Source organism: Caloenas nicobarica, chromosome 2 (assembly GCF_036013445.1).
Source record: "Caloenas nicobarica isolate bCalNic1 chromosome 2, bCalNic1.hap1, whole genome shotgun sequence".
Lineage (NCBI taxonomy): Eukaryota > Metazoa > Chordata > Aves > Columbiformes > Columbidae > Caloenas > Caloenas nicobarica.
Genome location: NC_088246.1, coordinates 123,295,124 through 123,367,212, shown reverse-complemented (window position 1 = coordinate 123,367,212; position 72,089 = coordinate 123,295,124). Strand labels below are relative to the sequence as shown.

Sequence of the window (72,089 nt, the reverse complement as noted above, 5' to 3'; positions counted from 1 at the left end):
GCTGAGGATCTCAGGGTGCTGCTAAAGCAACTCTACCCCATTTTGCTGATAAAGAAAATGGGTCACAGAGTGGCTGAGTGGTAGGTCAAGATCACACAGAAGCAGTCAGGTACTCAGAGCTCCCTGTCAACCTTAGATAAAACACAAGAGTTTGCTCAGTAGTTCTTAGCTGAATTAAACATCCTGTCATCCCTACTGCCAGATGGATGGGCACTGTATTCCTATGAGACTCTTAAAGAAAAGCTTTGAGACCTCTTCAAGTCTGAGCATTCCTCAGATGGGTCGATTAATTTCAGTCCTGATAAACTCAAAACAGTAAAAGGAGCTCTAGTAACCTTCCAGAAAGGGATGTTCTGTCTGGAGCACAAGTAATACTAGAGCATACAGCTAGAGGATCTTGCATTTGCCATCTTCTTTTTCACCCTCAAACTAACAAACTCAGCACAACTCCAGGGAAACCAGATACTTAACAAAATCCACTGATGTGACCTCTTTATTCCAAGTTCTGCATCTCAATCTGGTGGGTGACAAGCCAGAATAACACCAAAGCAAAAAAGAAACACTGGAAAGAAACATGATAGTTGAAGCATTTTCAGTTTCATGTCACTGTGAATAAAATTAGGGACCAGCAAACCATTCACAACCACACAACCATATTCTTTAAGGGATAATTATAGCAGTAATTATTTTTCTGGTTGTAATACCAGGTTAACAGTAAATCAGCGGTTTCGGAAACTGTATTCAGTCACAGGAGGTGGAAAATGCCTATTGAGTTATGAGACTGAATTTTCTTTCTTTCTTATTACTTGTCTTACACAACATGTGTGGATGCTTTCCAGTCTCTCTGACTGACAGATGACATCTTTCTATTCCTTCTCAGTCAGTATGAGTGTTTTATTATCTGCTTGGTTTTTTCCCATGACAGGTACTTTTCATTCAACACACCAGTTGTTCTTCTCATCTCTGGCCAAGATGACTCTGGCCTAGAAAAGGAAGATGAAGGCAGATAGTAATAATTGTGCATATATATGTGAGTTTTATGCCTAGTGAGGAACGAACAACTTAATGAATTAAATTATCTTTGTGGGGCTGAGTTCAACAATTGTACAAAGTAATCAAACCCAGTGGAGTTACACAAATTTAATGCAAAGGAGAAAAAAATTCTATTCATTCACACTATTAGTTTTTCATGATAACAGGTGGAGAATTGTCCATGAATTCTGGTCTGGTCTTGATTCTACTAATGACACCATAAGAGTGAAGCTAACAAATTGCTATACACTTTCAAAGACAAATCTTAGTTTTGTGTCCTGGAACAAAGAGATTAAAGAAGAATTCTGAAGACTCCATAACTGTTTAAATAATTTCCATTGCCTTTTACTCAAGTCGACATCTTTGTTGCATTTCAATTATCAATGCAAGCCCTTTCTCCAGCCCCATGGAAATGTCTTTCCCTGTTAGGTCATGTCAAGGATCATGTTGGCTGAAGTGTTATAGGGGTTAATCTAGACAGACACTCTGACCAAACTCAATCATATTACTGAAAAAAAATGCTCATGTACTAGGATTTTTTCAAGACATGTTTAAACCATCAATGGAACCAAAACAAAACCAGAGAAAATGGTTGATTTTATTTTAGTAAGTACTGAGTACAGTGGAGTGATGTTGCAGTAATTTTGAGAGAATAAATTTGTGCATAAATGTTTCACAACCAGGCTTCTCCCCTTGTATAATCCGTTGGTCCCTCACTGCCTTGTTCCATATCCACTTGTAGGATTTACATCAACTGTGATGGACTTCACACAGTAAAACAGGTAAATTAGGACTAATGTCACCCTTAAGCTAGAGATGCATTAAAAGCTCTTGCTGAAATTGAAAACTGAGAGGTTTACCAAAAATTTCACTCTGTGAATCCAGCCTGAAGTTAAAGTTTCTATTGGCACAAATCCCATTTTTCCCTTGGGCAGTACTGCAGACCCCTTCCTTTACAAGGTGGACTGAACGTTTTTTCTTTAGGTACCAGCTACTTGTGCTGGTTTTGTGCCTCACAGTCAGTGCAACTGGTGGTTAAATGGATGTAAATCCTCTCCTGCTCTTGGATTTTACGTATCTCTATTGACTACAATGGATAACTTCTGAGAAGACCTGCCACAGGTCCCTTTAGAAAGAAGAGTGGCAAGAGAAGTGAGTCAGAGGGAATGGGAGGGTTGTGAACCTTATTTTCCCAGCATCTCCTTCCTGAAGCAAAGATATCTTAGTTGACCATCCTCTTGATTGGACTGAGACAGTTCAAAATGAAGTGGATCATTGATATTGCGTTTTGAAGGAAATACACATATTCTCTTCTAGGCAACTACTTTTTCTCCCAACATCCCACAACTCTCTTCAGTCAACAAGCTCTGAGTACTAGGTGGAGCTGAGTATTGCTTACTCTCTGTCTGTCCCAGCTGGGACTCCACAGGGCCATATGACTACTATTGGCCATATAGAAGGCTTTATCTCCTCTGCATAAATATGCCAAAGCTTTTTCCATAATTAATAATCAAAAGAAAATCTACACTTGAAACTTCATGAAGATCAGATTTAAGCTGAGGACTTAGTGTTAATATCACTGTTGTGAGCTCTGCAGAGACTGATAAATACAGAGAACGTGGCCTGCCTCTCTTGGTGCTGTACCAGTTTTTCTACAACCTCTTTTCATCAGCAGCATTTCAGGGAATTCTGCCTTCTTTCCATGCTTTCAGACAGCAGTGTGAAACCAAAGATTACAACAATTCGTAGTTACCCAAACCTGTCCACATAATGTGCTACTGGCCTGTGGTATACTAAACTATGCAGAACAGACTTACTTCTCCTCCCTGCCCTTGACCAGGCCACTCTGTTCAATACAAAGATGAAAGACAGATAAATCCTAAAATGTGCTTTGCCCTTGCAAAGAGGATGTAATGTTAATGGTATTTCTGGAAGAACATCTGTGACTCCCTCTTCACTTAGTCTTCAGGGAAAAATAGATTGGGACAAGGCTCCCTCCCCTTGGGCTTTTGTGTTCTGCTGGCTGGTGGGTTTGTCCCAGTTTTAATTGTTTATGTTCCATAACCTCCTCAACTGAAGCACCCACTTGTGTTTCTAATATATAATATAATGACTAACCTGCTCAAACTATTTCCACTGCCATCCATGGCACTTTTGATAGTCTTGGGGGAGCCCCCAGGAGACAGGCTCGAGGTCGAAAAATAAAATTTGCGATTATTTTCAAAGACAAAAAAAAAAAAAGAAATCCTTGTGTAGATGACTTCATTAGCTCTCATCATTTCTAGCTGGCATTGTTATACCAATCTCTGATTTGTGTTTTACTTTGGTTCATTCAGTCGTAAGTCCACCTCCTCGTCAGCAGCCTTCCTATCCAATTAAGGATTCTTACTTGTCTTAAGTTCCACTGCAGCGTTGTCCCCATCCTTATTCTCTGCTGCTGTTGGTAATATTCCTGGCTTTGTATTTGGCCTCTGTCTGGCTGTAGTATCTTCTTTTTTCCTTGCATCTTGTGCTCAGACTGCATCCAACTCTTGCTGTCTCTTCCCTTGTAAAGTGTTCAGAATTCCTCTTAATATTTCTGTCCCAACATCTTCAAATCCTCTCAGTGGCTTTGTTCTCTCCTTTACAACAATGGACGAGGCAAGATAATGAATGCTTCTACGGTTTAGATTAAGGAGTCAATACAGAGTATGGAGTGGAAGCAGGACCAAGGTACATTAAAGCAAGAGGCAGGGATTTGACAAACCACAGGGCTGCCTCAGGTAGAAAAGTAAGCTGCTAGAGCAGTGTTAGAGAAAGCACAAGAATGGAAGGGAATGAATTTAGCCTTTGGAGAGAAGTGTTTAGCAGTTATCTTCTGGGGGTTGGAGTTAAGTTTAAGTATCATTCTGTATTTAGGTCTTGCGCTCCCTTTCTATTGTGGTATGATGAAAGTCTGCAATTTCATGTTATTAATGGGGATGCAGGTTGCATAAGCAGAATTTAAACCTCAAAGTGAACAGTCCATCCTGTCTGTGGTACTCATGAATTTGTAGACTGCTGGCATAATGTCTCACAATTTTCTCTTTTCCAGATTAAAGTGTTCTTCTTTGGTCCTCAGAGTAGGACCCATTCCTTACCTTTGACCAGTCTGGTTGTCTACCTCTAGCTATTTTTTAAGTTTTACTTTGTCCTTTCTGAGACGAAAGATTCAGAATACACACATGGTCTGAGAAAACTGAAGATTTTTAGGTGGCAGACTGGTAATTTGTGCTCTATAGCATTCTTCTCTATTCCCTCTCTCCTAATTCCTTACAACAGATTTGAGTTTTCTCTGACTACTTCTGTTCTCTGAACTGCAGTTTCATTAAGCTATTATTCACAGTTCCAACATCTTACTTCCGAGTGCTTACCGTAAACTCAGAATTTAATTTTAAAAGCTAGAATTCTTTTTCCCCACATGAACCATCATCCATTTATTTACATTGAACTTTCTCATTTTTTCATCCAGTCATGCAGCCCCTCTGCAGTTCTTCACAGCCCTTATCTTTGCCATCTTAGATAACTTGGTATCAATTCAGCCAGATTTCCAACTCACTTATAACAGGAATAATGATATTGTTTCTCTTTCCAAGAAGAAATGTGAATATCGTGATAATGGGGGCAGAAACGATGTTAAAGTTTCCTATACAACACATATGCCAGTTAACCAACAATGACTATGTTCTACATATTCACAGCAGCTGCTATTTGAAGGCTGCCCTGGGGCTCTGACCTCACTCAGAAATATTTCACTGTAAGTGGGCATCTCGTCTGGTGTCAACTTCACAGTCTTTAAGGTGGTGATGTGGGACTTCAGAGACTTCGGATCAGTTTCTGTTGCTTCAATAGGCATAAGTAAACAAGCCATTTCATCTTTTTGTACCTCAGTATCTCTTTTGTAAAACAGAGATAGCAACACTTCCACCTTTTTTTGTCTGTCTTGTCTATTTATATAGAGGATCACCTTGGGCAAGATTTTGTTACCTATGAAAGTGTCTAGTACAGAAGAGCTCCTACCTCACATGTGGAGTTCTTAATGCTACTAGAAAAGACAATCCTTACTGGAAAACACAGTTCTCTTGTATATGAATGCATTCACTGAATTAGAGAAAGTGGGAACATTCGAAACTTCCAACAAAAATGAACCAGGCATATTTTGCTTTCTATAACATCTTTGTCTTCCAGATGAGCTTGTGAGTGCAAATGCTGAAATAGCATAAGCAGGTGTTTTGGTGATATTTCTGATCTGAATTAAAAACCCACACTATCAGCTGATGCATTACTGAGCCATGTAGAGAAAATTACCACCTAAGTGTTTGTAATAATGCAGTAGAAGCTTGACAGGTAAGGAACACCCATTCATCCCTACTGTGATCTATCTTAAAACCCCAAGATGTTCCCATCCCAAGACACTGTAACCGAAATTAGTAAGTAGTTGTACTCACATATTTACTGGTCCATGTTAATCAGTGTACTGTAGCTGAGATCTGGAGCTCCTAGTCCTTTGTGTAGAGGAGACTTTTGCCACTAGGAAAAATGTGCCAGATATGAATTCAATCAGTTATACTAGAAATGAAGTAGAAATTCAAGTTGGTACTTGCAGTAGTACAGGGAGACACCCCTTTTGTCTTTCTGTAAGGCTCTGACATGGATCTGCAGCTATCACTAGTTCCTCTAGGATGTTAGAACCTTAGCTCAAGGCTGGATAGAGGGTACTTCTTTCTTATGATGTTCATATTCATGATGCTTATGCTGTAGGTAGGAAAACCTTCATGTAATCCAAATGGTAATGGGGAAGAAAAGAGGGAGGAACAAAAAGAGGAAATGAATTAATGGCTTGGGAAGTTTTTAGGGAAGAGGAGGAGTGGGCTCAGCTTCTGTTCCTGTGAATTTTCAGCTATACTGATTGGATCAGCTGGAACATTTCAAAACTTTTTATAGCCTGGAGTTAGGATGTTCTTTTCAGAACTCTGGTCAGAACAGTTCTCAGGTACAAAAAGGAGTTAGCCTTGATTTTCTCCATTCCAGGTAAACTTGTAACCACTGTGCTAATGAGTAAAAACGTGCTGCAGCTGTTGCTTCACCTTTGGGAAATATGTGTGTGTGAATACTGTTCTGAGAGTTGCCTCAGCAAGAGAAGTCTTCATCTGTTAATCTTGCTGGAGCTTTGATAGAGTGCTGATTCCTGGCTGACCATCAAAAATTTAGAAGACTCTATGGAAACAGAAGTGCCTTCAGACTACAGATGGAACCATGAGCAAGTGACAGATATGTATGATATTTTGAGGATCTGCCATTTGGACTTATGTATTTAAAGCAGGAGTTAAATGTCTTAGTCCTTTAATGGATCTATGGTGATTAGTCAATTTAAAGACTCCTAAAGACTCAAGAAATGGCTGGGAAGAGTCTGTTTTCCTTTAAGACAATGGAAAGTAAATAACTGAAATTGGCTGTGGGAGTGTCAAGGTTTAATTGCAAGGCGACAATAAACCGTGGCAGATGCTCTCTGTTAATCGCCCCCACCCTCTGCCCTCTCCACATAGGAAAAAGTCCTCTCTAAGGGAAGGTGATAGGAAGGAAAAAGGGAGAGAGACTTCAGGTTGGAAAGGTTTTTAAATGCTTTACTAATGGTACTAATAAATAGAGAAAATAATACAAAATATAAAAAACCCAATCTTGAATATCCCAGGTAGTAGCGTTTAACCCCTCCTGTGGTGGGCAGAGCTGGCGTGGCTCCAGCAGCTGCAGGGCAGGCACCCGGAAGTCCTGGGTGGGACTTCACAGCAAACCAGAACTGGATTCAGGGATGCAGGGTCTGAGGCCTTGGATTGCAGGGCCGACAGGCAGGGTCCTCTTCAGATGCCGGCCATGGTTGAAGTGAGAGACATCCTCGTGATGTCCCTATAAGTGTATGACGCATATGGGATGGAATACTCAGTTGGTCAGTTTTAGTCACCTGTCCTGTCCACCCCTCCTTGCAAATACGTCCCTCTCACTTATGGAACGTGTGAAATCTTTCAGTCCTTGGTTGTTATAGCAATAAATCTAAACATGGGGCTTCTTCTGCATTCCCTTGGTCACTCTCATCAGTCCTGAGAACAGTGTCCGAGAAAACTAAATTCAGAAAAGTGCAGTTACTTGGAAGGTACTTAGAAGAACTTAGCTGAAAGGGAAATTCACTAAAAGAGAGCTGGTCTTGTTTTTAACAAAACCAGGACAGGGAGTAGTTAAAGCAAAGAGAGTAGTTAACTTCTTTACCAAAGCTATGAGATAGTTTGATATGGACTGAAATATGATGGAGAAGGCACAGCTGTCAGAGACAAGATTTGAGCTGAAGTCATCTTCTGTCTTAGCAAGCTGTGCAGGTGCTGGAAGAGAAAACTTTGAGTGTGTTGCTTATTTCACCATATTCAGACCTTCAAGGAGCTGACTGAGGAGTGAACATGAATGTTTGCATGTTCTGAATCACTCAAGAAAATGCATCCACACTGCTGAGAGTGACAAAGGAGTCATGCAGAGTAAGTAGCATCTGGATCAGAAAAAAAATAACAGCAACTTGGTGAAGATTTGCTTTTCTATTGCTTTCACACTGATGGCACAGCAATCCTAGCTGATTTCTGTTTTGCTCACAGGAAGTGAAATGAAAAATTTTGAACCTATCTCATACACCAACTGAGGAGATTCTTTGCATCACCAGTGACACAAAACCATTTATTGAGACAATTTGCCATTCTCATCCCCTAAAGCTTATTGTCCATCAACTCTGCTCTTGAGTGTACCTTTCTAAAGAGTGTGGTGACTGCCTGCCGAGTTACTCTTGGTAGCTGGCCCCAAAAAAGAAAAGGAAAAGCAGAAAGGGAAGGCTGCAGAGAAGAGATATCTACAAACTATGTAATACATGGTAGTGAAGGAAGTACACCTGTCTACTTGCCTCCTGAGAAGGGGTGAATAGCTTACTGGGAAGGCCTTGGTCCAGCTCCAGCCTGGTTAACGGCCCATGATACCAGGACATGGAATTGGTTTCAATGTAGGCATCAAAAGAGGTTTCATTAAACCAAGGACTACCTGATACCAGAACATGTGAAAGTATGGTAATGTTCTGGTTAAAAGTACAATAATAATAATAACAATAACTCCAGGATTTACAGAAGGATCTGCCTGAATAGCTACCCATCTCTTGACACTGACTTTTTTCCCCAGTTTTTACTCCTGCAAGAAACTGAGTGATCACTGCCATCTATTGGCAATAATTAAGGTAACATTACTGTCCCACTCAGGCAAAGCATCAGAAATTACATAGTTTACCTGAAATTGAGCATGATACACTGTTAAAGAGCATGATATATCTTCCGAGCCTACTGAGCCACATTATGATTTTTTTTAAGTTAGAGTATTACACCACATGAAATGTGCAGCCTTTATGCTAGCTTTTGCTTATATTACTTAGAAGTTTTTGTCTATTACAACACAGCTCTCCATTTATATGATTCATATGAGATTGCACTCATGTTTCCAACAGAAAACACCTGGCTGGGAGAGCTCCAGAGAGCTTCCAAATTGGAATTTCCAACTATGAGATAACTTGGTTGCCTGAGGGATGAATTCCTCGCTCACGGCAAAATTCCTGTGAGAAGAAGTACCGTGACGTCTTCTCAATGAAAGGCACTGATTGCCACATTTTTGTTTATCACTATCACATTGGCCTTGATAGAAAAAAACCAGGGAAACGCTGTGTGAGAGTTCCACTCATTTGAACATGTAAAGGAGAATTGTCCCTATAGGCACCTCTGAAATTAAGGCAAAGCAAAATAGATTACCAACCTCTTCTTAGTATCTAAAACATCTTTCTCCAAAGTCTAAACAGCTTTTAATGAAGGCACTAAGTATACAAAACTAACAAATGTAATAGTAAACTTTTTCAACACATATATTTTGATTGTCCAGTGTTCAGAAGGTCTGCATGCTTACAAATAAATAATTCAAAACTAATTTTAAACACATCTTCAAAGGCTCAATATCACTAACTTTATTAGAAGTTTTAGCTATTTATACTAGAAAGATAAAAGCATAAATTTACCATGAGTGATGCCATAATTGCAGATATGTTGCAATTAACACTTTTTTTTTCCTGCGCTTAGCTTTATACTTCTGTTACATTATTTATACTCTAGATTGGAGAATTAGGCATAACAAATTTGAAAGAAATAAATATTTTTTTTCTATTTTTTAGTAAATGGCTTAGAAACATTCCTAAAAATGCCGAGAAAAGTTAAGTCCTCTTACAAATTAACTGATGTATTTTTTCAGAAGCCTCAAATTTCATCCCTGATATTTGCGTTGCCAGTTACAGATTGAGATTTGAATTACTTCAACTGGCATATTTTTTCTCTAAATAATGAGTCTATAAGATTCACCAATTAAGATGAAAACTGATATTCTATGTAAAAGCAGAATATTGATTCAAAATTACTTTTTCATTCATAAAAATGAGTATTTCCCAGGTTCTTGGAACAGTAAACAAAACTTTGGATACTTGACACTCCCCTCCAAAAAAAAAAAAAAAAGTTAATCCCAGTCATGGTAAAATATGTGTTGATTTACAGTTCAAAAAACTAAATGAATGAAAAAAGTTGTTTCTGGCAGTATTAAGCAGCTATATGTCATGGGAACATATAGGAAATTATAAGGGAATATTTAATTCTTCTTTACGTAGACAAGTCTCTTACAAAAACAACCCTAAAAGGTTACTTCCACATACTTGGGGCATGTTTGACTCTTTTTTGCAACCAGGTAGAAGTATTCTGAGCTCCTACCCTCACCCTGGGAACCATGGTCAGCGTGGGGATGGGACCCGGTCTGTACACGAGAGCTACAGGTTGAGCAGGTCTTGCGCATCCACAGTGGCAAAGTGAGCACAGGAAGTGGTGTCATGCTCACAGATTAGCAGAGCAAGAGATTTTGGCATCACCTCGCAAATGACCTCACTGTCACCAGGAACTGCTACTCACATCAGGAAAGTGCTCGGCACAAGCCAAGGATTTCAGAGACATGCACTATGGAAGTACAAGGCAAGCAAAGCTGCCTGACAAGCTTTATGAATGTTTGAATTTTGTAAGAGAATATTTTCATAAAGTTGTAATCCTTTTATCTCAAAATGATTGCTGCATAAGTTGCTGTTAACAAAATCAAGAGTGGGAGGCAACAGAGGCCTGCCAGTATTAAGAAGATCAAAGCATGCTGGCATCGATAGCTATATTTATGTTGTGGGTTTACTGTTCTAAATTATTTAGATGCCTTAGAAGAGAAGAAACATTTCACTATTGATACAAGAAATATTATATTGCTAACTTTAGTTTAAAGGTTTTTTTTTCAGGACCGTGTCTTTAATTTGCTATTGTCTAATAAATAAAATTTGAAAAAATATTTCTTTGAAAGAAAAAAAAGTAATGTTTTTCTGTACATGTTTGAAGTTTTGGGGAAGGAGTGGTTTCCACATCCAAGACAACCAAATCTTGAAATGAAGAGACTTCCTGCTTCTTTTATATTTCACCTCTTTCTTGTTATCATTTCCCCTGTCATACATACAAGGGAAGGAAACTAGTTTTCGAAAAGCGTTAACTGTGGCTTTGCATAGTTTGTCCTGCTGGTCAGTCACCTGTGTGTCTCTGCCTCAGTCTTCCCTCTTTCCTCTGTTCCATACATTGGCCAACCAAATCTGAGAAGGTTGGTCTAGCCAGCCAGGACTGCAGCCTTCCACATGCTACTTGAGCTTTTAACCAGCTGAAAGCAACATCCTCAGCATATTCACATGGCTCTGCTGGCCGCCTCCTCCAGTAGCTGCTGAGACAGAGAACTTGTTCCTCTCTCTGAAGCAGTTATGTTCGTACTAGAGACAGACCACAGCATTGCCTGCCTGTGCTATTCTTTTCTTTAATCTTTCCTTTGATCTACTCTTTGGCTTAAAGAACCAGGAACAGAAATTCCTCAGAAAGAGCTCAAGATCCTCTCAGCTCATGTTTTATCTTTTTTTTTCCTGAAGACTGCCAAACTAAGGAATTCTTTTCTTACAAAGAATAGGAGCAGGAGAAATGTAAGAAGAAATATTACTGACACACAAGTCCTATTTCACGACATATGTATTTGCCAATATAAATATATTATTTATGTTTCTTTATTTTGCCTTCCTATTTTCTTCGTACTTAATAAAGATTTAAAAAGCATTTAGTGATGATTGTTTAAAGCAGGACAAAAAATGCTACACTCTCTCAGTTTAACCCCATCAACTGGATCATATTTAATTGTAAAATGTACAGTGACAATATCATGACATTTCCTTTAATCAGCTGGGCTCTCTGAAATTAGCTACCCTAATTTTGGACTGTGAACTGATTGAAGGAAAGAAGCCAGAGAGTCGTGGTCAATGGGGCAGTCTGGTTGGAGGCCTGTATCTAGTGGAGCCCCTCAAGGGTCAGTACTGGGGCCAGTATTATTCAATATATTCATCAATGACTTGGATGAGGGAATTGAGTGTACTGTCAGCAAGTTTGCTGATGACACCAAGCTGGGAGGAGTGGCTGACACGCCAGAAGGCTGTGCTGCCATCCAGCGAGATCTGGACAGGCTGGAGAGTTGGGCAGGGAAAAATTTAATGAAATATAACAAGGGCGAGTGTAGAGTCTTGCATCTGGGCAGGAACAACCCCAGGTTCCAGTACAGGTTGGGGAATGACCTATCAGAGAGCAGTGTAGGGGAAAGGGACCTGGGGGTCCTGGTGGACAGCAGGATGACCATGAGCCAGCACTGTGCCTTTGTGGCCAAGAAGGCCAATGGCATCCTGGGGTGTATTAGAAGGGGGGTAGTTAGTAGGTGTGGAGAGAGGTTCTCCTCCCCCTCTGCTTTGCCCTGGTGAGACCACATCTGGAATATTGTGTCCAGTTCTGGGTCCCTCAGTTCAAGAAGGACAGGGAACTGCTGGAGAGAGTCCAGCGCAGAACCACAAAGATGATTAAGGGAGTGGAGCATCTCCCTTATGAGGAAAGGCTGAGGGAGCTGGGTCTCTTTAGCTTGGAGAAGAGGAGAGTGAGGGGTGACCTCATTCATGTTGATAAATATATAAAGGGTGAGTGTCACGAGGATGGAGCCAGAGTCTCCTTGGTGACAATCAATGGTAAGACAAGGGGTAATGGATCCAAACTGGAACACAAGCGGTTCCACTTAGGTTTGAGAAGGAAACGTCTTCTCAGTGAGGGTAACAGAACACTGGAACAGGCTGCCCAGGGAGGCTGTGGAGTTTCCTTCTCTGGAGACATTCAAAACCCACCTGGATGCCTTCCTGTGTAACCTCATCTAGGTGTTCTGGCTCTGGCAAGGGGATTGGACTAGATGATCTTTTGAGGTCCCTTTCAATCCCTAACATGATTCTGTGATTCTGTGATTCTGTGATTCTGTGAATTTTGGCCTCTAGTTGCCTACTTATAAACTTCATGGCGTAGGACAGGAACAACTCATTACAGCCAGCTGGATTAAAGATTTATTTTCTCACAAGAAACAGCATTTAAAAATAGGTGTACATATACACAGGTGGGCATATAAACTTTTTTTACATATGTATAGATACACATACACATACACACACACACACACACGCGTGTATACACTTCCTTCTGGATCAGAATGAAAAGTCAGAAAGTTGACACTTTTCATGGGAATGAGATCCCTCTAATGTCTCTCTTGGTTTGCCAGCTGCCAAACTCCTTTGCTTCCCACCTCTCTGATTGGTTTCCTGGATGCTCAGCTGCCCAGCTGCCACACTGGCTTGTTGGCTGCCCAAGGAACCAGCTGTTCCCACAGGGAAGTGGAGGAATCCGGGGAGTCGGCAACCTGCCCACCCCGCTGCCAGCCAACTGGCTAGTGCCTTGTCAAGGCAGACTGCCTGGAAACCTCCATTATTTCTGCTGAATTCTTTGACAGACTCCTGCAGGATCTGTATGTCCTGTTTAATCATTATTCTTGGACAGAACAGTATTCCTTCAGAGATAAAAAACTAATGAGCTTTACTGTTTCTGTGGTGTGTAGATGTGCTGTTCCCAAGTGTATCCTTTAGCTATGACTGCACTAATGCACGCTCAACACACTTTCAAGATGTGCAGATGTGTCAGAAGAGTACTCAAATAGGGCTCAAGGAAAATGAAACGAGAACCACAGAGGTACTGGAAGCTAATAACAGTGAAAGGCACTCAGGTATTACAAAAAAGGAGCAAGAAGGGCATTTCAGAAGGATAAGAGTGATCTAAAAGAATAGGGGAAATTTTTAGGGAATTCCTGATGAGCCAATATCTTTAGCTTTTAAACATTAGAAAGCTATGAATGTGTCATGCTTCAGAAATGCTCAGAGTCAATTTATAAAAGCTCAAGATTGTTGCATGAGTAGATAATAGCTAAAGAGCATCATCTGTGGCTACGCAACAGTGAAACCAAGTTCATCGGCTTTCACGCACCTCAGAAGCAAGCCAAATGCCAATATATTACCTTATGCCAGAGAAAATGTTTTGCTTTGTGATTTTTTCAGCTAGTAAATAACATAAAAGCCAATTAACATACCAAACAATATCTATTTAAGACAATTCATATTTGAGTGTATGAAATGTATCTGACTTATCTGTATATGTTGTAGGTATGAATTTGGTGACATTTTGGTGATGGTCTCTGTCCATAAATTATTACTATTTAAAGTAGTATTTATCTTGCAAATACCCCTCCCCACTTTAAAAAGTTTGGGATTTTCTTTTGACTCCCCTTTTCTGTTGCTCAATTCCAACTTAACTTTCCCTGTGGAGAGACTCCTTCCCTTCCAAAGAAAACAAGGTAAATATAATATTTCGACCAATATCTACATCACTCAGCTTCTTCCCTTCCACATATCAAACAAATATTTTTTAATTTTTCTGATTTCTTCTTCTACCCCAGCTCACTATCCTTGTTTTTCTTCTCTACCCAGTCTATTCTAATTTCATCATTTCTTCTTGTTTGCTTCAGTTTCTTCATGTTATAGAAATGATATGGAATACAACTTCCTTCCTTCAGGATTTTCTCTGTCTTTCCATTTCTTTTTTCTTACTGTTCTGATTTCACTGTAACAAAATTCTTCCTTCCTTTTAACATTCGACTTTTTGATTTCTTCTTAATCACATCCTCCCACTCTGCATTGACTCAGACTTTCTTTCCCTCCTCTCTTAACCCTTCCGTGCCTTGCATCTTTCTTCCTCACTGCATCACTGCTTCTGCATTCAGTCAACAGTCCTTTCAACATTTTTTTTCTACCTCCTCCAATCAGCTTGTTATCTTTCCTACTTAAATTTTCTCCTTGACTCATTCAGTGATATTATTGTTAATAATAATAGTACAAAAGAAGCTTTCCACAGAGAGCAAGAGAGAAGGTCTCTGACAATGAACTCAACAATATAAAAAGAGATTATGGAGACAAAAATGAAGTGAACAGGACTGAAAAAGGCAAAGGCATCTAATGAAGCAATGAAGCCCTTGTTCTTTAGTTCTCCATCATTTTGTTGTTTAAGTAATCTTCTATTAGAGGAAAATTGAGCTGGGGATTAAAGTACCTGCAAAGCTCATTTTAGGTAGCTGCTTCGGATAGCTGAGTGGGAGTTCTTCAGCTGTGTCATTGGAGCCATTTGTCAATGATATCTATATTCTTCTTTCTTTTCCAGCATTGTCTGCAGTATTTATTCTTCTGCCTTACAGAGCTGACATGGAAGATATGGCTGATACAGAAGAAAAAGGGGGGTTTGGCTTTTTTTTTTTTTTAAACCGAATTTATCTCCAAATATTTAGTAGAGCTTACATCCAAATAAGTTAAACCTGCTTGAATCAAATTTAGTGAAGGTCCATATGTTGCAGGCAGACAATGGGAAAGGCTATCCCTATTCTTAGTCTTCCTTCTCAAGGAAGCTAATGGTCTTTGTCCAGGCCAAGAAAATTTGTTTATCTTAGATCCACTAGCTCTAGTAACACGTTTTTTCACAGTGTTTTATAAACCCTCTAAAGCATCATGTTTGTTTTGTAAACCCTCTAAAGCATCGTAGCTGAAATCTATTTTAATAGTTTTCTATTTAGAAAGAGAGGAAAGAAAGGGCTTGGGAAATACAGCCTCTTCCTAGCTTTCAGTCAGGTTTTGCATGTCTTGGTGCTGCCTAGCAGGTGAGTTTCACAGCTGCTGCAGGGGTCTTGTGCAGTTTGTTCAGCAACATATTCAAATTTTTGCAACGATAATGAAATCAGAATTGTGGAGGAGGAAAAACAGAAGATGAGGCAGGAAAGATGGAGCAGTAGCAAACACAGCACTGGGCTCACCTCCTGCTGAGTTGATTCTCTCTGAAACTCCTGGGAAGGAGAGCAGAAGAGCAGCACATCCCTTGTAAAGATTTTTAGTTCCTTTCACTGTCCAGCAGCTTTTCTTGGATAAGAAATTAGAAAACAAAGAAAAAGCGGGGCAGCCAAGAGGTCTTGCAACATTTAGAAATATTTCTGTGGGTTCATATCAAACACTGCCTCAGAGTTTGGAGACCTGGACTTTGTGGTGTGAGTGGGGCTGAACTTGGATCCTCACAGACTGCTGCTGTCATGGCTAATGCCCTCCTCTAGCATCGCTCACATGTAGGATCTCTATATCTTTGCACATCTTGGCATGTCTCCTCCAGCGAAAGACTGCTCAGAAACAACTAGAGTGAAGGAAAGCTTTGCAGGTACCTCTCCTCAGCTCTAAATATTAAGAGTTTTGGAGAGTCAAATTGCCTTGGACAACCTACATGAGAATCTCAGTGACTCTGATTTGGTCTTAGCTGTTGCCTGCATAAGGGCACTGTAGGTCCACCACTGCCCACTGATCTCCTTCAAAAAGCCAATAGTTCAGAGAGCAGAGGAGCCAACAGAGACAGGTTTCCAATGAATATAATGGTGTAGTTAGAATCTTTGATACCTCTGAAGCTTCAAGCTCCAAGTGAATGAGTGTAAGATTGCTAAGTCTGGTAGAAAAAAGTAATCTTATGCAGATGTCTGCCTCTTAGCAGGAGCACTAATGAATTGCTCCCTCTGCCTTGGCTTTTATGTTCAGAGAAATATGAGGATATGTTTATCTGTTATTACATATTTCTCAACGTGGTTGAAATGGCAAATGCACTCCAGTGCTGTTAGGATGGGCGGATGGTATCACAGTCTCATCTGCAGATGCATATTTGTGAACACTGTAAGCCAAAGTTGATTCTGGAAGATTCAGTCCTGCCTCACCCTTGCTACCAGCTCCTCACTGACATCTCCATGCTATCCACTTCTTCGAATCTGCAAGAGGAGTTGTGTATGCTACACAGCAGGCTGCATGGGAAAAATAGCCATTAGGAACTAATTTCAGCTTGAATCAGTATCTTGACCCAGTTCAGCAAGCAACCACCTAGACTCCTGCACCAGCCTAAGAGAGTTAGCAGCTCAAGGGCAGAAATCTGGTGGCCAGAGGCTTGCAGTGTATAGCATTGATCTTTTTAGAAGCCATTCCAGACTACATTGGTTTAAATTGTGCTTGAAGCTACATTAAAATAATGTAACTGGGCGAGAATTCACTGCCTCAGGAAAACAGGCCCAACAAAGAAAGATTTTAATAAATGTTCATGTTACTTTCCAGTTATGAAGAGCGGAGTAGTGTTGAGAAGCAAAACTGAGTACTGGGTAAACCACTGCAGGTGGACTTTGTAGGCTGTCCTCTCTTGTCCTGCAGGTCAGGCACATAACTGCCATGGCCAGTCTGGTAAAATGCCTCTCCAAAAAGGGAATTATCATCCAAAAAGCAGTCAACAACCAAAACAAATAAGTACCCTTCCTCAGTGCCTTGGGATGTTCCCTTAGACAGGGCAAGCCTCCCCTATATCTGTGCCTTTGATTCATCATCTGGGAATCAGATGCCTTAGCTGCTTGTCAGCACCTGCATTTTGCTGTCTGTCAGAGCAGGATCAGCAGCTTCCCCGAGTCTTGGAAGGGGTCGTATGCACCGTGACAGGCAACACTACTTCTAAGCAGCAAAATGAGCATCTTCAGGGCTGCCTTAATCTCTAGTGCAACAGCATGGTGTGCCTTATAATAATACTGACAGCGATTGGGAAGGGTTGACAAGTCTTTTTTTTTTTCTTTTTTTCTTTTTTTTTTTCCTGCTCCATTTGGTCCTTTCTACTCCAGCAGAGTTCCCTTTTTGTTACAGGATCCCTAGTTTTAGCAGAGAGATGACATTGAGGTAAAGTCAGTTATCTGAACTGAGGAGCCTCTTCAGTGGTGCACAGAAAGATAACAGGCACAGCTCTGTTCCCATAGGGTCACACTGCAAGAATTTGTGGCCAAAGATGCAATAAGTCAGAACAAAGAATGTACAACCTCAGCACAACTTCCAGTTTTAATATTGGTTTCAACTAAACTGAAAATAATCTCCAACAACAATACAGCATTGAACTAACACAGCTTGATTTTCTGTCAGTCAATCTTTATTCCCTTAAAAATGTCGAAGTCAATTTGAAAAAAGAATGCTGCAAAAAAAAAAGCCACCACCAACAATTGAAAACCCAACCATCATTAAAATTGGAACATAAAATATAAAAAAAGTTTTACTTACCTTGTTTCCTTGTTTATTAAATCATCATAGTTCATGTTCCAAGAAACAAATGCTTAACAGAAATTTTCTGTGTGTTTAGTATAATTTCTTCTTCTTTTCCTTTGTAACAAATAACTTAGTATACAGATTTCTGTTTGTTAAAAATACAAAGAATGAGTAAAACACTGCATGAGTGAATGTTTGATATTTCAGCTGTAGTGTCATGTGTCATTTTAAAAGAAAAGAGAAAGAACAGTGTGGGGGATAGATGGCTGAAAACAGGAAGGCAAGATCAACCAATGTACACCAAGGAGAAACTGAGGCAGTTGAAGGAATAGGTAAGGTGAATATTTCAGATTTAGGAGTATCACAGCAGAAAGGGAATTAGAAAAGAGGACAAAAAGAAGCACAAGTGCAAAGAGTTAGGAAAATTTAGAGAATTTTTTGTATGATTTTGGAGCTGGGTTCTCAAATGATCCAATCTTACAATGCAGTTGAAGGGAAAACAAAATGAAATGCTTATTCTTCTCACATCTCTCAGAGAAAAACACTTTTACACAATGTGTAATTACTAGTGCCACTCATGATCATCAAAAACTTTAGTTGGGACCAAGGATATAGCAGAGACTTTAAAGGAATTTCAAACCTGATGCTAATAAATTAGAGAGTTTATTTTTTTTGTTCATAAGGCCCAAAGACATTGATATAATTTGTTATAAGGTGATTTTTTTCTGTCATTGGCTGTAGACCTTTAGAAATTAACTTTTATTAAAGGACGGACATCTTAAAAAACAGAAAAAAATCTACTATCAAATATTCCTTCAAGCTGTTATTTAGTTTTGGAGAATTAATAAGAAAGCTGAGGGGACAAAGAAAAAGATAAAGCCATTGGTACCACTGCCTCTATGAACAACCATGCTGTACCTAGAAGTAGTGCGTTAAAAATAACCAGCAGCTGTATCCAAGTGAATCTGGAAGTTATAGGATCACTGCTTCCTATTCCAGTGCCATTGCTTTAACCCCATGTTTTCACTAGTCATCTGATGAAAATAGGGACACTCCTTAGGCAGCCTATTGACACCTTGTTTGTTGCAGGAAGGGGAGAGAATGAAAAGATTGGTATTTTTCCCTTCTTTTGAGTTACTGGAGTCTTTCACAGCTGGAGACAGTATGTCAAAAAGATCCATTAGTAATTCATTAAATTCTCAGCTGCTTAACTAGTGTATCATAATCACAGGCTTAGATATAAGTCAGTCACCAGGGCTGGAGTCATCATGAAATTTTTCCTCTAGATCAGGTAGGCAGAAGCATTCTGCCATTCATAGCAAGGGGATGACCTGCTTCGTCAAGTCAGTTTATTTCAAAAGTTCCCTACTCCTGCAAGGCCTTAAGGCTTTGGCATTGTTCTTGATTTTCTTCCCTGATGTTGCTTCAGACATTATAGATTTGGTTTTTGGTCTGTTACAGGCATTTTAAATTTGGTCTAGACTATTTTAAAATATCATGTCATCCAAAGTCTGGAAGGGCATGTGGAGTGCATTTTTATACTCTGAAGTAGGTCTCTATTGCACTCTTGCTAATAATTTCAGGTTTATAGACTGAATAACTATGATGGTCTATTCCAAACTCATGTTCCTAAATTAAAGAGTTCCCTAACATCAAATTTCTGCTTTGTGAATAGATATTTTTAGGACAAGCTCAAGGTTGTCTCTGATAAGCTTGAGTATTTTATTTTAAATGTATTTTTCCCAAATTTAAAAGCGTATTCCTTATTTGTGTGCAGTTTTCATTATTCTTCCCAAGGTGTGAATTGGTAATTCAAGTGCAAGATTTGAGCAACAGTCTCATCAGTGAGAAATTGTATTAGTTGAGATCCTTCTTTCCGAACACAAGAGCATTGCTTTGGCCAATTTTTTTTTTTTTTTTTTTTTTTTTTTGAGAGCAACTGTTTTTCAGATAGCAATCCACACACAGAGAGCTTCACTCTCTGCATTTGGCTGTATCCTGACTGTGTCCTCTTGGTCCCATTACCCATACTGGCCTGCAACAGAGACCAGTTTTCTTTTATCACTTGCCAGTCTAAAAATCAATTCCTGCTGAAAATCTCTTCCCAAATCAACACTGATGTGTGTTCTATTCAACTAAATGAGGATACCCCACTAACATTTTTATTATGAAGCTTCTCAGTGAACCAGTTGTTAATCCACTGCATTCAGGCCATGTGAACTTTTAAGTTCTTGACTAAACTGTCATGTAGTGCAAAGCCAAAAGCTTCTTAGAAGTCTCTTGCATTGATGCCATTAGTGTGAAGCAGATAAGAAATCTGACAAAAAAATCAGAAGTCATCCATAAGAGAACACTGCGGAAATCTATCCTTGATGTAATACATCAACAGGAAATGTCTTTGCTGTAGGAAATTACACTGAGTGTCTGAACTTCTGCTCGGGAGGCGGCATGAACCTGAGCTGGCTGGCTTTCTCATTTGAGGTGATTCCCTATAGTTCATTTTTTCTAAAATTTGTCAAGCCTCCTCTTTCATCACTGACAGGACATTCCCACTGAATTTTTCTTTCTTTTAAAGATTATTACCTCATCAGAGGTGGTCAGTGAGCTCTAGACTCAGGCCACTCTGATGCAGCACATCTGCGGTGACTTTCCATATGCAGTGAAGAACCTTTGCCTCCTAAAATCCCTAGGTCCAGGTTCCCCTGATTGAAGGGTCTCATTGTGAGAGGAAATTAAACATTTTTTCTGAATCAGAGACTCCAGGATTTGAATGTATGGTCTTCTACTTGATATTGCCCTAGCTGCCAAGCCCTGAAAATGCCACTCAGTTTTTGGTTTTGTTGAAAGGAAATGGATCTGTCTGTTTAGATGACGGTCCCCATGCTGGCCAAACACAGCTCTTCAAGGAGCCCATGTCATGTGCACAGTTATTCTAGTCACCAGTCAGTTTTTTAGTGTTGTCAGTAAGTTCCTGTCTGCTGTCATGAATCTGCTGTCACAAAAAGCACATGGTGAAGATGTCTTCTGCGTCAAGCAAGAGATTTATTTTTGACCCACTTCACCTGTAAATTTATTCTTTTAGCAGCTTTAATGACAGGTGTAATAAGCTGTCATTACCTTAGAAACAGGACTTTGTCTTCTGCAGTACATCCGACACAGCTGAGAATACAGGATTGTGTTCAAAAGAGGAAGACTCAAACCAGCAGGACTATTTAGTACCTATTTTTGATCTTATGATGGGGCAAGATAAGAGCAGATGCCTGCTTCAGGACTCTTGGTGGGTGTCCGCTAATTCCTTCTTAAATGCAAGTCTGGTCAAAATCAGAACCTGACAATAAACCAAGTAACTATTGGAGATTTTCTAAGATAAACTGTCAGTCTTCAGAGTCACGGTAATCCAAACAATTGCTTTCCATCATCCATGTCACAATGTTTGCGAAGGGTCCTTGGGTCACACTGGTTATTGCTCAGCCCTTGATCCCCATTCTCCTCAGTACACCACCGTTCCTGGGTCCTGTGAGATCTGTCAGGGTTTTAAAATCTCTTCATTTTTTCTTCTTTGGAAAGTTTGCAGAAGATCTTGTCCAGGGAACAATTTAAAGGAAAGCAATGTTCATTTCTTGCTCCTAAGTTCCCAGTATCAATTGGCCTAAGAGAGAAACTATATAGATTAGGTTCTTGTGAAAAAACATCCATAGACCCAGGCTCTACTTTTGAACACGGTGGTTTCTCCCATACACAGCCTTCAGCTGAAGAGTCTCAGCTGCAGACAGTCAGATGATGAAGGAACAAAACCTCCACTACTGTAACTGTTTCAGAAAAAATAAAAGGAGGAAGGACTTATTTCACACTTCTGCTGAACTCTGCTCTTCCTTGCTTTCTCCCCTATCCTCTCTTTACTTCCTGCTGAACAACTTGTGGGTTAGTTTTTAGATGTTTGCCTGATATATCCCAGTCAGAAGCTGTTTCATGTTGCCAGCTGAGCCGTCCAACATACAAGGGAGCCAAAAGTCCTCAAAAAATTAAAGTTATATCTTACCTGTACATGCAAAATGTCCCCCAAACCCAAATGATAGTGACTTCAGGGTAAAATTTCTTAAAGATAATGCCAGTAAAGATCATTATAGCTCTGTAATAGAAAATATTTAGATATATTTGTAATAATAAAACTAATCTGCTATTTTTTACCTGGAAAGATTATGATCTTTATTTTATGGAATAAACATTTGAAGCTACTACATAGCTCTGTAGTAGAAAATATTTAGATATATTTGTAATAATAAAACTAATCTGCTGTTTTTTAACTGGAAAGATTATGATCTTTATTTTATGGAATAAACATTTGAAGCTACTACCTAAAATTCAATTAAGAACACGCTACAATTCTCTGCTGAGCTATTTCTACAAAAAAGTGCTGAAAAAATAGCAGCAAGTTGCAAGATGCACTAGGTTTTAAATTAATATATATATGGCATATTGATTCTCACATCTCTTTTAGTAGTACTCCTTTACTTTAACTGTACATCCTTCCACTATCAGCCAGTTCATTAGCATATCCTGTGCCATAAGAGCTGCTTGCAAAAAATCTATAGAGTCATAGAAAAAAAGGACTACAAAAGATATTCAAGAGGTCATCTGACCAAGTTCTCTGCACTGAGGCAGGATCAGCCTCAACGGACATACATATATATATATATATATGTGGCAGTTTAAAAACTCTGATTTTAAGGAAACACTGTGATCTGAAAACCAGCTGGAATCCTCTGTTACATATCAGAAATTACAGCAGCTATCTATAAATTATTGCCTTGGCTAATACATTCATACTTTTGAGGTAATTTTTTACTTCCTCACCTTTCCTTTACTAATAACCCTGCATTAAATCCCAGCCCAACAAAGTCAACAGGAAAATTCCCATGGACTTCAACAGAATCAGGCGCTCTCTGTTTTTCTTCTTGATTTAGCTGAGTGGCCGTGGAAATCTTTGGCCGACAGATTTATTTAGAAACAGCGAGACCTCTAAATTTTAAATCTTTTCTTTAGCCTGTCTTTTATTTGAGTGTGTGCCTTGGGAATACATTTAGATAATTTTTATACTTCAGTGTAAATCCTGAGATAAAATGTCACCACTAAACCAGCATTTACCAATTGTTCATTTAACGGATTTGAGTTGAAATGTTGAGCTTGACAGGAAAAATTAAAAGTTAAGTTTCTTACTGAGCCCTCATGACATAGGTACAGTTGGCTCTGCCTTGGGCAATGGAAAGCACTAGATCATCTCTCCAACTCCCTGTCAGCTCTATGATACTTTGATTTAACTAGTTTGCTTTTAACTTCAGTCAGACATAGACTTGTGGCTAAGATCAGAAAATAAAAAGAACCTGCCACAGGAAAAAAAAAAGAAAAAGTGATGTAATTCTTTAAATCTGTTGGCTACAAGAAGCAAATAACCCGACTTACTTAGGCTCACTATGGACAGGTTTTCAGTTCCTAAACAAGATACTGAGTGCAGTCTTAAGATGCTCTCTTTGATGTAAATCTCATGCTGAGGTTCTTTCTCCATATAATCATGAGGAGGCCCATTAGAGCTACTAACAAAAAGGCCAATGTAACTGTGACCTCAGAATGGGTTTTCAACCTGACAGAATTGCCTGAGATTAGTAAAACAATCATATTCCTCTGGTTGCTCTCTAGTTGCCATTCTCTCAAATGCTCTCTGAAGAATGCAAATACCAAAACAATTTAAAAAGAGACAAGGCTTTGCAGAATCATAGAAAACGTTTTTTTTTAAAAATCAGTCTTTAAGGCTCTTGGGCGTGGAAGGGCATAGAAAGAATCTGAAAAAGCTACTTAAAACTTGTGATTTAGATGTGCTGTGGTTCTAATTGGTTCTTTTCATTTTAAGGCTTGCTCCAACTCCCACAGCAGTGAATGAGAATCATTGCAGTAACTTCAGCGCCTGAAAGATCTGCCTCTCAAGTTACTCTGCAGGGACACCCACCCTCTTGTTTCCTTGACTTCTTATTCATTCTTTCACAAATAGACAAGAACATTAAAAAAAAAAAGGGGGGTAAAAATAGTCCTGATAACAAATGAAGCAAACAACCTGTCAGTTTGGTTTAATTTAAAACAGTAATTAAGAAACAGTTTATTGCCCTCTGGATGGGTATAATGTCAATTCAAGGAAAGAAGGATGCAACTCTTCTGAAGGAGGGAAGCAAGTGACAGTGCAGATAAAGAAGGCTAGAACTGGGTGGCTCACAATGGTAAAGGGCCTAGTTCGGTTCCAATATGGTGCTTTAAAATTCTAGATCCTCATCATGTGAGATAAAGAACAAAGTGTAGTGTCCTTAGTATTTGTATCTTAGAATGATTGTGAATGTGGGTGACACATGTGACGATCTTTGCTCAAGGAATCACAAACTTTCCCAAACTAGCAGCTCCAGGATGTTGTAAATCAAGATTGGATAGTCTGTTACAGCATTCTGCAGACCTCTTAGATCTTTTTTGGGGATGTAAGGGACAGAGGTGGACCTATTTGCTTTTCCAATATTGCTCTCAATTCTTGTGAGAATTCTACTACCTGCCTCGAACACATACCCAATAAACACTCTGATTTTTCATGAGCAGAAAAAATATTCTGTCAACGGTGCCACATAGATTCCCTTCCTGTGTGACCTGCACCCAGGGCTTGAAGAAGATGCAAACCAAATCTAGGACTAGTTACGAGAGTGGGCAGAGGCGCTCGAGTCAAGGTAATATTTTGGTTATTTCTAGAGGAGAATTCAGTCCTATTCTGTGGTGGCAATATGTGTTTCTGAGGACAAAATAAAAGCAAAGAAACAAAAAGGAAATAGAGAGAAGCTTCTGATTCGTTTTGGAGTGGGTAAATTAATATGCTGCTTTATTTTTCAGCTTATTGCTGCTCTCTCTTTTCCTCTTCACTCAACCTAACCATCAGCTTGACCAGATAAAACTCCTTATATGCCCCCAACAAAGAGGTAAAAGCAGGAAGTCATGTAGTGAGAAAGAGATTGACAGTGTAAGGTCCTGCATGTGGGATGGGCAATGCCAAGCACAAACACAGGCTGGGTGGAAAATGGATTGAGTGCAGCCCTGAGGAGAAGGACTTGGGGATGTTGGTTGATGAAAAGCTTAACATGAGCTGACAATGAAGCCCAGAAAGCCAACCATATCCTGGGCTGCATCAAAAGAACCATGGCCAGCAGGTTGAGGGAGGTGATTCTTCTCTTTAATCTGGTGAGATCCCACCTGGAGTACTGAATCCAGCTCTAGAGCTGTCCAAGTCCAGAGGAGAGCCATGAAGATCATCAGAAGGCTGGAGTACCTCTCCTATGAAGACAGGCTGAGAGAGTTGGGGCTATTCAGCCTGGAGAAGAGAAGACTCCAAGGAGACCTGATAACAGCCTTCTAGTACCAAAGGGGACCTACAAGAAAGCTAGAGAGGGGCTTTTTACAAGGGCATGTTGTGATAGCACAAGGGGAAATGGCTTTAAACCGAAAGAGGGTAGATTCAGATTAGATATAAGGAAGAAATTCTTCACCATGAGGGTGTTGAGGCACTGGAACAGGCTTCCGAGAGAAGTTGTGGATGCCCCATCCCTAGGAGTGTTCAAGGCCAGGTTGGATGGGGCTTTGAGCAACCTGATCTCATGGAAAGTGTCCTTGCCCATGGCAGGTGGGTTAGAACTAGACGATCTTTAAGGTCCCTTCCAAACCATTCTATGATTCCCCTCTGTTACTCTGGGAATCCAGAGGTCAGACCCGTTTATCTAGTGCTGTACACTGACCTCTAAAAAAACCTGTGTGATAAAACCCTTTGTAACACTTCATTAAGTAAATTTCATCTTATACTTGATCTCTGTGGTATCACCCACCAAAAAAATGAGTGAGGATGGCACGAGAGTAGGAGGATGTGGGGAAGAAGCAATGACATAGCCCCTGTGAGACACAGCCCTGCGTGTGTGCTGCCTGAGATAAGCAGAGAAGGGGATGAATTGCAGAATTTTGGAAAAGAAACAGAGTTTGTAGGGAAATGTCATATGTCAGACATGCAGAATAGTTTAATTCCCTTTCAAATCCAAACTCCCCATTTTCACATATTCGGGGATATCTCAAATCCTTTTCCTTTTTCTTCCACTCTTATTAAGTAAATAACTCAGTAAGGCTTTCTGACAAAGAGTTATACTTGCAAATTCTGTTAAAATGTGAAATATAGTCTGGTATAATTTTCAAATTTGTATTGCTTTTCAATCTACACCCAGATCACTGGTATGCACTACTCTCTGAAAGTCAAGATCTCATTTACTAAATATTTGCTTACACATTTGTGGCTTTTGGAGGCAAGTTTTTGACCTGTGGGTTTAATAGTTTCATTAGGTCAGTGCCGTTTTTTAGTAACTTTTCCTTAAGTCTCATAATCAAAAACTTTTTTTGTTAAAAAGCAGTTTTGGAGAAACAGACTTTTACAAGGTCACTAGTTTGTGAATTCACCCGCCAAAGACAGTCTACAACTTTCCTTGCCAACAAAACGGAATCAAATTTATACACACTTTAGGCTTCCCTCACAGCTTTTTTGTTCAATAAGAAAAGGGGGGGAAATAGTTCTCTTGCTGTATTCCCAAGGGAATCTCACTAAGTTAAAGCACATCTTAATCTCTTGAGCCGGCAGCTTTATTAGTAAGCGTTTCCCAGTCCTCAGGGAAATCTAATTTCACAAATAGATCAGAGCCACTTCAAACGCAGCTTTCAGTTGCCATCCACCGGGGGACAAACGGGGAGGAGGAAGTTTGTCAGAAAAGACCTTCTCTGAGCCCAAGAGTGATTACCAGAGGTGTCTCCATCGACTGCCACCCACCTAAAGTCGATAGTACTCAAATGAGTACACGGGTGCGGACTATATAAGAGAAGCGCATGGCCCTGGAGAGCGCATCTCCCCTCTCCGGGCACAGCACCGACTGCCCCGCTCCGCGCCCGGCGGAGCCTCCGCGGGGACACGGGCTCTCCGGCGAAGGCAGAGGACTTCTCTCCCCAGCCCGCAGGCACTCAGCGAGACCTGCCTCCGCTTGAAGGTGAGCAGCCGCCCGCTGACCCTCCCGAGGGGAACTTTGGCGTGGAGCGAGGGGGTGTCGCTGCCCCAGTTCAGCGAAGCTCGAGTCGCTCCCCGCTGTCTCCCCGGGTTTGCCCTGCGCCTCGGCGGCGGCGGAGGGAGGCAGAGCCCGGAGCCGTCGGGGAGAGCCGGTTCCCTTGCGGCTCCTATTAACTCTTTCGCCCGAGAGGATTTGCAAGGGAGGCCAAGTATAAAGCAGTTTGCAAATAACAGAATTTTCCTCCCTCCCTCTTAATCCTAACCGTTTGCTATAATTAGAATAGCTTACTTAGGGGCATTAAGCACCGCTCTCGAAGCCTCAGCCTGTTGTAATTGTTTTTGCCCAGATTTGCAGCAGTTCCCGGTGTAACCCGCAACGGAACTCCGTACAGTTGTCCGTCCGTAGACTCTCGCCCGAAAACCGCCCTGTGGCACTGCCCACGCTTTGGCGGCCGGGTAGGCTGCCCCACGGGGTCTTCCCCGCCGACCCGCTCCGCCGGCGGAGGAAGGAGGTGACGGCAGGCGCGGGAACGCCGGGGGCAAAGGGACCCGAGCAAATCCCTTACAAAGCCCTGGACCGCAAATATGTACGGCGGGTTTAATACCCTTCCCCTAATCCGAGTCTGTAAATGCGCCCTCCGGGGAGCCGGGCGAGCGCGGCAGGGCAGATCGGGGACTGGCGAGGAGGCGCGGCGGGGCCAGCCGGAGGCGGCCCGTCGGGTCGCCGCCTCCGCTGCCACTCCGCGGGGCTGCGCCCGACCAGGGCGTGCGGGAGCAGTGGGCGAGATCCCATCGCCTCCGCACCCGCGGGGGTGCCACCGGGCTCGGCATGGGGGGAGGGCGGGCGGGATGCGGGCCGGGCCCGGCGCTGACCGCCTTCGCTCTCTGCCTCCTCCCAGCGCCGCAGAGATGCGAGGGGCGAAGAAACGCCAGGCGCTGCCTGCCATCGTGCTCCTGCTGCTGGCCTCGGCCCCGTCGCCGCTGGGCGCCGAGGGCCGGGACGTGCCCGCCGCCAGAGCAGAGCGGGGGGCGCTCCTCGATCTCCTCCTCCAAGCCCTGGGCGACGACGGCCACCCGCTGCCGCCCCGCCCGCCGCGGCGGGACCGGGTGATCTCCCGGCGGTACAGCGGCGGAGGCTCCCCGCCGCCCGACTCCCGCGCCATCGCCGTCGCCGCCGCCGCCCCCCGGCCGCCCCCGGCCGTCGCCGCTGCCCCGCCGCCCCCACGACTCTTCGTAGCCGCTCGCCACGGAGGTAAGAGCCACCGTGCTGCCCCGCGCAGGGAGCCCAGGGATGCAGCCCCCTCCGGGTCCTGTCCCGGCCGCCTCCTCTGAGGGCCAAGTCCGCCGGCTCCTCCACCGCGCCAGCCCGCTGTAGGCAGGAAGGGGCGAGAGGAGGTGCGCTCCCCACGTCCGAGGCGGCAGCCCCCGGGGAAGTTTCTGCCTTTGCTGGGGTCGAGCCCCACTGAGGGCAGCCCAGCCCAGCTGCACTCCCCGGCAGTTCAGCTATAGGGGTATGCGAGACACAGAGGAGGAGAGAGTTACTCGGTCTTCAGCACCTGCTGGGAGGTCAGTTGTGGCTACGGTTGATCTACAGTCCCTCTCAGGCAAACATCCCGAGTTCCCTATGCTGCAACGCAGCCAGCACTGAGGGAGCCCCGTTTCTCCCCAAACTTAGGACCGCTCCTCTGATTTGAATAAAGAGGAAAAATGACTAATCTGAGAGAGAGATGCCTGGACTTATTCCTTTTAACTTCCTCTTCAACTTGACTGATTCCCATCTGATGCATTTTTCTAGTTTTGCTGGGACAGGTGCGGAAGACCTGGACTGTGCATGGGGGCTTGTTTCACCTTCCAGAGGATGCTCAGGATAGGGTAGGGAGCCATATCCAGCACTGGCACAGGTCAGGCCTGGCTGTGACAAGCAGGGGCAGTTCAGGGCCAAGCACAGCTGCCTGGTGGTATTCACAGACTGTGCTTGGCCAGGAGACCAGGCTGCGGGTCACCTCTGCTGCAGCTAGTTTTGATGCAGAGCCATGCAGAACATTTCCTACTAGAGTAGAGCTGCCCGAGGGCCTTGTGTGGGTTAGGATGGGCCAGTTCAGCTAAGAGATTATGGTGACTGTCTTTTGGCTGTAGCCCACTAACATTTTTCTCTTGTTGCCTGCCAGAGACCCTACTGGGGAGAAACCAAGATGAGTGAAACTAGGGAAGTTTGGTTTCTTAGGGATTTGTGTCCCTGGAGGGCTGTGTCCCTTGTGGCTGATGGCTGGTAACAGGTGAAGTTGAGATGCAGCCCTCCCAGGTCACACTGGTAGACTTGCTTTTCTCTGTCCAGTGGTCTAATTTAAAGGAAATTAAACCTCATTTTGGAAAAACTTGAAGCCAACTGACAAGTTCAGAAGTTAGTAGGTAAGTAACTGATTGGTATGGCAGGCACTTGTACAGTGAGATTGCTGCACAGTCTAAGGAAACTGGACTGAAAAAAAGACAAATCAAGCAAAAAGGTAGTTAATGTTCTGGCTTTGGAAGCTTCTGCTGAGTGTGATCTCTCCCAAGTACTGAGTAAAGGGTTGTGGTGTCCCAATGAACTTCCAGATATTCCTGCTTTTTCAAAGCATTAAGTCTCTGGTAGTAAAGGGAAAGCCAGCCCAAACCAGATTGCTACAGATTTGTCTTCTGACTGGAAAAGATGCTTCTGTTTATCAACATGACTGGTCATGAGTGGTTACTTATTATGGCTTGAATTCTTTGTGTGCTGTGAGCAAAACCTCAGTGTATACTTTTCCAGGAAAAAAATGTAAAACAGTCTTTTCAAGGCAGAATACATGAAGCCTTTTCAAGAGAATAAAAGTATAAACCTGAGAGCAATAGTTACCAGTATCAGGTGTCTTGAGGAAAAAGTCTATTGTGGGCAACAGTATCTCCCATTTGAGATGTTTACTCCTAGCTAAATGATAGTATTGAGCTCTGAAATAGGAAGTGTAAATATTTCATAATATTTATATAACTTTGAAATGAAATTTTCTTGAATTCATCAGTGTTATACATAATAAGGCTTTGTTTTCTATTAATTGTTAGTTTTAGTAACTATATTGTATACAAAAGGAGTAAAACTGCTGGACACACTTAAAGAAGTTCTCCAGTTGTCCCTGGCGTAGGTGCAGTGTCCTACAGGCAGCCACAAAGGTAGCTTTCTCTCCAGCCTGGAAAGGGCACATCTACAGTTTAAATAATAGCCAGGTTTTCATATTAATTCCATTTTTTATAAGATAGAGGAAGGATACGAATTAGTACCAGTTGTGATGGTGTGAGTTTGTTTTTGAGGCAGAAAGCTGTAACAAAGCTTTTCTCACAAGCCAGCAGCTCTTTTCATATAATGCCAGTCACCAACACATTAACAGCAACTTTTTACCCTGGCTGGTAGTGCCTACCCGAGTGTCAGCTGAAGAGAATGGCTCATCTTCCCGTCAGTCAGGAAAGGCATTGCATTAAGCTGAGTACTCAGCCAAGCATTTAAAACTGGAGTTATGTATTTGAGTTGTCTATTGCCGAAAATCAAACCCAAGTGTCTGATTTAAAAGAAAACTGAGCAGCTCAATTGCTTCTGTTCGAAACAAAAATCACCTAGAACAGTGCTGTATACAGAACAGCATGTAAGAAGCATCATTTCTGTGTGTTTTCTCTTTTTTTCTGAGAATGCTACTCTGTATTATCAATGAGCTGAATACAAGAGGGCTGAAATGTGCGTCTCCTCCTGTTCTTTCTCTCAAGACCAGTTCCAGCTTTAGATTAACCACATGATGAGCTAATTCAACTCACTGAGCCACACCTCCCCATACACATTTATTTTGTTTTATTTCATTGTGGGGCCTTAGTTAGCTGTTTGCATAGTGAGGAGAGCTGGCCTAGGGTGCCACCGGCTGAATTTTAGGAGCAGCACAAGGCAAGTGGCTGCAACACATGATCAGGGGAGAGGTTTCAAAGGGGATGGAACCTCTCTCCTTACTTCAATGGGGACCTGCTCATTTAGCCCAGGCCATAACGGCATCATAAGGTGTCTTCAATGAGGCTGGAAAAGGAAAGGTGAGAGACATTGTTAGACATCCTACATGTACCACTCAGTTATAGATACATAAATAAGATGTAAAAGCAAGAGTGGCTGGTCTGTGATGCCCCTTGTGAATGTGGCATGCAGGCAATTCAAGGGCAGGTTCTAGGCTAGAGCTGTGTCATGGGAATAACAGCTGTGCTCTACTTCATGAGGGTTTACTGAGGGGCAAAGGGGCACGAGAGCACTGAAAGAGGATGGACACTCAAACCTGCCCTGTTGTGTTTGGGCAGTGAGCTTCTGTGACCTGCCTGGAAATGACTCTCTAAGGTTTGTTTTTCCCCTTAATAATCAGAGATATATTCTGTGTCACGTGCTTCTTGGCCATATGAAGGTTTGTGTCATGTATCTTGTAGGACCCAGACGGACATCCACATATGCAATAAAGATGCTAGTTTCACCATCACTTTATCAGTCTTAACTTCTTATCCCTTTTATCCCTCCATGTTCAAAAGTCTTATCTCACACAGATCTGTCCCTGTTTTTCTTGGTGACCTGATTAATGAGAGCAAGCATTTACTCTGAAGGGTGTATTCAGAAGAAATAATGTGTTCTAACTAACCAAAAGCAATCTTCATCTTTTGCTAGGATTTCTGGTAGGATGTCACTAAAAATATAAGTTGTTCCTTTGAATTATTATTTCTAGTGTATCTAGTGGGATTAAATTTTCTGTCACAACATCCTTTACTTGCCTGATTTCCATGAAGTTTCTGTGCTTGAGTGTGGTGGTGGTTTTTTGTTTTGTTTTGTTTTGTTTGTTTGTTTGGTTTTTTTGTTTTTTTTTTTTTTGTTTTGCACTGAGAAGAGTGTCATAAAGTTTTTAAGCTTAGTTATGAAGGCTCCTCAATGGGCAATCTTTTTTATAACTATCTTCTATTTCTGATGCATAAGTGTGGCAATTTTTTTTATGAAGAACGCAAATATGGATTTTTCACAAAGAAAGGATTCAATATCAGGTTATTTTTGAACATTACATTGGGGCAACTAGAATAGTTCGTCATTCTTCTCAGATTTTCTTTGTTACCTTTATCCAGCCACTTTATGAAGAATGAAAATAGCTTCCATGTAATTAGATTTAAAGAAGTCTGAGGAAATAAAAAAGTCTGCATTAACTGTTCTTTCCTTACATATTCCCCACAACAGTGGAGAAATGGGCTATCTAAACTTACAGAGTGTAGGGGGCTGAAATTTGTCTTTGTGCTGGGAGACCAGCAAGACATTTAAAAATATTTTGAAATGAAATAATGAAGATAAATATTGCTCTCAATTTACCAGTATGTTCAAATGAGCCTCCTGAGCATACCTACTTCAGATTTAGAATGACATATCGGAGAAGATAATTTGGCCCACAAACTATTTGAACTTTGAGGTGAAAGTTAAGAGATCAGTTTTATGCCAAAATTTCTTACACATCAGCAGAAGAAAACCATAAGTTGTCCCATGACATGGTGGTAATTTAACCATTATTCATAATTAGATTTGAAAGATGTTTGAGGTTTATTTTAGTTTACAGTTGAATCAAAAACTTGTAACCTTATGTAAGGCATAAGAAAAGTTTTGTTCCTTTTACTCAATTAGAAAATCTCCTGTGAGTGTAGTGATAGTTACACCTGCAAGTCCCTAATTCTGCAAGACATGCTGTGCCTGATATTAAACTACTTCAGTGAATGTAATTACAGATCTGGAATAAAAAAGGAGACCATTGAGGAATGTAAACCTGGTCTCTAGGAAATTGAAATATATAGTACAGTGCAACACAGGGTTCTCTGTAATACTTATGTTTTGTCAAATTATTATTCCTACTAATAAAACGGGGGGGGGGGGGGTTAAAATTTATTTTTTTAGTATGTTGTGTGAAGAGGAATTGCTGGGCATTCAGGAAGCTTAAAAGAAGATGAGAGTTAATAAAGGTTATATTCTCCAAAATCACATGTTAATCAAAATACACATTACCTTAGAAATTAGCAAAATAGTGGATGAAATTGATTTAAAAGAAGAATAACTGTTACATTAAAAAATGAAAATAAATTTTGTCGGCTTATAGTAATTATTCCTGATTCCACATCTGAAAGTTTTCGAATAAATTATTTTTACAATGAAGTTACTGGGTAGGCTTTTCTGGAACAGAACCAGGCAAATATATTTTGCTTTCAGAGGCTTAATATAATCTATATTCCAAATGGCTAAGGGTTTTATTTTTCTTTATTTTTATTGAGATAGACATAATAGGCAAAAAAATTATAACTCTGCATATTCAAGATCTAGTAGTTAAAAGAAAACATATTCTCATAAATTAACAAACTTAATGAATCATCAGATATTGCTCCTCTCAGCAGAACATCTATATGGCAGTCTCCATGGGAGAGTGCAACTAGCTTGGGTACTGGAATCAGTATAGATGCCATAGGACAACATGCTGCCCGAGCCAATGGTTACTGAGGCAGGATCAGAGGGGCTGTGAGGCTCTCAGCCATGATGCAGAAATATGAACAGTCCCAATGAGTTCTGTGGAAATAACGATGATCTCTACTGGTACCAAGATTAGGTGTCAGTTCTACCCCTAAATTACAAGTAGGCAGGATAGGTTTTTGTTATATAGTACTTCATTTGGGTGAGGAAGAAAAAATGCTTTTTATTAAATATATCAACAGTAATTTGATCTCAAAGCCATCCTCAAATTTTCTGTGGTAATTTCTCCTAAACGAGCTGATATTGGCTACTTTTTATGACCCGTTACCTACAGTTTCCTGTAATAAATACATAGTTCCAGACATCAATATGCTTAATTCTTACAAGTGCAGACAATGAGCCTTGACTTCACTGCCTTTCATTCAGGCCAGCTGTTACTTATCACTAGCATTTCCTTCCAGAAAGTGTTACCTTTGTGTTCCCCAAACTAGAAGATGTCCGGGATCTCAGTGCTTCTAGTTTGCATACTGAATTCCTTAGTTCCTAATGTAATAGTTTCCCAAATGCTGCAGAGTGTATGTTCCTTCAGCCTTCAGTTCCATGCAAGTTGTGTCCAACTCCTTCATGCTTATGATGCCTTCATGACCTGTAACCCTGCTGCTATGTTTCTTTCCTTGAATGCTCGGGTTTTTAGGTATATCATGCAATGTGTCTTGTAATAGCAATATTGTGTGTTTGGCAAACACAACTATCAGGCAGTAGAGCTATGCCACTGAACAGAAGGCATCTGAAATCTAGGATGAGCCGGAAATCTTCCACAGGGGAGAACATAAAGCCCATGCACCAAACCTGACAGCTAATGAGTGAGTGTGCAAAGACAACCTACATGCTACCTACATGTTACCTATAATACATGTTACCTACATGGAGGGTTAAAATATAATGAAGTCCATCAAAGTAGTCCTTCAAATGAAATGGGGCTCTTCTCTCATTTCCATTAATCACAATGCAAACCGAGGGTGCTCGATACTTTACAGTATCGACGTGACACTTTGCGCTCTCCTGGCACATGAAGGGAGGAGTGGAGGGTGCTGGGCAGCAAACATTTTGGATGGCAGTATGCCATGCTGAGAGCAAGATAGGATGTCAGAATATGGAAAAGTTGGTTTTTTTTTTTTTTTTTTTTGTTGAGCTATTGCATACAAAAAGTCAATGACGTTTTCTTTATCCAGCATGAGGAGATCTTCTGGGTTTTGTTTTAGTTGTATTTCATATTTTTATAAAAAGTGTCTTTAGCGTTACAAGAGACACAATTACTAATACGCACAGTTCTAGTACCAGAAAAGTGAACGTCAGAATTTTCACTGAATTACACCACAATTGGACCTGAAGTACACCAGGACTCTTCCAATATGCAGGGGAGTAAACCAAAAGTTTCACGTCAAAGTAGATCCATGTGCATAGCAGTCTGTAACTCAGGAACTATAGCTTGCATTTTGAATTAATCTAGCTGTGAGCAAACTGGAGAGTTGATATGTTTCATATTTTTTTCTTTACTGTAGACACAATTTGATTGTTCAAGCAAGAAAGAATGGTAGGTCTCTGTGTTTTACTGGTTTGTTATTTCAAGTGTAAGTATGCTATGGAAGGCCTCTGAGAGGTGGGAGAATGGTAGTGCACAGGCGTAAGGCTTTGCAGTACATTTATTTTTGGGGAGATAGGCTTTAATCTTGAAAATACACTGTTTCATGTCTGGAGATGATTTTGATTTTTAAATATGTACCTATACAGGGAGAAAGATTTAAAAAGATGAGAAGTGTAATTATATATATATAGGTACACACACTCATCTTCTAGTTGGTTGGTTTTGGGGGCAATTTGCGGGAGAACTATGTGGTGTTTTGGACATACACATGATTCGAAAGTCCAAAAAGTGTTTTGTAAATGTAGACTGTATTTTTCAAAGTGCTTAAAGCAGCATAAAAAATATTGCACAGTAGTAGTCACTGTGCAAAGCTATAAAGAAATCCTCATAAACAGTGAGGGATGTGGGGAAGAGGCAGCATCTAGTAAAGTCACCACTGGAAGGTTGCGAAGGAGAGCCTGGTTCCACATTTAAAGTATGTGTAGTGCCACTGTCTGATTTGGAATAATTTTATTCTTACAGAAAATCTCTCCAAGTGACTGGAAAGTAGTTTGTAGGAGGGGGAAAATATCCCCCTTATTAACACTTACCAGTTTTCTAGAGGACTAAAATTTTCAGTGATGTTCACCTAGTACTTTTCACTGAAGTAAAAAAAAAATTACTGAAAGGTGAGCAAATTTTATGTTAGCGTTTTGTAAGACTTGTTTTAAAACATACCAAGTAAGTGAACTTTAATAGCCATTGTAAATACATTCTTTTTCAGAAAAAGCATTCAGCTGATGTTTTACTGACAAATATATATATTTTGATGATTTGTTGCATACATTTGATTTTGATGATGGGGGAGAATATTAAAGCAGACTGTTAGAAAATAATGTAGTGGTTTGTGAATGTGTGCACGCATGAGCAGTACTACACAGGGCAAGATACAATTTTTTTTAGTTGGAAAAATATATATTCTCTGGGACATTTTGTTTGTTTTGACACTTAAGCAATTGCATATACTCTATGACTTTGAGACCACAACTGAAACTTAGCTCTGGTGAAGAAAACATGTCAAAACGAAACTTGCAAAATAACTAGAAATCAGGTGAAGACCTGATGGAAAGATTTTGCTGGAAAAAGTGCAGCTGATCTCCTGTGTTAGCCTCAGCTGATGGTTAGGCTTTTCTATTCAATTTAAGGATGCATGCTATATTTTGTCGCTTGTGGATTAGACGTTACCACTTCAGTGGAAGTCCTACAGGCTATTCATTCGTGTTTGGGGCATTTTTAATGTCAGTTAATTGGAAAACAGTTGCTCCAGTGAGAGAATTGATTGACTATTGATTAGTTACTGAGGGTGCAATTCTTTATCTCTAGGGTATAAACAAGATTTAACACACGAAGGATCCAAGGGTTTGATTGGTTAGTGATCATTTTTATATTCTCCTATGTTTTATTATGTCTGCTGGGCAAAAAATCGTTGATGTGCAATGCTCTACTGATTTTATTAAAACAGCGCATAAAAATGTGTTTCGTTAATACAGGCTTTAACATCAATGGAAAATACTGTTTGGAGTTACAAATTGTGGCTACATTTTAATCCTAATATTTTATTTTTAAAAATACAATTAAAATGGTTACACAATCAGAAAGCACATATAATAAGGCACAACTTTACATACTAAGAAAATTTAAAGTTTTTTTTATAACCTTTCTTTGTCAATTCAAGTAAATTTGTTAGATTACATTTTAGTACACTTTCTTTTATTACATAATTCAGAATCTGCCTCTTTGGCTTGAAGAAAAATATATTTAAAGTTGCATGAGGAAAGCATTTATTGTCATGTTCCTTGCAGATTTTATAAAACTTCAGGAGTAACATGACGCAAATCTAATGAAGGTTTTTCTACTTATGTCTTCCTTTTCATTTGAGACTGTAAAATAAAAGTGAGAAGCAAAATAAACCCTACTGGAAAGCAGTTAGGCACCATTTTTTCCTTAACCCTTACTGTATGGGATATCAAGATATATGTGATGTGTTTCTGTAGAAGGAACCTTTGAAATGAAGTATTAGGAAATGCATCCTTATCAGTATATGTGGCAGTACTGGATATATGCACTAGATTAGTAAAACCCTTAAACCTCATTGGATTAAAATAGCTGAGGGGATAGCTGTGATGTTATTACTGTAATCATGACAGAGTAATTACTTCTTCTTTGTTAATGACATAGCATACCTAATGTGAGACACTTGTCACTGACATTTTAATAATTTACTATGCAGTTTTTTATTATATACAAGACTGTTTACATCTACATACACTTCTGTGAACATCATAATAATCTTCTAACTGTGCAAGAAAATAAACTTTATTCTTTTATGCTATGCTTGGGAATGATTTCAGAAAAATACTTTTAAGAATAATTTTTAATTTTGTCTCCATCCAGCACTAGTACAACTGGTGGTTCTCCTATCTCTCGATAAAGGCACAATAGCAACACTCTTGTAGCTATGTGATGGAGCCAGTCCCTTGATTACTATAGAGATGATGACCCACAGCACCTCATGCAGACTGCTGTAGGCACCAGTTTATGCTGACTTTCAGTTTAGTCTTTGTATCATCTCTGACTGTTTCTCAGCTGCCATGTACAGATTATTTGCTGTCTTGGAACTGTAATGATCTACATGAGCTTCTGGATGCTTCTGCCAGAATTCCCAGAATCAAGCAGGGTAAATCATTAAAAATAGAGTGTATCTATCTCAACAATATTGACCCTATCAAGATGCAGAGAGGTGTCAGCCACTCTAGAGCCCTAGCAAATTGTGTCTGGAGTAGAAAGAAGATGTCTTGTGACATATTTAATCATAGAACTCATCTCGTCTTTATTATTATCTAATTCAGTGTCCTTAGGGTACTGACATCTAGAATGTGTCTGTCTCAGACAGCTATCTTGATTTCTGTGTGGGTTACTGTCCTGCAAGAGACAAGGTTCAGTTTATGGAGATAAAAGAAGAGAAAAAAGAAGAGAAAAAAGAAGAGAAAAAGGAGAGAAAAAAGTGTAATCCCTTTCTTCACACTTGGGATCAAAGTAGGAATATTTTTTAATATTATGAGAAAGTCTTCTTTCCAAATTTAGCATTAAGATCTTTTAGAGATGAAACAAAAAAAGAGTTTTCAGATTCACATCCTTATCCTTCTCAGTCAGATCCACAGGAAAATTTGGCTATTCAACAAAGGAAACTTAGGAATAATATTTTTAGAACTTTTACATGGTGGAAAAAGACTCATGGCCAAAACATATCAATATGAGGATTTGTTGTGGTGTCTCGAGAAATCTTCTGGATTGGAAGAAAATCTAGAGCAGGCTAATCACTTCCATTTTATGCTGTGGGTCTAAAGTCTGAATGGACCTGTTGGTCGGTACTAATTTAGCAAGATGCCCCATAGAACTTATGCTTTCCATTATTAGATCATAAACCCCCAAGTTTGCATGTAAAGTTAATATAGATAGATTTCCTCCTTTTATTCAGCAGAAAGACACTTTTCCAGATGTCAATCAATTTTCAGACTTTCAGAAAAGAGATTACTACAAAATAAATAATTTGTGTTGGATAAGACCTTCACAGGCACAGCAAATTTAACACCAGATGTATTGCTCATGAACAGGGTAACTGCATTACTTGCATGGTGGTGTCATTCCATGTGTACATATATGATTCAGCTGCATGGGAGTATAGGGGATCTCTTATCTAAGGTGCAGTCAGGGCTTTCAAAATCCTTAAAACAGATCCATATTGCACATTTGTACTGAAGTCCACTGATCCAGAACTGAGCAGAACCTTCAGAGAAGTTTTGCTGCTGCTGCTTTACTTCTGTCTGGGATAACTATTCCTTTCTTGTCAGAGCAAGGAGTGAAACAAGGAGTAAATATGGAGATTAAATAATACTAACAAGATAAATGTTATCTTAGAATAGATAGAAAACCTCTTGAATATTGAGGGTAACAGTTCATTTTCTCTGCAGTTACACTCTCTGACTACCATAATAATATAACAGGGAGAGTAGCAGTGAAAAACAGAAAAACATTAAACTTGCTCTCTTCCAGGATATGGAAAGTGTTTTCTGTTTTTTATTTAAGGCCAGCAGTTGCTGCTCAGCACATATTGGCCCACTGAAATGTGTGATTTGCATGTATTCTATACCTGCTTGTGATCCTCAAAGAGAAGCCTTCCAATATGAGTTATATCTAAATAGCTCACTATGTTTAATGCATTTATATGACACACTCAAAACATTCTGATCCCCGTTATCCTTTATAAAATTTCTCCTTATGTAACTGTGAGAGGGTAAAGCGACCTTAGCCTGAGTATAAACATCGCATATGTTCACTGGGAACACCTTTAAGATGGCAGTTTAGAACAAAGTACTTTTAAGGGAGAAACCATGTATTATTAATCTATTATGATAGTTCTGAATATGTTCTAATTTGGAAAGAATAGAAACATTTCTAAAATAAGTATAGGAAATGTAAAGCACAATCAAACATTACCATTTGCACAGCAATCAACCTGGAGCCTATTCATATTTCAAAAAGAGCAGGGTCTAATTAAGCTCTGGCAAACTCAGTTCTATTTCCTTTCACTCCGATAGAGTTTGCCTATGTTTGTCACTGCTGAGTTTGGCTTGTATGCAGTTAAGCACATGTCATCAGTTTCATTCAGATTATTCAAAAATTTCATATATTGCTTTTGATGTATTGCAGCTGTTCTTGTTTTTAATTTATGCAAATATTCTAGAATCTACATTTATTAGCAGCCATGATAGCTAAAACAGAATACTCACACACAGAGCTGCAGAATTGCAAGAAATGAATTTCCTCTTCATATTTATCAATGTGTAGTCTCTATATCTCATTCTAAAAGTGGTTCTGCCTTCGGTCAAGAGCTCTCCAATAACTTTCCAGGCGTAATTTGGAGTTTCTGGATTCAGCTGAAATATCTGCCTTGATAGTTTAATGATTTCAAATAGCTGATAGATGGATGAATGGAAATTGTTATCTGTTACAGAAAAAACCTATGAATAGGAAAATAAAGTTTCAGTAAGTTAATGCCTTGAATAGTTTGACCAGTTTTACCTATATCTCTCATTATTTTCAGTGAATTATCTTTTTGTAGTTTAATGGACAATTAGTATTGTAATACATCTTTCCTCTTGGAAAGAGTGAAGTACATATTCACAGCTTAGTATTCAAAATAGCAAGGGTTTAATAATGCCATACATTTTTCTGTTTGAATTGCTCAAGGGATAACCTAATGTGTTTGTTAGAATCTCTTAGGAAAAAAAGAGAGCTCTTTTGCATAAACTCATGCATCATGTCTGTAATTGTTATTTTACTTTTCAAAATAGATATGTATTTCAGTGTTTTCCATGTTCACATCTGACAGAGGATAAAAGAAGAAAAAGGGTGGTTTTGAACTATACACATGTGTGGTGCTGTTCAAGAGGCTCACAATGCAAAGCATAATTGCTAAATGCTTTTTTACATTTCTTTTTCAAATGTAGAACTTGTCAGAATATGTGACTCTAGATCTATATGCATTCCAGTTCTGTTTTCTAGAGTGCTCACTAATAGCAACAGCAGAAAAGTAATCGTATACACTACATTTGGCTTATTCCTTGATCCCACAGCATTTTCTGATGGAAACAGGGTTTTACAGAGAGGAAACAAAAAGAAATCCATGCTTCTTAATGTTGTTTTGCAAAACAAATATAAAGGTCTCCACAGGCAAGGATTAACTAATACAAATATGCATTCTGAGCAGCTATTGAAGAATTAGTAATAAACATTATTATAGCTGAGTTCAAGATATCAACCTTGTAAATATATCCTGTTATGATTTCATTACGGTTGGCTGAAGCCTTAGGAGAAGCCAATGTTTCAACCTCTTTGTTCCAGTCTTAACGAATTATTGGAAAATGGCTGATTAGAAAGCATTGAATCAGAAGGGGCCACTGCATTCTGAATGTTACACTCTTTGATGTTGTTTACCTCCCAGGCTGACTCATTTCCTTGGCCAAAAATCTTAATACACAAAGCTGTGGACCTGCTTTGCTGGGCCATTCTATCATGGTGTGTGTCTGGAAGTCAAATGTGGTAGGTAGCTATTTAGTGAACGTTGTAAGTTTTCATTGAAGCTCACACCTTAGAATAGGATTCTGCCCAGAATTAGGGCACAACTGTATTGTAGCTAAAGAGGATACAACGAAAGAAGTGGGATGCCCAAGGAGAAATTTAGTTTCTCGTTAGAATAGACACACATTCCATATTTACTTCCTACTTTTTTTTTTTCCGTTGGGTGAGTCTGCTTGCTTCCTGCTTCCTGTTGCCTCTGAACTCAATGCCTCTTCATCTGTCTGAGGCTGAGTCTACACCGTAATATAAAAATACCCATTTGTGACATTTAGACTACTTCATGCTGCTGGGCAGGAGTTTGGGCTTACACTATGTATCAATATATGCTTGAGCTTTCCGTTCCAGAGAGCTCCAGATTTTAGGTAGTGAAACATGAGCACAGGCATAAGGGATCAGGATGTGAGTTCATCTCGAGACTGGAGTCAGATCCTTCACAAATTCCTTAACAAAGTAAACATATTCAAAGGCGTGGATGAAGTATGAGTAATTGGTGCTATCTTCATAGTGGTTTAGTGTTGTTCCACTGCGATTCACATTTTCTAGCAGATCAGTTCTACTCTGGGATGTTGCCTAAAGTAAACTCAAATAAGAGCAGTGGTAATCTACATCCTGTGGTTTTAATCTCCATTAAACTAGTGTCATTTAAAGCTTTTATCATTGCATACATCATCTAAAATAATGTAAAAGGATCAGCCATTAACCACAAGGTTCCCCACTCAGGTAATGGTCAACAAATACGCTAATCAAACTTTTTTGGTTTTGTTTATTTGTTTGTTTGTGGGGTTTTTTTTGGTTTTTTTGGTGGTTTTTTTGGTTTTTTGTTTTTTTGTTTTTTACTTGAACATATCTTTGATGTATGCCTTAACACAGCCTCTGCTCTCTTGGGGTAGAGAGGAGGGTTTAAAAAGACTGGCTTGAATTGAGGGTCTTTACTTTAAGGATGACCTTGCAATATGGTCAAATTCTTAAGCATGGCCTTCACAGGTAGGATTGACATACAGTTTAGGGGTTCAGAGCTTTTGAGTTGTCTCATCGGTAACATGCCTTGGACAGGTCCTCAACTGTGTGTCCTCTGAAATACCACAGAAGGAGCATCATAGCAAACTATGTTTTCACCTTAGTTACAACAGCCTCTGGACTAAAATTGATCAGATAGCTTTAATTTGAAGAGGTAAGTATACAGGCTAAGAATATTTGAAGCATGGTAATGAGGGTTCTAACTAGGCCTCTTACTCTCTTGTATAAGAAGATGGTGAAGGTTCAGGGTGGAAAAGACAAGGAAATAACATGAAAGCTGGTTGTGCCAGACAGGTAAAGACTTAGTCATGCTGGGAGAATCTCCAGCTGGGAAAATCCACAGTTGTTATAGCCTTTGTGCCACCAGAATAGAAAAAAAGAGTTGGCTCAGTGAAGAGAATCTGGCTCAGAGAACTTAAAATAAATATCAGATGTCAGAGCTGTGACTTAATTGTTTAGCTAAGTAGATCATGTGAATTACACACAGATTGAGGACCTGTTTTTGCTTCTATTGAAATCAAGGAGAACAGAATCAGGCCATACTCTGCTTCCAGTGTCTTTCAGCTCTCAAAATTATATTATTTGAGTGTCTGACAGTTCCTAGAATAATTTCTTGTACCAGACGGGAATCCAGAGAGCTGCTTGTACTCAACTGCTTTATGTCTTACTGTAGACATAAACTAAGACTCTAAACAGAATGCATTTCCTTAGTTGCTGTTGATTTTTTTTTTCCAAAATTTGACATTGAAACAATGGCTGCTGTGACTCTAACCATGGAAACTGTAACTCTGGATTTAGGTATTGGTTTCTGACAGTAGTCAATTTCAAAGAGATACATTGACATGTATATATATTTTCCTCCTTTTAGTGCAGTCTCAGATTACAGCTCTGACAATCTCAGAATTAGACTTGTGCTCCACCTCAAAGATATTAGCTTAAAAATAGCACCTTAAAAAACTGTGGTTCTGAAAGCTTTAGAACTTTATAGAAAAAAATTATTTATTTCTTCCTTAATGAACATGTAAGAGATGTTTGTTACCCGTATGAATAAATTAAAACATTTTTCCCTTATCATGACACTGTTGCATGTTTCCTTTAGCATTTTAAAATTTTCTATTAAATAAATAAAAAAAAAGTTTAACCATGAAGGCTTTGCAGGAGTGAGAAAACTATCAGAAGAAAGACAGCATCAGTTGAAAACTTGAAAGGATTGTTTAGCTATAAACAAAATTAAATTACCTGGAGCTGACTGACAATCTGACATAAAGCAAGAAAGATTTCTGGAGAAGGCTTCACATGTGCAATTGAAAGTACATTGCCATTACCTGGCTAAGAGCCTTCAAGTAGTTCTGCTGACAGAGTGAAATATTGGTAGAGAAGTGACAGAAAGAAAAATGTTTGGAAAGATCTACAGCCAATTTGGAGACTGACATGTATTTCTACAAATTCTGGCTGGATGATGAATGACTGTTGGTACAGCATGGAACTGATGACATTATAAATGAACGGAGCACAGAGAAATTACTTAGTATCATATTTCTGGACATGCTCAGAAGGTACTGATATTCTGATGTAGATAGGGCAGTTTTTAGGTGCTGTTTTCTGCATTCACACCACAGAGGGCATCAGAGGGTGGCAAACATCTCTGCCCCATGGCCAGCCAGGATTCAGACTCTTCAAGCCCATGATGATAATAATACCATTACTGCAGTCCGTCAACCAGCAACATGATGAGATTTCCTTTTCTGAGAAATGAAAGTAGTATCTGAGGACTTAGTGAGCAATTACTTTCCCTTCACAAATTATGAGTTAAGCAAAGAAAAACCAAAGTTTGAGGAACAGAAGAGGAATATAATATTAACAGTGTTGAAAACCCTGAATAGTTTACCATAGGCAAAGCTATTCTCCCCATTCCGTGTCTGCCTATCCTGACACTTCAGGCATGATTAAATGCTTCTTCTGTAGCTCAAGTGAATTAGCTCCCTCCAATCTCAGGTTATGTCCTTCCCACCGTTCAGTGCCCAGGCTCAGAGGAGCCAACTCTAGGGATAATCTGTTGCCGTTAAGATAGTGTTGAACTGGAGGCTGGCAACTCCTTCCAGGCTGTAAATAGTCATTGCTCTGCTGAGGTAGGAAGGCCTCCCTGGAATTACTGTTCGTGCCGTTAGTTGTCTTCATAGCAACGATCACTGCTAACTATTCCTGTCACTCTCAGTTCCCACTCACAGCTCAGCGATGACCAGTCAAGGTGAAGAGGCCAAGTGGAGGACAAGGGAGGGGAGAAGGCAAGTGCAATGGCTGGGCAAGAGCAGGGCATGGGCAGAGACAAGCAGGGGCAGCAGCTGGTTGGGTCCTTCCTGTGGATGTGAACAGGTCTTTTTCGCCCTCCCATGACTGTAAGTCAACCTTTTCTGCTTCTAAGACTACTGGAGGGACTTAGTTAAAAATAGTTTTCCTCCATAGCTTGTGAAGAAATGACCTAGGGATGGGTGAAGGTAGGAATGATAAGTATATGTCCTTCTCCTGTGCCTTGTACCCTGTGTAGGTGTTAAAAGTGATACAAGATGAACACCAAATCATAGAATCATAGAATAGTTTGGGTTGGAAGGGACCTTCAAAGGTCATCTAGTCCAACCCTCCTCTAATGAGCAGAGGCATCTTCAACTAGACCTGGTTGCTCGGAACCCTGTCCAGCCTGGCCTTGAGTGATTCCAGAGATGGGGCATTTACTCTGTCTCTGGGCAAACTGTTCCAGTATTTCACCACGCTCATTGTAAAAAATACCTTCCTCATGTCTAGAATGTTTCCATGCCTCTTTTTCCGACTTTTGTTCTCTTGCTTCCAGATGTGTTTTCCAGCCTCCTCTCTTGTACTGTCACAAGTTCTTTCACTTTTGTACAATACAGTAATGTAGATCACAAGGAGTGGGAAACTGAGACAACATGAACAGTTGTAGTGTCTCAAAAATTGTCCTCACAGTACAGTTCAAGTCAGAAAGGTGGATTATAAAGGAAAGAACTTCTGTAGCCTTCCCAAGTAGCAGCATAGTAAAATGAAAAAGAGCAAACTCAAGTAAAATTATTATGTATTTGCTTTATTTCCTCTCACTGTTTTGATTTTGTGAAAGTCTTTTTGAAGGATTTCTTTCACCTGAAGCATAAAAAAGTCTAGAGACAAAAGTTTGTCTCAGAGTACTTTGTGTCACTTTACCTCACTTCACTTGCATGAAAGAAGGCTGATCTCCTACATATTGTGCTTGGGAAGGGACTATGTTGGCAAGAGTAACGTGATACTAGCTGTAATGGCACAGGAGTTTTGACCTGGACACTCCACTTTCATTATGTCCTATGAGAGCAAATAGAAAGGTAGAAGGGTTGTGGGACTAAAGGTCTCACTTTCATGAAAAAGAGGACAAACTTCAGTTTCATTCACTTCCAAACACAGATGAATGGAGAGAAAACTGCAGCAGTGTAGAAAATTTAGAATACAAATGAGCACAAATTTAGAATACAAACTTAGAAGACAAATGAGCACATAATGCCTTCTGAGGCAGCATCACAATTTTAGTTCTGGTGCTTTGAAAAGATCAAAAAAAGTGAGCTGTTTTAAAATTATCTGTCTCATGATGTACACCAATGTTTAATTACTTTTCCTGAAAACATCAGTGGTTTACAATCTGAAACATCCAAAAAAGTGCTAGATAATGGACATTATTTTCGTGAAAGCTAACTGAATCAGTAGGATGTTACTTATGGATTTACTCTATATTAGAAATGAGGCAAAGAGCTTGAGATGTTTAATTTCTAATCCCATGTATTCCTTTGTAATGTAGTAATAAATAAATTGAATTAATTCCCAAACTAACTCCATTTAATGATTTGCAATAAGCAAAGAATGAGGAAGTTAGCCATAAAATACTATCGCAAACAAATGTATTTCTTCTCAGGGTAAAAGAGCACTTTTTGCATGTCTCATTGTCATATATTTACAAGTTTGCATAGTGATTAGATAAGACTTAGCATTTAATCAAAAGGACTCCATTGGGGCATGAGTAGTAGAGATTCCAGGAGAAATTCCTCTCTCTTAGGTGCTCATAGGCCATGACCCAATGGGGATAAGAGCACATAGAACATAGCTCAGATAGTTTTTGGTGAATTAAAGCTAGTATTTCAGAGTTAGAATCATATGGCTTGAACCTATTTGATTTATTAAATCCAGCCATCTGCTGTTTCAGGCAACAAGTCCTACAATCTTGTTCATAAGCTTTTCAAAGAACTGGAATGTGCCTAGCTAAATGTAAGATTTGTCTTGCCCATTTATCAGTTAGCAGAGATGAAAAATATTACTTTGTTCTTGAAGAAATGTCCAAGTCACATTACCCTTGCTTTTTTGTGTTAGTATTTATATAATATTATATTATATTATACTATAGAATGTACAGAATCTTAGTGTTGCTAAAGCTTACTGCTCCGTCGCTCAAATAAAGGCTATACATCTAACTGAAATCAAGTGTCTAAAGTTAGTAATTTGTTTTCTTGGTACCCACCTGAGGGTCTCTGTAATAACAATACAGCTGAAAAATATTTGTGTCCAAAATCTCTTCTATAATTCCCTTGCAATTACATTAATGGGGTGTCAATGAGTGAGGGGGACTACACAGGCATCAGTGAGAGTGGAATTTGATCCCAGTCACTCTAAAAAGGCAGCACTTCATACTATTTCAAGACTATTTTTAGAAATCTTAAAAAAAAATAATAAGCATTCCATTCCATACAAAGGATGAAGAACTAGAAAGATGAAATACTTCAACTCTGCTCCAAACTCTGGTGCACAGATGTCAATCCATCAAACAAATATTATGAGGACACATATAGCTCTACAGACAAAAGCGAGGCATGCTGAATCAGGAAAGCAGTATGCCTTTACTCTTTAAATATTGTTTAATGTGTTCATTTTCTCACTTCGCTATGGTTTGTAGAAAATATTCTTATCTGTTTTTATCATCAGTTTTAGGAAGCTCTTTGTACAATACTATGTGCATTTTTTAACATGTTCGGTGTTTGCAATGCTGCAATTTTGGTAGAACATAATAGTAACTCTCCTGTGAATGCCCTGTGAATATTAATCCCCCTGGGTTTAAGGGAGCAACTGATGTAGATAAGGATGAGTAAGAGATATGTGACATAGGTGAATAGAGACTCTGGGATAAGAATGAGTGGTTGGCACTACATGTGATGTACTGGCAGAGGGAAGAGGGTAAAAAAATAGAAATTGTGACTGCATGCCTGGCTGAACTTTAGAAGCTGGTGCTTCCTTTTATGCCCATCTTCAGCACATTTAGGAATCACTCTGATTTTTTTAATGTAGTGCTCTTGCCAGTGGTGACTGACATGCTAAACTTTATCAGCCATAATGAAAGCAGACCCTGTTAGGCTTTTGCTTTGGAGTGTTTCTAAACTGACTGATGTCACAGTCCACTTTATCGCTCAAGTTCCTGATGAATGTTACAGAATACAGACATTTAAGTTTATGTATGTAACACCAGATATTGTATTCATAACTAAAGAGAAAAATATTACTGGAATGAATATCAGGGAAAATTAACATTCCGTCACTAGATTAAGTATCCTTAGAAGCACTGTTTCAGATCTGGACAAGGAAATAAGCATGGAAGCATTTATTTAATATGGGAGCAGAACTAACATTTTAGGACTTGACTAATGAGGTACGGTCACATATCACAATGCGCATTCCAAATATTCTCTATAAATAAAGTTAAAGTAGTAAACAAAGATTTTATGGAGAGCAAATAAATCCAAAGAGATTAGAGTACTCTTTATGTCTACTCTTGGAGAAGCAGAAGATAAATTGACCAAGTCATTAATTATAAATTCTTGATTGCACTCTATTGTAACCCTTAAGCTCCAGAGTACACTTCGTACTGCGAGAACTGAAAGGGCTCCCGTTAGAGGGAGTAAATGGGAAGCCTGGTAAACTCCAGTCTCAAAGCAGAAAGGTGTTCATCAGTACATTCAGCATAGTCCGCATTCAGCAGATGGCAGTGGTATGCAGTTGGAGATTAATTCAGGATTGTCTCTTGAGCAGTTTCATCTCTGTGAATCCAAGCAGTGTTGATTTGGAGATATATTTGAGGTGCTTTTTTTTCAGAAAATACTAAGATACCAGATAATTTTTCAACTGCTAGGGCAGACAGTGATAGAAAATGCAAAAAATTTTGCTAATTTATTGTAATCTTCATTACACAGTACTTGCAGGAGTCTGGTAAGTTTTGGATTTCAAACAGTGGTGTTACATACAGGAAGGAATGCATCTGCCTGGAGCATTGACTCATTTTCCATCTATGCCTCGTGGAACTTAGTATGTACACATCACAGTCTCAAAATAAAAGTATTCAGTAAGTGGGAACTGTGTGTGTTACTTAACAGAGGTGGTAATACAGTGACATCTTGGAATTCTGCACACAGAAATAGATATTTTCCCTTGTCTAAAGGAATGAATTGCAGATCTATCGGGGGAAGGCGGCAGCGGGGTGGTGTGTATAAGCAAACAAATTGTTAAGACAATCAATCAGAATTTATCATAAAGTTTTTAATTATGGAAAACAGGAAGAAAAAATAACATAATAAAAGCTGAAATACAGTTTATGTGGCAGAAACCACAGATGAAGGGGCTAAGACAATTAAATGACATCATTTAAGTAGATATTTTCTCATCTGGCAGGTATTTCAAAAACAAATAATAGAAAATGTTTAATGACTTATGATTTTAGTGATGAAAGGGGTTGCTCTCTGTTGCACAAAACAATGTTTTTTCTTGCCTCCCTATGGGAAACTGCAATAGAAAATGCATTAAATACATCAGTCTGTGAACTGATTTGTAACAGAACCACAAATTTCTCCTAAGGATTTCCAGCACTCTTGGACAGACCCCAGAATCAACTGGTGGTCCTGAGTAGGGAGTACAAATGTCACATATTTTCAACAAAGAACTGCATACTCTGTATCTCTTCTGTATCAGATACCACATGAGAATCCAGAGAAATATTTCAATGTATATTAATATGGCTATTGTTTGCGGAATAAAAAGTAATACCTTTCTTGTAGCAATGAAATAACAGCATTAAAAAAACAGCATTCCCAGCACAGTCAAAGCTGCTGGAAACCCTCAGCTTTGCAGATGAGAACTTTTTCTAGCCATGGGCCTAGAAGTAAGAGTTTTGTGCAATCTGGTCACAGCTGAAGTATAACAGTGAAAGTAGGAAACTAAGAGCTTTTAGTTGGCCCAGGGTACTGAAGAAACTGCATGCTTGATGCTCCATTCATTCACAGGATGTTTTACTGTATGATTCCCATGTGTGAGATTCTAGTCAAAAGCTTATGCTTTACTCAACACCATATGATACACTTATCAAAGTGAACATTAACAATTTTTTTCTCTGCTAGGGTGTCTTATGTTTGCACAGTTTTCTACTGTAATTGTTGATTTTGAGCAAAACTTGCCTTTTTTTTTTCTTAACCGAGTCTGTACATCTCTTCCTAACATTTGTAGAAATTATTACATATGTAAATTAAGACATTTAGAGGAAAGATGGTCTGGGTCATTAAGGTTTCCGAATATATATACATATTTAATACACTGCTTTTGCAAAGATTTCATGTATTTTTAAGACTATCATGCTGAGGATACTTTCATCCTGGCATTGCCATGTCATTCCACTCATCTTTCTAGTATATCGCTTTACTTGGGTATTTTTATCTTGTTCTGATCTAGTTTCATATCTGTTGCTTAAGTTCTTTCGACAATTTGTCAGTTTCCTTAGGTATTTACATTTGAAATATTTTACTATCCCTTTTATCATCATACATTTTATTTTTACATAAACTGAATCCTTCTTGACATGGCTGGATGTATGCAAACCTACTACTACTAGCGTTTCACCTTGTGGTATTGTCAGAGTAGACAAGAGTTGTCCACTTTAGGCACTGTGGAGAGTTTCTAGTAAAGATAAGCTCCATCCAAATAAATGGGACTTGTCTATAAAAGTGCTTGAGACAGCTTTGCTGGCAGTGTTCCAATATTTGTAGAAGCATGATATTTCTACCACTGCAAGATTTATTCCTATGCTATGAACAAATATAGCCTTTCTTTAAGCTGAAGCTTTGGAGAGTCTTGTCCTTCAAAATGTCACTTTTATTTAAAACTTTATTAACACATACTGTGTTGTAAGCAGTTTCATGACATGAAATCATCTTTTAAAAAAAAATTAGAAAATCACATGCTATTTTCATGCCAAAACAACATTTTTAAAAGCCTGCATTTAGGTTTATAATAGAAGAGTCAGCTGCATCTTACTGCTGACGGTTTTCTTCTGTCATTTTACAGACAGAAAGAAGAAAATACACAACAAAACATTTGTTTTCTAAATGCCATAGTTATAACTTTAAACATACTATAAGGTTATTAAGATTTTCATAAGATTATGTGTGTGACAGTTGCGTAAAATTTAGATAAATCTATACTAGCCTTGGAAAAATTGATTATAAGTTTGGTAATGCAAGACCTGCTGAAATGTATTGCCTTGTATTAATATTAATTTGGCTTGAAAAGGATTATGAAGTAAGAAAAAATATGACTAGGAAGAATAAAAAGTAAAGTAAGAAGTGTAATTCTAGAGCATGGCCCTTTCTAAAGAACAAACAGTTACATTAACTCAAAATGGCTTTACCAGAGTGAATAAAAAACCAGATCAGGGCCATATAACCATTGTAAGAGATAAGATATATTGTCATTGCTATTTACTGTATCTTGGACTAAGCATTATATTGTAAACAAATTTCTGAGATTATAATAATTTGAACTTCCTAATTTTATTAAGTAAGTTCTTGAAATGCAGAACAACATAAAATCAAGAAAAGCCTGTTATGCCATCACGTAACATGTTATTTCAAGGAATGTTGTACAATGTACTTCTGAATTAAGATGTGTATATTCTGAATTAACAATGGATATTCTGGAAAACAGATAATTATTAAACCAGCCTAAAAATGCTAAGCTTTAAATGTGTTGTGGAAAGCACTTTAGCACCTGCATGTAAATCTGAGAAATATTTATGTGGCAGACAAAGCTATAGTGATAAGCAATGTCATTTCTGCTTTTATGTTGTGTTGGATAAGCTTACATTTTCCTGGAACATTTACCTGCCATGGAGAAGTTTTCCATTAACAGTTCACAAGTTGATTTTTTACTTTTTTTTTTTTTTTTTTTTTTGAGTAATTGAGGAACCTTTGGGTTGTTGTTTGTTGTTGTTTGGTTTCTTTTTTTGTTTGGTTTTGGCAGCGTTTTTGTTTTGTGTTTTTGTTTGTTTGTTTTGTGTGTGTGTGTTTTTGTTGTTTTTCTTTGTTGTTGTTTTTGTTTTCTGTTGCATGAATATTCTTCCAGAAAGAGAAGATTATGATTCTTGATGAAGACTTTTTTTCTTACATAGAAAGATTAAGGGACTTGGCCAATGAAGCAGAGCCTGAGCTCTGCTACTTCACATTTTCTGCCCTTGCCTACAGTACAGCCCGCAGTAAGATATTGTAGGTCCCCCTGATGTAGGCCTGCACTAGGCCAAGAGCAGGAGTAATTTTTGCTGACTGATTTACATTGCTTCCTTGAAGAAGCTAAAAATAAGCAAAAGCTGCCTGTTGGGAGCATAAACAAATTGAGATCTTGATTTTTTTCTGCCAAGGTGATATCACCTGAGGATGTGGAGTTTTCATGTCCCAAGGCAACAAACCGTTGTATGGATTTAGCTTATTTCAATGCCACAGGCGCAGGTCTTACTTATGCTACAGAAGGACGTGCTGTCACAACTTTGCAGTCTGATCAGACAAAATACAGAGAGACTGAAGGCACAGAAAAGTAAAAAGCCTCATCCAACATGAGTGAACAATGTCTTATACGGCAGGCTGAGCATATGCCTGAGCCCAGAGCTCTGGCCTATTTAGTCTTCTACCTCTCTTAATCACATCCAAATTAGTGAAAAATTAAACATTCATGTCAGCTATCAGGTGCTGAATAACAACTGAAAAGTGCACAGAATAATTTTCTAGGGAATTAGCTTAACAAAAGTGATTGAAATCAAGTTTGGAAAGTTTACAACAAAATGAAAGAGTGGGGAGCTGGAGCAGCTGTTGCTCACTGCTGCTTAGCTCAGACCTTCCTAGCTTTCCAATCATCTCTTTTATCTCAGCATGGGATAAAACCCAAGCAGATCCTGTCATCTTTTACCCAAAGGCATGAGACCTTCTGTGAAGTGTCACAACTTGAGAAAATTAACTATGTGGATGGATTAGAACCAAATTTGCAGTGTAAACGTCACCATTTTGTTCTGTGAAACAGAGCTGGAAAACCCTCTAAATTAGTCTTGTCCCTAGATTTTTGCCATAAATACTGCTAGCCTTTTAGACAGAAGATCCAGTAGAAGATTTGTCCTAGCACCATATGATAGTTGTCCATGGCCATTGCTGTCTGTGGAAGGGGTGTAGTATGGGCAACATTTTGCCCCAGATGAGTAATTTTCTAAGGACACACATAGAGGTCCTAATGTAAATAAGAAACTAATCCTTGAACTAAGATTATTTATTATTATAAACTGAGATTATACCCAGGATGAACCCAGAGTCAATAGCAAAAGTGCCTTTTAATTCAGATTTGTTCTCTCTGGTGAGCAGTGAAGATTTTGTAAGCCTGGGCACAAGAATGACACAGTCAAAATATTCTCTCAGCTGATTAAAAATAATCAGTTACTTTATCCCATGGGGTATATACTTGCTGCATTTTATTAGTTTGTATAACGTGGTCTTGAGGCAAGAATGCATTGAATAAACCCTATCCACTCAATATTTCCTGTTCATGTGGGTTTCACACATAAAATATTTTATTCTTTTATTTTCCTGTTTCTTTTGTGTTTTTGCCCAGCGTGACTTCCAAGTGTTTTTATTTTAGTAATGCTTTGCCAATCTATCTTATTATATCCATGTTACTGATTTTCCCTTGTGAAATTAATAGGTCAAAGGAATTTAAATGCATTGTGAGGATGTGAGTGTAAATCGTGAGAATTGATATTAAACTCTCTTAATAGATGATAGATCCCACATGAAATATGACTGGAGCAACTAAGAGTTTGTTAGAAGACAGGAAAAGCTAGCCTAGAGGTTTTGTCGTGATAATTTTTCACTGCCTCATAAAAGCATCCTGTGCAGACTTGGGATCTTGCTCCTGGCTGCAGTGTGATATGGTCGGGAGTCAGTGATACATATTCTGTTCCAAAAAGATGTTCATTAGTTTGATTGAAACACTAAGTACTTTGAGAACTCAGCCTCACAGTTATTTACAGATAGGAGGCCTTGGCGATGCTGCTGGAAGATGGAGAAAATTACTGTGTTTGTGTTGGGCAACTCATAGTAGAGGTGGAGTTGCCCCTGTCATTAGAGTCAGTGGACAGAAGTGTTCCAGTAACCTGTGCTGCCTGTGATTTTTATACAAATGAGCTTGGGTTGTGTTCGTGGAGGGCTAGGGGCTCACTGATTGTGTTTTACCAAGCAAATGCAGTATACTATGAAGAAAAATGAACGCTTGAAGAGAGCTGAACCATGGGCGCATGTTGAAAAGCTGGTTATTGCCTGGAGGGATGGCAGCCACAGCAGGGGAGGGACAGGCACACAGTCAGTATCATTCAGCCACTCACCAACACACGACTGACCCAGTTTTCCCTATTGGGACAAGCGCAGCCAGCTGGCGTGAACCTTGGGACAATGTAGGTTACTCATGGGAAGCAGAGCCTGCAGCACTCCTTCTCAGGCTTAGCGACACAGCTACAGCTGCAATTTTGTGCTTGTAATGCCTAACTCCTTGCCTGAACATCAAATCTGTATCTTCTTTTACCTTATGTGCATTTAGGGGTGAGGTTTTGGCTGTATACTGTATTACAGAATTTTCCTAAAGAATTTTATGGGGCAAAAGGCAGCTACTGTTCCCACAGCAAATTCTATAGACTTTGAAAGGACCTGGCTCTAAATGTTCTCTATCAGAGGAAGAAGTGTATTGTAGCGTGACCATTTGGTATTCAGCTGTGAATTACCTGAAACATCTCACAATGTTGTCTACACACAAAGCATGAAAAAAAACCCCAAAAACCAAAAAAACAAAAAACCAACAACTATGAAAATTAATTTCATAGTTACTTTGGGAAGTTATTGGGTCTCTTTACAGCAGACATCTTTGCATATTATGCTTTCAGAGCTTTTTTTGTAATTCCTATATTACATACATTTTTTCTTCTCTCCTTAGAGATTTTGCCAAGAGATTCCAGTCTAAAAGACAAATTCATAAAACATTTTACAGGTAAGGCAGCCACTCGCTCTTAATTTACCTACATATGCATATTCTAAGTAGCCACAGGGTCACACCATTAGCTTCTTTTGAGGTTCTGCACCGAGTTTAACATTTGTAAAGTTAAATTCGCATTTTTTAGGACTAGAAGTTTAAGTTTGAGTCTCTCTTTGAATAGACTAAAATAACTTTCAAAACATGGTAAGTTAAAACATTCATGATTTAAAACCTATTGTTTCATTTCTATCATCCTATTGTTGCATGTTGATTTGCACCTACACTACAAGTTCAATAGTTTTAGGTACTGAATGTATATGTCTGTATGTCATAGATACTGCATTGTATATCTACATGCAAACAATTTGCAGTATGGTGTTGAAAATGTGATATGTGTGAGCACCTTTCTGCTATCTCTGGCAAGTAATACTTCAATAAGAGAACTCAGTACATTCTTCATGTTAGATATATGTAATTTTTCCATAATTTTTGTCAGTCCTACTGTATTTATTTTTGAGTTCACTAATTTTAAAACTTCCCATTGGACTGCATGTATCTTTCAGAAACAGACCTGTGTGGCTGTTTAAGTTTTCACTGTATCAGGGAAACAATTTCTGTCTTCTGTCTCAAGATGTACACATGTGGATGCTTATTTTAACGAAGCAATCAAATAGAACAAGGAAGGATTAAACAGTGCAAACGAATCAGAAAAATCATTTGTTATTTCATATATGAAAGTTTAGTATGATTACACTCAAGTACTTGAAAACTGAGGTGGAGTTTTATAATGCATTTACCTTTGAGACTCTATTTTGTAACTGGAAAAATATTGTACCCTGTGAATATAGACAAAAAGAGTTGCCAACAGCAAGATTGTTGTGCTGATTCTTTTCTCTCCTGTTCTAAATGTTCTGGAATTCAGAAAAGTGAAGGTTTCAGAGTATGACACTGCAAATCTGTAGGTGATTTTAAATGTTACTGGGACTAGTAAAACTAAAAAACTAGAAAAACTGGAAAAATAGTTGGCAGAAGGAGCATGAAAAAGAGATTTGGAAAATGCACTTCCCGTTTGCTGGAAATTTCAGGCAGTCATTCTCAAGAAAGGAAAGAATCTGTTGTCTCTTTCGCCTGGGGGAGGTGTCCTCAATCCTTTAGGACAAGCACAACTTTAAGCATCTTTCTGCCAACTGCTAGCTGCAGCCTAACAGCGTCTACAGGAAACACGCCACACCAGCTGGCCCTTGACTCTTACAGTAAACAAGAGTAGTTATGAACCTTACCATTTTCAGCCTATATGAGAAGGAAATGAGCATATGGATTCTAACTATGCTATCCTATGTAGCACAGGAATACTGAAAATTCCTCTCCTGGGAAGACAGGCAAGAAAGATTTGGTTATATTAATACTCAGTCCATTTCCTTTTCATTCTTAACTTTGGATACTGCTCAGCTACCATAAAAAGCTCAACATAAGAATCTGGAGAAGCTAAATAATGAATACAGAACAAGTTTTATTACTCAAAAACAACAATGAAAAACAACCGTGAGTTTTATGGAAGGTATTTTGAGAATACTAAATCATAGAAAAGAAAAAGAGCAAAAAATACTTGAAGGCCTGTTTCTGGAGCCATTCATTAAATTAACAGTCCTTTTCTACATGAGTATCTGTAATCAAAATTGCTGAAATTATTTGACTAGCATTAGCTGGAGTGAATAAAGAAAGCAAGTTCATTCCAAAATCGTTGACATTTATTTCTTTGTTGGTTTAGATTTTCTGCCTACATTTTTTTTTTCGTTAATTATGCTCTTAAGATCTCCAGTGATTGTTTTTTCTGCCTGTTTGTTGTTGTTGTTGTTGTTGTTTTCCACAATTTTATCTGGTCCTGTAATCTGCGGGTGTTTTTTTAAAATAACAGCCTAACTTTGTTTTTCTTGATTTTGTTCAAATCAAAATCTTTTTTCTATCAATCTTAGTTATGTAAACTGCTCAGATATAGTTCAGATATGTTCAAGAGTTAGGACATCCTAAACTAATGAAGTTGTGAAAAAGAAAAGAGGAGAAATCAACATTATCTTTGCAGTCCATTATCTTTACAGTTTTAGGGTTAATAAAATTATTGTCCACTTCTAGTACGCCAAGAATAGTAGACACATTTTAGAGCCAAATAAGAACCACATGTAACAGTACTCAACTATAGGAAAAATAATAAATAATCTTGTAAGTCATAAAGTTATCTATCAATTCAGCTTGAAAAGCCAGCTGACATAGTGTGCTCTGTAAAGCACAAGTAAAATTAACAGACTATTTTTGACAGCAGGGAAGAAAGCTATAAAACCATATATTATCTGATGGGACAAGGAATTTATTTAGTGACAAAAGCTGATGTTATCTCCATATATCTTGGATAATTTCAAATTACATACTTTCTTTTGAGCCTAATCACTCAGATAAAAAATGGCAACAATCTTCTTGTTCAAAGTTGCAAGGGCTGCTTTGTCACTTTATCTAAAAGCCTATTTGTGGCTGAAAAATCTCACAAAATCCACATATTACTGTATACTATATCTGATGTTCAAGTGTGTTCATTAACTTAGAGAGGAATCTTCTCTCAAGCTTGTGATAGTTTGGCTCCACTGTCAAGAGATAATTGTCTTGGTATGTTTTACCAGGCTGATAAACCACCTTTCAAGTGATGAAATAAATAAGTTTTGCCCTGAAATGCTTGCTATCTTCCTCTGACAGGGTAGTTAGTCAACACAACATGCTTTCTATGGATCCTTTTGTAGTGTTGCTGAAAAAAATGTGTTCTTGTTGAGGGTTCCTATTTGTGCTGAATTTAGAGGATGGAAGTTAAATTGATTTGGTTCAGTCAGTGTCAATTTATGTAAGTGTTTTCTGTCCAAATCACAGGAAACTCATCCCTAACTGTCAGTGGATGTGTTGCTAAGCAGGTTAAATGATGCAAATACTGCATTTTTGCACTGCTTTTCAGCTCAGATGCCATCAGTAATACCTTCCCTGGGCCATCAGCAATAATGGAAGGGCTCTTTCACAACTAGTTACCTTTGAGCCATGTTTTGGAGATCAGTAGCTATATATTCTTATCAAATATTAGTGTAAACAGATGACACTGATATCCAGAGAAGGGAGCACAGGCTGGAGAAACAGACACACAACACGCTACACCCTGGGCACACAGGGATTTGCCTCACCCAAACATTGAAACGCATGCTGCCCTCTGCATGTCTGCGCTCTTTCTTGCTAGGACTACTTTAACAAATCAGGTTCCTAGATGATATTCAGCTGTCATTTTTCTTCCTCAACGCCCATGTTGTATGTTAAGAACTTCATATACCATCTATGTGCAAACTGGAAGAATTAGTAAGTGAAGCTACTGCATCTTTCCAGGGCTTAGAAACTCGTATTTGATAAAATATTACTTTTATTTATCTTTAGAAATAAAATCTTCATTCCATCTACATTTGAATACTGACTACTGAGCAAACAAAATTCTTTTGTAGAGGCACCATTCTATTTTTCACTATATAAGAAATGTTATTGTTCATTTTGAATTAGTGGAATTTCAAGGCTAATCCAGTCCATCATTTCCAAGGGCCATTTTTTTGTTATTCAGACCGTGACCATAATAGCGTAGCAATGATATTTCTTTCCGCTGTTTTTCAGTAGCATTATTATTATTGTATTGCATCATAACTGTTTACAGTCTAATAAAAGACTAAATGTACTTGTCAAAACACATGCGAATTAATTCTATGTGTTGACATTGAAAGCTTTTGGTTAACTCTTGCTTACTCTCAAACAGGGCCAGTCACATTTTCGTCAGAGTGTAGCAAGCACTTTCATCGACTGTATCACAACACAAGGGACTGCTCAACACCAGCTTGTAAGTAGCAATTAACCTACCTTGAAATGACAGCTGAGATACTTGTTTTAAAGAAACCTGCTTTTCCTACTAAGTGTTTGATATGCTGGTCCTTTTGTAACTGTTACTCTTTAACACTATAGTACAGGATGTATCCAAGGTCTTCTAATATACAAAGTTTTTCTATTAATGCACTTGCAGTCAGCTGCATATAATGGAGTTCCTTCAAAGTGAGACTAACATAAATGAAATGAAAACTGCACTCCAAAAAAAACAATCAGGCTATGCAGAGGGCAGGTATGAAGCCATATTCTCCTTCCTCCTTCCTTTAGCTCTGCTTAGTAACTCATGCAATAAGGTAAACCCTGAACAATTCCCTACCGTCTCTTAACCCTCAATAGTATGGTTATAACTTAGTTTTGGACATTTTTCAGTTTGTGGTGATAATTTTCTATTATATGCTCACCCTTAAAGAACAAAAAAATCAATTATTTCATCATGGCTATTATTGATATATGCAGTTCTTATCAAACAATATTCCAGTAAGAGAGCCACAGAAGTTTTGCTTTAACACAGCCTGAATGTAATTTTATCAGAAAGACTGAAAAATAAAAGTGTCCTAAGATGTTATTAAATGGATAAAACAAACAAACCCCCCTGAAACAAACAAAAAAATCCAAGCAGAATGGAAATCCCTTAAAAATAAGTCACTTCAGCATTTCCTAAAGTAACTTTTATTTTTAAGGGATTTCCATTTTGCTTGGAAATTGTCCTAGAAAGGACAATGGACAATTCAAATAAAGTGAGTGGAAAAGAAGTAATACAATTTAATTAGAAACACTGGTGATGTGTAAGTGCACACTATGGACCGAGGCACTCTGGAAATTTTTCAGGATTTAACGTGAAAAAATAATGACACTTCTTCTCTGCATCACTTAGAATGATGGTAAGCACCTTTTGTGAGCAGCTGAGATGCTCTTTCACCAAAGCTCAGCACCTCAGAGGATCTGTCTTTTGAAAGGGGATGGAGCAAGTCTCGTCTCTGTCCACCCTTACACTGATCAGAAGTTGGAATGTAGAAATCCATGGGTGATCCTCAAAAGACATACATATAACTTTGTAAGTAGACATATGAGTAGGTTAGACATATATCTCTTACATGCTGCATAACAAAAATACCGTGCTTGTTGCATATTGCATACCTTGAATACATGGTACCACATTGTATGGATTTTATTTGGACTTCCCTGTGTTGCCTAAGTACTTCATTTATTTATGAAGAAACACAGGCATAATATTTCTCTTCTAATTAAATAACTTTTCTCTAAAGTTAAAAACAAGCTTGTGGTTAGGACTGTGTGAAGAACTGGTTTTTAAGATCAACTAACAAGACAAAACATAAAACAAAATACCTGATTAAAAGCAAAGCAGGGGTTTTTAAATCCATTTCGTCAGCCAAACTCGAAGCAATGATTTTCATTCAACCCGAAATGTTCTGTTGATCTGAAAAAAAGAATTAAATCCTAAGAACTGTCTTCACTTTATACATCACTCAGGGTTTAGAACAGCTATCAAGGCTGATGATAGCCAGGATCTTTTCCAACCCCTTCAGAGGTGTTTGATGTTTTCTTTCAAGGACGCCTTAGCCACCATAGGTTTTCTAGATGAGCTACTTCTTCTCCTACTAACACAGTTATATTCTGTACAAACATTCCCTGAAGCAGTGAATCCAGGTTAGCATTCAGTCTCTTGCTGTTTGTCACAATTTCTATTAAGTTTTATTAAAATACTTATCAAGCAAGTGAAGAAAATTGCACCTAATCATTCCTTGTTACTAAAGAACTAGATCTTTCCATCAGAAAGGGTGGCAGTAGCTCAGGGGCCACTTGAACCAAGTGGTCATTTGAACCAAGGACACCAGAGAGATAGCAAGTAGGATGCTAGTATCACTGGTCTGATGATTAAGAGGTTTACTTGAATATGGAAAATATGGATTTCTGTCAATGTTAAGACTAAATTGTGCAATAAAAAAGTTTGAAAGAGCCTGAACTCAAACTTCTTCATAGTCTACTGGTTAGAATAGCCTCCCTGTTAATGAGTTAATTCCTTAAGGTAAAGTTGGGGGTTCAACCTGGGCTTCTACAGCTTAGAAGGAAATGATCTGGTGGAAAAAGAATTGCTTCACTTATATTTCTTCTAGAGCCCTGTCTAGAATAAGGTACAATCTAATTTTGCATCTTGCACACATAGTTTCATGATTTTCCATCAGAGAATGATTTCAATGCATAGAGTGTCTGAAATTCTAGTACAAACTCTACATTTAATTTTATGCATTTTTTAGGGTATCTGGCAACTGAGATTCATTATTGCTGTGGGTAATTTTGTTTTATAGATTATAAAAGGTGTGCAAGGTTGCTAACGAGATTAGCAATGAGCCCTTTGTGTACACAGTCCTAGGATGTTTGCTATGTAAGTATCATTTTTCCCACTCATTTTCTTATTTGTTAAATTGTCTAGTGATTTACTTCACACTTGTACCATGTTATCAGGTGTGCATATAGAAATGTGGTATTAACGGAATGGAGTGCATCTTAATGCAGGTCTGGCATTGCTGTAAGGACCAACTGGTTCCTCATGGAAATACATAGAAGCACAGATACCTCAGAAGTAGGTGCCACTATAATTTCCTACCAATCACTTGTGGCACCATAGTCCATAATTATGCTCTGGGTCACCTCTTACTGTTCAAAATTTTGAAAAGGACCCTGGTTGGTGAAAGATAAAAATGCATGAGGACTTCATCAACATTTATTTCAAGCCTTTCCATAAGAGGGCTTTGTCGTTAATCCACAGAAGAAGCAGAATATCTTGGTCTCGGGTCTGCCAATGCAATCTTCATAGATAATGTATCACTTTATTCACCTGTGGGACCACTTTTCCTTTCCAAATTGTCTCCTGACAATTTCTCTAAAGTTAATAACACTTTATGGTGGTGGAAGTAAACTGAACATAAAGATGTGACAAATCTGAAGGCTTCAAGTAACAGGCTGTGGAAGGAACCAGTCCATCCTTGTTTATGAAATGTATATTAAATGTGTTAATTAAACAGCATTGTCACTGATAAAAGCAACATCTTCAAGTGAATTGTTTTCTTCAGTTGTTTGAATATCAATAAGATGGTTACACTTCCAACAGTAATTTGAAAAACTGCATTGGTTATTATTGACCAATAAAATATATAAAATCAGCAAATTCAATTTATTCAAAATTCTAAGATGGTTTCCTTTCACCACCTCCTCCTGACAAATACTGTAAACTTGGAGTTTGAGGGAGTTGAGTATGTCACTTCTTCTTGCTTCAAGACTCCAATTCATACTAATCAAGAATAAGAAAGGAAGAGCAGGATATGAGTCAGTGTTAGCTGATTTGATTTCCAAGCGGAGGTGGGATTCATTTTGGTGGCTGTGAGAAAATGCTTTGAAGAATATGGCAGTATTTCAGTGCTGAGAAAAAATGACCTCATTTATTTATCTTCTTATTTTATTTTTTTAACTATTTTCAGTCTGTTTGGGTCCCTGCTTTCCAGGTCTTGCAGGTGGTTTTGAATATATCAGAGACTGAACATAACCAGAGACCTGACTATGGATCTCATTACTTTTCCAGGATCTCCTTTTCATGACTAAGGGTATTTTCTGAATGCCCTTTTCTTTATATATTTTGTTGTTGTTGTTCTTCTGAGGTGCCTAAATTCCTCTTTGTTTCTTAGTGTTCTTTTTCAAATCTCAGCTTTCTAAAACATCCCAGCACTCTATCATTTTCTGCACTGTCACCTATTTAGTCTGTGTTTTTCCCTCATCTGTATCCCTTTACATCTCTGGGTTGATGGCTCAGGGCTACCAGAAAAGTTTCTGGGTATTCCAATACTTTTCTCCCTTTTCTTTCAAGAGGATGAGTCAAAAGATCTGCCTCTATATTGACAGTACAGAAGCATCTATCTCCTCCTATTTCCATCTTTAAAGTAAAAAAGGATCAGAATTTGTTGTGATTTGCAAATCCAGGTGTTCCAATTTGCCTGCCAAAAATACACTCAAAGAGATGACATGTGGGGAAGGGAGGGTTTAAATGGTAAGCAATGTTAGCAGCTCGTGTGCACTGTGTTCACTTAAAGTTGTATCTAGGCTGACTTTCTCTTTACTTCGTTAAAAATAAACTATTAAATTAAAAAGTAGAGCTGTGATCTGAGTGTTTCCCAGCTTCCTCTCTGCTCTCTCACCCTGTTTCTCCAGCACGTAGAGTGTTGTTTCCACTAGAGATAAACCAGGCTCAGATCTTCATGTTTACTCATACCCAATGTCTTATTGGAATGAAAAGATTTTCCTGAGAAAGATGAAGGGTAGCAGGAGTTGCCCTCTCTCCAAACAGACAGGACAGCACAGGAGTTACATATGTTGATTCCTCGATAACACTGCATTTCTGGCATGATTCTGTGATTGCTTCTACTCCATCTATTGGCACAAAGGATCTGTTTTTCTCACCACCTTCACACTAGCTTAGAAAGGACAGGGTCATAGTTCCTGTTTCCTGTAAGGGAATTTGCCTTTGCTTTAACATCCGAGAGAGTCTTGGAGATTCTCTGTTGCCTTGAAGAAGGAGGCTCTCCCACTCAAAAAACTGCCAACTACTTTTAAACATTTCTCTTGCATGTACTAAAATAGGCTACATTTTCCTCATAAAAACAGAACTGCAATGCTATTATGCAAATATTTTCCACCCCCTCCTGTAAGTGCCCGGGCACAAAAAGTAAACGTGGTCTTGTCTTGTCAGAAGTGAAGTTTTGTCTGGGAAAAGCCGATCTTTCCGCGGGAGTGGGCGGTGGAAGGGAAGCGGCGCGGCCGGTTTCAGCACCATGGAGAAGGGCCGCCGCGGGGGACCTCTCTGCGCCCCGAGGCATTGCCGGGACGATCGCGCAGATGGCGGCGCCGCTCCGGGACCGGAGTTCAAAGCTCACCCTTCCTGGCTGTCACGGCTCTTAGCCTTTTGTTGTTGGCTTGGTTTGATTTGGTTTGGTTTGGTTTGGTTTGGATTGGTTTGGTTTGGTTTGGTTTGGTTTGGTTTGGATTGGTTTGGTTTGGTTTGGTTTGGTTTGGTTTGGTTTGGTTTGGTTTGGTTCGGTTCAGTTCGGTTTGGTTCGGTTTGGTTTAGTTTTGGTTTTGCAATTCAGATTCTTGCAAATGGAAGTAAAGCATTTGATGAAACCCAGAATTTAGAAACTCATGTGACTATATGCACAGGGAACTTTTCTTGTAAGATGCAGCAGCATGGACTGCTTAAACCTCTTAGCATTGATGATGAGGATTTGCCACGGCAAAACTCATTAGTGTTCACAGGAGGGCAAGACCCATTGGCGTCCTGGAGTTAATCTTAAGATTTATGCAATCCACAGGGAACCGTGATTTATAAACAGAATTACACTAAATGGTCTGCCTCTGCGTTTTGAAACTAGTTATAAAATGGTATGTCCTTTTCTCTTGCAGACTTTCTACTAAGGAGAGAATTCTGATTTGCCAAGAAAGTGCCTTGAAATCTTCCAAGACAGAGAAGACATCTTTTACCTTTTTGATTTACAACATTTTGTTACTAGATGCATTTTATTTTCATATATTTGTCAGACATTCCATATTTGTGTGAAACATTATTTTATTTTAATTTGTAAATTTGTTGCCTATAGTTCAGACAAGCCAATTATTTAAATACATTGTATATAAAGAATACTAATGATGTACTGATTAAATGTAATAACCATATGCAGGGAGTGGTGAAATTTTGCTGTTTCTCTTGTTCCATTGTATTTACATCATTCTGCTCAGGCTCTTACTTTCATTATTTGCACTAACTTGAAATGCAGAAGTCTATGTAACTGAAACCTGAATAAGCTGTAAGTGAGGATGGAAGATATTTGCCATGGAAGATATTTTATATTATGAAGCTTTGTTAATATATGCATATATATTATTGCACATCAGAAAAAATTTGCTCAGAAATGCACCTTGCTTTCAGGAACATTTGTATGACTATTCTGGATTTTCATCAGTTACATTTGTACTGGCACTTATGGAAAGAATTGCAAATAATGTAAATATAAAGACTGGAAAACTGCAATGCAGTTTTGGTGGAATAAAGAACATAAAAAATAAACTATTTTTCAGGAGGAGTTATTTAAATTTATGAAGAGGTTACTTATTTAATATATACATTTAATTTTCCTGTTGAACTTGAAATAATTTTCTATCAAAAACTTGAAACTTGTGCATTTAGTTTTTTACAGCATTTCATTTTCAAGTAGTAAATTTTTTTTTCAGGTATTTATTTTTCATCTGAGTGGGGTGCAAACAAAAATGCATCATGCACCCGCTGAGAACAACAGAAACCTTCTGTGAGGGTGAAGAGAGAGTAATAATATAGCCCAGTAGAAAAGAAAATACTTTAAAGCATATCATAAGACCAAGGGGTATAATGAATGAATTTTTCTGGTGACACATCAAGTTTAACTATTTGGCAAGAACCCAAAGCACAATTACTGCATCTTTCTTATTTAAAATCAAATTGGGATGATAACATTTGCTACCCGTTTGTCTCAGGTCTTTTATTGCAAGCTTATATGATTGCTTTACAAAGAACCTAGTACGAAGTGAGGCTTTTATGGTCAGGCCTAGAGTAACTGAGAATACACACTGATGACTCTGCCCAAATTGCAATTCTCGTGATTAACTGATCAAACTAATCCCCTCAAATTAGATGTTGTCTCTATCCTTTCCCTCAATGTCAGCTTCATGAGCCCTTTAACTTCCATGGCCAGCACTTTTACCTCTACAGAATAGCAGGGGAGCTCTGCCCTGGGATTCCTTGCCAAATAGCAAACAGCTATTTGTTTTGTTTCTTCTTTCTACATTGTTCAGTGTGTTTCAGCACCAAAATTGTGCAGTTTCCCATGCTGCAGCAGTCAGTTCGGCCCACAGCTTCTGCAGGTACTATCATGTTATGTCTGGGCAATAATATGTCACAGCAGCTGCTTGTAACCAGCTCCTTAGTAACAGTTGTTGAAGTATTTGCTCCCTCTGTACTCCTGTCTAAAGGGTTGCTGTCCTGGGCCGTTCGTATTTATTCTTAACATGGTTGTTTTTCAAACTTTTTGCCATCATGTTCTTTTGGTAAGAACAAAGTTCTCAAGCCTCATTCTAGTCCATGTTGGAGGCAGTATTCATACTGAAGAAAGAGTAACATATGGGAAATCCTAGTGGCTGAATGGTGAGATGGATAACTTTATTTCTCTGTGGGTGACCTACTTCTCATTATTTTGGCTATGGAGAAACTTCAGGATGATGTTTAGAAAGTCTAAGACCCTAATGAATTTAACTGTCAGATTCTGAAACAGCCTTCTAATGGCAGTTTTTAACATTTTTATGATGGGTCTCAATACGATTAAGAATTAAAATATTACAAGATGCCTTCCTATAATACCTAAATTCTATGTCTCAAGAAGTCTCTCCCATTCCTATGCCACAAAGAAAGGCAATAAATGAAAGTACTGACATCAGAGACTGAGGCTTGTAAGATGGGAGAAAAAGATCTTAAATTTCACCTGCTCTTGAAGAGTTCCTTCATGTTTACACATCCTGAGATTAACTTTTACCTCTCTTACACAAATCATGCAGCTGCCAGGGCACATTAAGAAGTCATGGTGTACTTACAAGTGATAACCAGTCACAAAAGATAAGAACACTGTTTCTTATCACTGAAGTTTGAACATTCCCAGTCATGCACAGACCCAGGGTACGTAACAGACTGGCACAGCTCGTAAGTCACCAGCTTATATTTAGTTGCCATCTGAATAACAGGAATGTGTTTTTAATTTTATGTGGGCCTGAACTGTTCTGAGTGGGACTGGATTTCATCAGTTTATAGAGTTATCTTGTATTTTCCCAGACAAAATAAGTTTAACCATGATATTGCTTGAATTCTTGCAGTTAATCCATACACAGGCTCAGGGCTGAAGTGTGACACCAACCTGAGTTCTGAGGGAACTAGCTTGTTCCCCATTGTTTGATATCCTCAGGCCAGGATGGATAACAGTTCTTCAGGCCTAATGCAAATTTAAAAGAGAGTGGCAGAGTAATTGTCACTGCTTTGCTTAAAGAAGCTTTGGATTGAAAGATTTTTCTAGTCATTTTTCATTAAGACTTGAAGGCAGCGCTAATAATAACTCAGAGAATTTTCTTTGTGGTTTTCAATTTTAATTATCATCCGCTTTGAGTAATAACAAGAAGCACTGAGTCACACTCTATCTTTTCATCACAATACTGATTTTTGGAGAAGCAAGGAACTCAGAGTCTTATTAGTATAAGACAAAGCTGTGTATTTCACACATGGCTTCTAGCTTATTAGACTAGAATTGAGCTAGAATCTCCCTAGACTCAAGAGATCCTGGGGACCTCACAGTATGGTGAAGACTAATGTGCTTTGAAAGAGAAGTAATTTTTGTTTTCATATGTGTAAATTATTATTGGAAAGAATACAGATGAACTCCAGACTGGTTTATGTTTGAAAGGAGGGAATGGTGCTTAGAACTCCCAAAATTAAATTATGTGCCTTTAAATTTGTAAACAGAAATGAAATGCAGATACCAATGGAAAAACTTCTCTGAATAAGTCAGGGATGAGGAAAGAAACCTATATTCTTGACAAAACAAATGATCATGGAAATGACAAAAGCTCCTGCAGAATGACTAAAATGTAAAACCTAAATAAGAGACAGGCTAGAGCTGTGGAGGGAGAAATATAGGGAAAAATATATTAAACCAAAAAGAGGTGAGTCCAAGATGGCATTAATGAGTGACAAAACGTATCATGAAGTATGCAGATACAAAATTTAAAGCATATATATCTCTTTCCTGATTAAAAAAAAATAAAAAGGAAATAAACAGGACTGTAAAATATTTCTGGATATTCAAGGCAAGCCCAAATGGGAGCTGAAGGAAACCTGCTGTCTCAGATGTAGGCTCAGTAACGTGTACTCTTTCAGTGAATAAAACACAGTCGTTTTGGTTTGTTTTAATTTTAACTTTTCCAGCATAAAACAGTGAACTACATTATTATTTAACATTGGTAATACATGCAGTGAGGTGACAGGGAAGAGCGGAGGAAAAGGTATGTGATGTTTTCAGTAGACTCTCTGGTGGACTAGGGAGTGCATATTCCAAGGCATCTTTCCAGCTGGGGCTCTGCCCAGAATAAAAACCCCTAAACCAGAGCCACAATATGTGAAGCTGCTTCAATAAATCTGGCTCACACAAGTGTTTAAGTTTATTAAGACTTTGCTGTCTGAAAGCTACTCGGAATTATTGCTACAGCTGGATTATAACATTCTCTCACTGGACCAGTGTTCTTTCCTCCATGGAAATCTCATAACTTATGTCTACTCCATCATGATGATTGCTAACTTTGAGCCAGAGGAGGCACACGTATGATAACATTTTTGTCATGTGGAATTTTTATTTTTAAATCAACATAAGGTCTAATAATAGCTTGCAACATGATATTTGCAAAATATCTCAAGGAAGATGAGACCTAGTCAAAACTTCCATTAGAAGAAGCTGTCTGTGTGCTAAATCTGTCATTCCTAAATAGAATTCCTGACACTTGTTAACTGAAGAAAAGACAAGGCTAACAAAAAGACTTGGAGGTGACCTTGAGTCTTGACTCACTCTCTTCAAGATTTAGCACTCTACCTCACTGATGAAAGTTAGATTAATTTATTTTACTTTCTGACATCTAATCATAGGAAAGAAGGGACTTGGAGAATGGGGAGAAAAGAAGGTCTTTCTGATGAGACTTGCCTAGGCGCAACAAAATCAGTAATACCACAGCTTTTAACCAAGATATTCCAATCCCATCACACATTTTGGAAAATGCATTCTGGTATTAGCCTGCACTGTGTTTCTGTGGCTGTTGTCTTTGCTAAAAAAGATATGCTCTCTACCTTTTTGCAACCTCCCAATGCAAACTCAGGTATGTGAATAAAGAAAAAAGTGTAGTTTCTTTTAATAGGTGGTCAATCCAGAAAAAGAGAGGATTAAAAGTAGGAGAACATGCTTATTCACTTCATTACCTCATAGTCTATCCGAACTGACAACAACTATATTAGGGGCACAACATCCAGTAAGGACTCTTACTGTTTTTCCCCTCCAAATTCCAGACATATTTATCCATATGAGTTTTATGTGCTAGACTGAGTGAATTCAAGCAGCTGTTCTTGAAGAGGCAGTATGTGCACTTTTCTCATTCTAATAAAGTTTATCATTTCCACAATCTCACTTATATTTTGTCTTCTATGTTCTATGTATTCTATATTTTGTCTGTGTGGAATGCTAAGGCACATTTAGACAGATTACAAATAGCTAACAGACTCATTTTAAAAGTATTGTCGATGACAACTTGTTATTAATTGAGAGAGTTTTTGAAAAGGGGCTACACACAAATTAATGTTTTTAAGCTTATTAAATATTTTTGATTTATGATTTGGAAGTATGAAGTTATGGATGATAACAACCATGTTAAGTAATCACAAACATGTGGTAATCATATAAATTATTTGATGCTCAGACTGATTTATAAGACAGGCCTGCTTTAATATCACTTTAATGTAAGGAGAACTAAGGCTACACATCTAGAAATATGGAATACAGACCATATATACAGAATGAAGGATTACATCCTGAAAACTCTGTGAAAGTTCTAGGTTCATATTAGGTATGCTAAAAAGCTTTTTACTGGGGTACAAAAGTGGTGCTGCCTTTGTAATATTTTGCATCACAGTGTTTATCTTACCTTTATAGCTATATCTGTATCTTAACTGTCCCACTCCAAGGTATGTCAATTTGTTGCATAAGTGGACAGAGAGCAGGGAAGGAGTACAAATATCTGGGAGTTGGAAAGTATATGTTAGAATGACAGAATCAAGGGGCTCAGTCTGATTTTTAAAAGCTACCAAGTAATGAATAGATTTTCACGTTTAATTACTTTCCCAAGGGAAAGGCACAAAAGGACTTCATAAATTTCTATGGAGAGGTACAATAAAGATGAAAAGCTGGAAGGTAGTGTTATGCAGATTCAAATTTGGAATGGCCCTAAACCACTAATCATTTGTTCAAAAAATTAATGTATTGAAGTATGTTGGATTCTCTAGAAACATTGAAAAGAATTAAAGATGGAGATTTTTTTAAAATGTACTGAGGTAATTCATAAATTATTAGGCTTAGTAAGTAGCTAAACATATTAAGATGTCTTGGCCTGCAACACATAAAATAATCCAGTGATACTTTCTGGCCTTAAACCCTATGCATTTCACTCTGCTTTTTTCTTTTCAAATAGGGCTCCAGGAGGAGACTGGCAATAGCTATATTCTATATTTATGTAGTCCTTCCTGTGCAACATGATATGTCTGCCCTTTTCTTCAAGAAAATGTAGTTTTATTGATATTGTACTCTTACCATAGAAATAACCTTGATGTGTCTGACATTTCAGATGCAAAGACACTTCTATTGCAAACCACTTTGTTATTCCACGATAACGAACGAAAACTATTATGATTGACATTCCTCCTCCCCTATTCCCTAAACTATTAAAATTAAAGATGTTTCCTGACAACTTTGTTCTGGGCACAGAACAGACACCAACAAGCCAAATATCCCTCTTATATGACTGAGTTAATACATAATGACACATCTCAAAGTTTTGGCTTTCCCTTGTAGAGGCTGTGTATGTGATGGGTGATCTGATAGAGGAAAAACTGTTCTATGTGACTTAAATTTTTCTGAAGTTGACAGAACACAGTGAAAGTTTCTTTTTTATTTAAAACACTTCCATGCTTTTCCAACATTATTCTAATACTATACTTGTGTGTGTTTTGTGGCTGATTATGAGCAGCTATGTGAGCCCTGTACAATTGCTATGAAGAGAGAAATGGAAAAGGCTTTCTGCAGTGATCCAAATAACAAAATACCCAGGAATTCTTGCTGTACTACAACATCTGGTTGCCTGAGGATGAAAACTAGGTTATGATTTAAAATGCCAGCCCAATAACTTTGTAACAAATAAAGTCTCCTGATATTTAAAAGAGTCTTATGGGTATGTTCTGTTTTGTTTTGTTTTCTCTGTCTGCCTTCCCCTAATATGACATACCTAAAAAGAAATATATAACAGGTTTTGGCCTAACTGGTCACTATCAAAGAGCATCACTGGCAACAGTAAGTATTGCAAATGAATAGCAAGGTGATATTTTAGGCATTGAATTTATAAATGTCACCATCACATGGGCAAATGTTTCTGATGTCTAGTACAAAAAGAGAGAAATAAGGGAGTCCTGCTAGCACTATTTACTTTGGCTGTCGTGGAATAAGCTATGCATCTTCTTCCATGCTGAACTCACTCTACATAAAGGTCTGCTAATGTCTAGAACAGTTCCCACAGTCTTGGCTTGTGATGAAAGTAACCTTCTCTCTGTGTCCTGCATGACCTGCTTCCCTGCCAAATCTGGGTCCCTGAATGCCAAAGATCTGTGCCATATATCCTTTGTATATCTGAATCATGACAAGGATCAGCTGATATAAAACATGAGGAGACATGAAGGACATGTTCACAAGAGCCTTGTGACTGCAGGGGGCAGATTTGCACTAATTCATGTCAGTGGTGTGTGTCTTCAAAGAATGTGAAGCCATGGTTCTGTGAAGAACAAGCATATCACATTAGCGTTATGTTTATGCCGTCTGGGACTCAGCAGCACTTGTCTACAACGTTCACTGTGCCAGACCTATTCTGTAACAGCAACACATGTATCTCAACCCTTTGATCTTATGCAGAATTAGATCATCACTTAGGAAAATGTTCTCTTCTGTGCCACTGATGTGATTTCAAAACCAATTACTGCAGTTACACAGATTACTCCAGTGCTCTGGATCATCAGGGTTGACTGCATTGCCTTGTGAAGGATACTCTGACATGTCAGAAAACTGCAAGAACAGGTAGACAGTCTTAAAACAATAGCATAGTGTGGATTTTAACATATCATTAAACAACCTTTTGTGTGATATATGACTAGCTCCATACAAGTCTTCTGATAAGCTGCGCAGAACTTATGCTTTCTGTTGTACTTCTGTCTTGTTGTGTGTTATTTTCAACCAGAACTATCTGAGCACACTGCACAGTGATACTCTCATGTAAGGATCACCATTGGCTTTTTCCCACTGATAGTTCATGTGATGCAAATTTACTTCCTCAGAATAGATCACTGAAGTGCTAGTGAACTGCTACAAAGAACATATAGTACATAAATTGAAGTCTTGTGTTTGCTTAGCTATTGCCTCTTGCAGGAAAGATTTTCTTGTTCAGGTGTGACCAGGCAATGCTAAATGTTCTAGCTGTTATTTCCAAACAAAATTCTGTCATTAGGCACCATTTACCCTTCAAAGTAATATGGATTTATCTGGGCAGCTTGGAGCACATTCCTGTTATATCTTTAGCAGAGACGGAAAAATTAGAGTCTGATTTGAAAATGGTAAGGAAGTTTAGGAAATTAATTTGTACAATAGAC

General features: G+C 38.8%; 1 protein-coding gene across 1 annotated transcript; it reads left to right on the top strand.

Moving 5' to 3' along the window:
- Positions 1-27,719: 27,719 nt before the first annotated feature.
- ALKAL1 (ALK and LTK ligand 1) lies at positions 27,720-60,902 on the top strand. Its single transcript, XM_065630238.1, has 4 exons — positions 27,720-28,062; positions 54,524-54,577; positions 58,386-58,466; positions 60,838-60,902. Exons 1-4 carry the CDS (start codon positions 27,720-27,722, stop codon positions 60,900-60,902), a joined length of 543 nt encoding a protein of 180 aa, XP_065486310.1.
- Positions 60,903-72,089: the final 11,187 nt, after the last annotated feature.

Bases quoted from the DNA above. Each gene is read 5' to 3' on its own strand.
- ALKAL1 (XM_065630238.1), top strand. From the start codon at position 27,720: ATGCGAGGGGCGAAGAAACGCCAGGCGCTGCCTGCCATCGTGCTCCTG. The intron at 54,578-58,385 runs GTAAGGCAGCCA...ACTCTCAAACAG, and splicing joins ATTCATAAAACATTTTACAG to GGCCAGTCACATTTTCGTCA. The intron at 58,467-60,837 runs GTAAGTAGCAAT...TTTGTTTTATAG, and splicing joins GGACTGCTCAACACCAGCTT to ATTATAAAAGGTGTGCAAGG.